Raw genomic sequence first — 72,089 nt, 5'->3', positions numbered from 1 at the left:
TCCTCTATTTTCAATCAGCCGCCGCAGTGGAGAGGATAGTTCTGATAAATGGTGTTTCTACCATTTTCCTTCTGAAAAAAAAAATAACAACAAAAGAGTGTGTGTGTGTGTGTGTGTGTGTGTGTGTGTGTGTGTGTGTGTGTGTGTGTGTGTGTGTGTGTGTGTGTGTGTGTGTGTGTGTGTGTGTGTGTGTGTGTGTGTGTGTGTCTGTGTGTGTGTGTGTATATAACTGTTATGGAAGAAAATGAAGAAATTCCTTGTCATAATAGGCCTTGTTCCAAGAAAATGTGGAAACACCCTTGGGCGAGAAGCTGACTATGGAAAAGGTGGTAACACCTCGTAGTTCAAGATAGCTGATTCACCAGCATAACCTTTCTAAAAGAAATTTGAAGCCACCTCCCTTGGTGCGCTGTCTCTGCAATATTAGTCTGTTTACCCTCCTTATGAGACGATCTTTCATACAAATCATTGAAGTACCAGACATGTTAGCTACCTCCTTGGGTACACATCATCTTCAACACTCTGGTGACAAAACAGCCGACGCAATCTTCATTACCAACCCCTTGAGTGATGCGAGCTTTCATCCTAACAAGATGGGGACATGAGTATGGGCCGCCCTCTGTATCTATCAAAAGAGTGTGAGACAGAGGGTGAGACAGAGGGTGGGGTGAGTGACTAGTCTTTCCCTGCAAATCAAATGAGAGGTGAGATGTGTGAATGGAGTGTTGCACGCACGGGTTGGGCCTCTCAATGCACAACGCATGATCTATTTATGTGCACTACACCATAAGGCTCTCTAGCCTTTCTTCTTGCACTCTATGCCGACACAGGGTGGGATGCACTATTGCACCATCAAATGCGCACAAGGCATACAACCTCTGCACAAGTGAATGTGAGGATTACATCAATGGGTTTCACGAATGGGTTGCCCTCTGTATCTTTCAATAGAGTGTGAGAAAGAGTGTGGGCTGAGTGTGACTAGTGTTTCTCCTAAATCATTTCCGAGAGGTGAGATTGAGGGACATTACGACAATTGAAGTCAGGTATGTTTTCGTTTCCCTATGCACACACTGGATGGGTCTCTGCCGCCATCACAGGACACGTCGCCCTATTCTGTACACTGCACTACAAGGCTCCCTGGCCTTCCTACTTGCTATGCCAAACAGGGTTGGACGCACTAATGCACCATCAACTGTGCACCCTGGCATACTCCCTCTACACCATTCCCCTTGTCGATTTCTAAATCGGGTGTAAGATCTGGGTTACCATCAATACTATCTTGAGTGATATCAGTAATGTGGTGAGTGACTGTTCATTCATTCCTATCTGAGTGTTGCAATCTGAGAGACTATCCTTCATCCATGACACCTACCAAACGAGCTTTATCAATCAGCTACCTCCCTAGGTGTTGTTGTGTGGTCCCTGCGGCGTTGGATGCATGCTGTGAAGACACCTTGGTACCTCCTGCAGAGCCAACTGCGACACATGACGTAACATCCACCATCAACTGCAATGCTCGGTGAAACGGGCCAAGTTTTTCTAACCCTATCTTTATGATTGCAAGTCTATGTAATTTTTTAAGTGTGGGGACGTTAGAGTCCAGTTAGTTGACAAGTCTTAGTTATCTTGATGCATTTTACTCTGCCCATGATGTATGCCCTTGTATATGCTTCAAGTTGATCATGCATGTATGCCATCACCTATCTTTACCCTCATGGGGTCCCTTTCCCACCCACCCGTCTAAATTTACCCCACCATTGGGGTCGTTCCTTCATTATTTCCCTTTATCCCTTATTTTGATGTTTTGCATGTGAACGCACCCTACGTTCACCAAAATCCAAATCCAACCTTACAACCCTGTTTGTCCCTTTGAACTACCCATGTTTCCTTTTTACCAACCCCTTTTTCAACACACGATTCTTGAGATATTAATTTTTGACGTATTTCGCGTAAATTGGACGGTTTTTCATGTGAACATCCCTTTATTGCTTTGAAACTATGATTTAACATAGCAGCCCTGACAACCACCTTCCTGACAACCACCTTCCCCTTGACATTTTTTATTTTTACTCCATGTCATTTCGCTGCACGGTTGGTTCAATATTAATTTTTGCGGGTTTTTTGGACATTTTCGTGCATAATTTTCACATTTTTCCCATGTGCACATGTCCTGTTTGCACCGGACTTTCAGCTTAATTTGAAAGTAGTATCCAACCAACATTTCCCCACCTTTTTTCTTTTTTCTCTCCCTATTCCAACTGTCAGATTTTTAGTTATTCATTTTTCCATGTGTTTTCGGGTGTCTTTTTTATGTTTTTTGCATGTGAATCCCTCCTAATTCCCCCGGAACTGTGTATTGATGTGATAGCCCTATGAATCCTTTTCCCTCTGATATTTTTCCTTTTTGCTACCCTTCATTCCACCAAATGGTTCTTTCCGTACTAATTTTCGAGTCCATTTTCGAATTCACTTTTTGGGTTTTTCCCATGTGACCACGTCCTATCTCAATCAGAACTATGTTTTGACATAATACAGTTGTTGGACACTTATTTTGCACATTTTTCCTTCTTCCCGCACTTCATTCTGACACACAGATTTTTTGACATTAATCCCCGAATGTGTTTTTGGCATTGTTATTTGCCTTTTTCCCGTGCGCACACCCTACTTTTGCCCCCGACATCCTGTCGTGCTTTTCCATCCTTTTCTCTTCATCGCCTGGCACATTTTTCCTTTTTACGAAATTGTGTTCCGACGAACGGTTTGCGAGTTTTTTTTTCCCTGTTCCCGCATGCCTCACCTTGCACGTGAACGAGCATGTTTTTGGATTTACATATCTCAAGATGGCCTGTCACCCTCGCGCCCTTTCATATCAACATCCCGACCGTGTTCAATCTCATCAATGCAAAAAAAAAATTACCCCCACCCTGTGCATACACACGGGACGAGGGCACAAGTCCCTTTTTAGGGCTTTTTTTTGCTTAATTTAATTTGATTTTCCTCCTTTTCACATTAATTATCCCCCCCCCCCAAAAAATTATTGTTTTAATTTAACAACTGAAATACAAAAATAATTTTAAAAAAGCAAAACAAAAATTTTAAAAACACCCAAAAAAACAAATTTAGAAAAACCGAGAAAATGAACACGAAAAAATGACAAAAACAAGAAAAAACACCAAAAGAAAAACACACACACACACACCAAAACAAAAAAAAAAAACTAAAAAAAGAAAAAAACAAACCACGTTTTTTTCCCTTAATTATCATTTATTTTTATTTCTTTTTAACAACCCACCCCACCGCACGGCCAACCGTCCCCCTTCCCTTCCTCTCTCTCTCTTCTTCTTTCTCTCTCCCCGATCTTCTTCATGTTTTTCTTCTTCTTCTTCTTCTTCTTCTCCAATCTCCTCCTCTACCTCCTCCTCTCCTTCTTCCTCCTCCTCATTCCTTCTCCTTCTTCTTCCTCCCTCTTCTCCTTCTCCTCTCCTCCCCCCATCTCCTCCTCCTCACCACCTTGCGCCTCCTACCACCCTGCCTGCGCCTCCTGTTGCTTCCACTGCCTACACTCCTCTTCCAACACTTGCACCTCCTCTTCCACCACCTACACCTCCTCCTCCCCCACACCTACCCAAGCCCCCCTTCCCCCCTCTCTAATTAAGCCCCCCTACTCCTACCCCTTCTTAAGCCCCCCTTTGCACGCAACAAAGTTTTTTTTGTGGTTGCGGGTCTTCGTAGCGGCTCTTCCCACGTAGCTGTGCCTGGTCATTGCGTCAGTGGTCGTTGCGGGCATTCACGCGCGAGGACTTGTTCGTGGGCATGCGTAGTTGTTGTTGTTTACACACGACTGACTGTTCACATGCGCGTCCGGGTATTCATTTTTGAAATCCTAAAAATGATTTCCAAAAAAAACATAATTAAAAAATAGAAAAATGTAAAAATTTTACAAAAATCTTTGAAACTTTTTCCCATATTTTAAAAAGTTTTCTTCATGAAAAATGCCATTAATTAATTACTAAAAATTCTAAATTTCCTATAATTATTCATAGAATGATGAAAATTAATAAAAATTCCAATAAAATACCTAAATTTTAGAAAAAAAAATCCAAAAAAATCACATTCACTTTCTTTCCTATTTTTGATATTTTTTAAAATAAAAATTATTAAAATATTTTTTGAAAAATACTTTTTTTTTGAAAAAATCTTATGACAATGTAATTATTATAAATACATCCTTTGAAACTCCCAAACATGATAAAAACATTTCCATCACATTGAAACATAATGGTTTTCAGCCCTCATAGTGGGACAAATTGGTTTCTTGGTTATTCTTTGAAAAAAAAAACAAAAACAACACAAAACAAACCTACAAAACATATAGAAACAAACCCTCATTTTCATTTATTATTTTTTTAACAAAAAATAAAAAACAAAATATAGAAAATTTAAAATTGAAAAGAAAAACAACATAAAATAAAAACAAGAAAACCACACAAATCAACATATCCCACTAAAATTCCACTCCACATCTTCTCCTTTATTTTGGTCATGTGTATCATTGTTTTTGTTTAGTCAAGGTGTTAGTTATTTTTTGTTTTTTTCTATCCAACAGGACGACTATTGTTAGTCGAGCTTTTGTTAGTTTTTGTTGATTTGTGTGGATTGCGCATTCCATTTTGGAGGACGCGGTTTCAGACCTTGCGTGTGTCCACCCACACATTGCTAAGTTCCTTTCTTTTTTCCCTCTCTCACTTGCACCATAACACACCATTAATTGTAAATAAAATCCATTGACCATTGCACACACCCAATTAACAAAATGCATATCATAAAATTATAATTAAACGAATCGGACGTTAACTATAAAAGGAACCATGCCGTTGCACATGCACCTTTGCAACCTAACTCATGTAATTTATAAATTAAAATCCATTCACAAGTACACACGCGCGCGCGTTACAGATACATTAAATTGTAATTAAAATAAACCCCCCAAAGTCACGCATTGCATGCACTCAAGTGCCACACATCATGTAATTGAAACAATGAACTGCATCAGTGAGGGGAGACCAAGTCAAATCAAGTCGTGTCAAGTCTGAGAGGGGTTGGGCTACGTTTCTGACTCACCATGCATTAATGGATTAACTTAACAATGAATTGTGTTTAATGGATTATCTAATAAAAAATGAGTCGTTAGTTTCACCCACCCACTTCACCGCATTGTAGGACACTGAACGTTACGTGGGATTTGGGATTATTAATCTGACCTTGGTCTATATGGTGTTTATTCTATTTTTAGTCAGAATATTTGGTTCAATCGTGATTTTTTGAGGCTGTGTCTGGGATACGGTATGTGTGCCATTTTTGTTTTATTTTTTGTGCTTGATACGGGGTCTTGGGTGCATATTTGTTGCATAGCATGAAGCTTTCAGTCACATATGTACGTAGGTCATGTTGAATTTTCCATAGGATGTGGTTTGTTTGGGGTGATTTGGTCTATTCTATCTGGTCCTCAGTCTATTTCCTATTGATGGTCTCAGTGGAGGTTTTGTTTGTGGGTTTTGCAGGTTTTCTCTTTGTCTTCCTGGTTTTGTGTGTGGGGGTTTTTTGTTATAGTCTGAATGGCACCTACTTCTACCCCTCCGATTGTGGTACAACATATTTCCCTCGCAGTCCATGATTATTCCCTCCTTTTAGAGACGGATTACATCCAACTTGCAGGCCTCCATCCATTTGTTGCCCTCATATTGCCGTCTGTGGATAAGAAACTTTGTTACTCCTTCTTGACTTCTTACAAAAACCAGTTTGGTCTGGTTTATAACCGCACCTTCTATTTATCTGTAGCTAATATCAGTGAAGCATTTTGCTTGCCCATTTCTGCTTCATTTGTGCCCAGTAGTTTAACCAGTTACTCACTATTGAAGAGATAGTTACGCTGATGAAGAAGGAAACTTCTACCCCCTTGCTCCTTAACCAGCTCATGAATAGTTTAGGGGTATATGTTGCCCATATCTCTTCTCCCATATGGTAGCAGCTATGTCAGTTCCTCCAAGATTGGTTTATGTCGAGCAAGTCTGTATCCAAGTATATTTCCAAAGAATTGTTCATAGCTTCTGTGAAGATTCTCGAGGGTGATAAGTTAAATTGGGCAGGCTTCTAGCGAGTATGGAAGGGTCAAAACAGTAATGTTTCCTATGGTGCCTTATTACAAAGAATCCTCACTTTTGCACCTCCTCTTAGCAATGTTCCAGTGCCCGATCCTGCTCCTTTACCAGTGCAACAACCTACATCTTCAGTTCCTTCTCCTCGGCCTATGCAACCTAATTCAGAAGATGAAGAGTCCCCTGTTGTGTTTTCTTGCAAGAAACGCCTTCATATGAAGGGTGCTTTCAATCCTCCTATACTAGCTTCCCTGGTACAAACATCCACTCCTGTTGTTTCTAGCAGTGCCCTTTCTTCATTTCTCTCATGTACCAATCTATTTGCAGCCCAAAAGGAAGGACAGTTAGATTTGCAGATTCCTTCATCTTTACAAACCATATTATCTGGACCTATGCTTCCACATATGGTTTCAAATGTCTAGTCTACTCTAGAAACCTCCCTCACTTCTTGTCTTCAGACACTGTACACAAGTGTTTACACTTCCATGCAAGACAAGGTGGATTCCTTAACCAGTTAGTTGAGTAAGGCACTGGAGGATCTGTCTTCCAAAAGGGCTACACTCAGTGATATCCATAACCAAATGACTACTGCCACAACCTTAATGGATTCATAGAAGGTAACTATTCAAGAGCTCGAATCTAAGATTGCTAAATTAGAGAAGGAGAATGCATCTTTGATGATTGAGAAAAATTATGTCCTTGAGGAAATGGTCACTTTGGCTAGTAAACTTGCTACTAATTAGGAACAGTTGTAGCACTCTCAGGAAACTGTAGAGTCCCAAAAGAAACTTATTGAAGAACTTAACCAAAGAGTGGTTGTATCTTCTGCTTTGTCTTCCAAAGAGGAGCTTGATCAGTTGCAACAAAAAGCTAAACTATGTGATGGTTCTCAACTAAGGTTGAATGCCTTTAGCAACATATGGATTGCATGATAATGATTTTGTCTGTTATACTAAATTGGTGTCACCTCCTCCTTCCTTTTAGGTGAAGTATAACCAACAGATATTTTCTTTATGTATATCCTTAAGCAATGTGGATTTGGAGCCTCCAGAGGGGATGGATAGTCAAATCTCTGGCATGTGGATCTCTTGAGAGTTGTTTTTTATCGCTTTGTGGATGAGCTTATTTCCCATGAGGTCCAATTACTATATTTCATGTATCTTATAGGCCATTTTCAAATCTTTGATGAAGAAGATTTGAATGTTTATGTGGAAGATGTCATCTTATAGGCAATGATGTATGTGCACTCAGTTGAGCTTCTACTAGAAGAGAGTTTGTGAACCTATCATGAGCAGACATTTTGGTGTAAGGGACATGCTTAGCATCCACCTTTGGAGAATGTTTCTTTAGAGCCTCGTTGACTCATAAATGTTTTCCATAAATCTAATATCCAACCTCTACAATCTCAGTTATTGAGCTTTATTGCTGATCACCCGTTATTTACTGAGTCCTTTTTTCAGGACCTTAATTTTCGTTGTTCTATTTATCCCTTAGATCCCATAGATCTTCTTTCTTATTCCCTCATGTCTTATCGTTTCCATCTTTATGTTTCTCTTCTTTCATCTAGTCCTGACACCATTCATCTTTTATCCTTTACCCCTTCAGGATTTCCTCATATTCTTGTTTTTACTACATGTCCTTTCATTGCTGATCCTAAATTTTCTCCTACTCCTTCTGAACCTCCACCTATCGTTCCTCTTATTCCTTGTGTTTTTCCAGTACAATCCCTTCATACCTTTTTGATGTATTCTTCGTCTTTTCCACCTTCTTTATCCCTTCATTTACCTTCCTTTTATGATCTATTCTATTCTCCATTACAATGTTTCCCTTTTATTCCATTGCCCTCCGATTACATTAATCTTCCTCCTCAGATAGTGCTGGATACACCAAGGTATGATAGTGACATACTTCGTCAACACCAATGGACACTACATGATTTTGTGACAGGACCGGTGTTTAATTGGCATTTTATTCCAAGGTCCTGGCATACCTTTGTAGCATGTTCAAACTCTTACGTCCATTTTGCTAGAGTACATGTTACTTCTAGGGATACCACTGTTCTCATTGCAGCTCATTTTTTGCTAGTATCTTGCTTTCATGCATTAGTAGTCCACCCTGAATACTCGAAAGAGTACCCCACAGTTGCTGATTAATCCAAATGAGGATGTAGTCGTTGCTCACATGGATATACTGTGTTACTTTGCACAGGCCTTCCCTACCACGTTCATAATTTTACTGGAAAGGATGTGTTGTCTACAATTTCTCCAAAATGAACCTCAGTACTTTGTAGATGAGAACAAAGCCTTAGACCGCCTTAAATTTAGTATGCAATTTAGGAAGAAATACCTTCATCCTACTTAATAGGATGGTTTTCATGATTGTATCCTCTCTTTCTTAAGGAAAACTTCTTCTTTCTCTCCAATTTTTTGGGGATTTGTGCCATTCAGACTATATTTGTATATGGGTATTTTTTATATTGGGTTTTGTTTGTTTTTTATTGTGAGGAGCTGATGAAGATGAAGCTGTGAAGATTGTTGATGATGGTTATAACATGGTTGCAGTAAGAATTTGAATGTTGAACTCTTATATGCTTTAATAGTTTGAGTTATTTTGGTTTTATGGTATTGGAATGGTTTTTGGTGTTATTGGTTTTCCTTTCATATGTGTTTTAGATACAGGTTCCATGAAGCTGATATGTTGGGGTCGTGATAGTAACTGGTGATTTGAGTTGGATTGAAGATTCTTTTTAGCGGATATTAGAGCTTTTATTCTTCTTCTTTTTAATGTCTCAAGGACGCTTCCCTTCTAAGTGGGGGGATATGTTGAGTGTTAAAATTATATGTTTTTTGGGCCGATTTTTTATTGTTTTTGTTACTGAATGGTTGTTTTTTGTGATGGATTGTTTGAATTTGAAGATGTTTTGAAGTGTTTGGAATGGTTTGAGTATGCTTGAAGGATTTATAATGGTTTTTGATGAGGATATGTTGTTCTGTAGGGTTCTGTAATTTTTTTTGTTTGGTTCTATAAGGTCTGATTTTCGTATGTTTTCTTCTGTTTTGTTTCTATTTTGGTAGTTGAGATGGTTAAATGAATGTTTTGAGAGATGGTTGAGGTTGTGTTAAAAGGTTTATAAAAGATTGAATTGGTTTTGGTTTGGTTTTTATAGTCTCTATTGATCTTCTGTAAGGTTCTGTCGTTCTGTTGTTCTGTATTTCTATTGCTCTCTGTGGTCTGTTCTATTCGTTTCTGTTGAGTGTTATATTGGATGTATGGATATTTTGGGAAGTGTTTTTGTTTTAGGAAAGGATGAATGGAAGCTCTATTCAAGCTAATCGAAGTGAAGAAGTAGCTCTGCCGAAGATTCACACAAGGTTACAAAAGAACAGTGATGACAGAAGCCAGATCTCACAGGACACTATGATGTCTTTGGTGCCTCTTCGCATCTAGCATACCTTTTGGGAGATGTATCCACGACCAAGAGAGGAGAAGTGAGTGCCATTCTTGAGTATTGTAGAGAGGAGATGATGTATTATTGATTGAGAGAGAGAGAGAGAATCAGAGATAGCCAATTTTGTCAAAAACAATGTATCTACTATGAGAGATAGAGAGAGAACTATGAAGACAATGAAGATGAATACTATGTGATTATTTCCATTCAAAAGTGGTGTCTTTCTTTTTTGTTTCTTGTTCTATTGATGGATTCTGTGAAGATGTTGAAGATTATGGTTAATTCTATTAAATCCATGGGAGATATCTACTGTAATGCTACGTGAAGATTTGTTATTTTACTTGTTATGGTTCTCAAAAGAATGAAACAAAAGCTTGTTGATGTTACAAGATAGATTTTCTTGCAGTAGAAACCCCTTTTCCTTGTTGGTGTCTTTCTTGAGGCTCCACTATGAGCATAGTGTTAATGGATCCTAGGGTAGCCAAGATATTTGTGATCATCTTCATGAGACACCATCTATTTTAGACCACTATGATGATTGTTATGAGCAACCCTATTTCACTAATGATCATATAAATTCTTTTGATTATTAGTCCAAAGAGTTTGGATAGCATGGTAATATGGAACTAACAAATGCAATGCTTAATACTTTACTTGCTGAAGTTGTGGATAATGAACAAGAGGATAATTAGGAGCAAGAACATGAATATGAATATGAATATTAAGGTGAAGAAGATGATGAAGAGAAAGAAGATTTGGATGAGAATGATGAACATGGATATGATAAAGTGGAAGAATATGAAGAGGAAAATCATGTATGGTAATGCAATGGACAATGAGGAGCTAGAAAAAGATGACTATGTTGAAGTCTTTGACCAATTCAATGAAGGTTTGATTGATGATACATATGAAATGGAGGCATACCACAATGATGCATATGATGGGAATGCATATAATGAGGATATATCAAGGGATTATGAGGATAAATATGAAAATGATTTTTCACACCCATTTGATCCAAGTGGTTTGGAACCTATGCTTGATGATAGTTTTTCTATCATTGACAACCACTATCATGGAATACCATTCGATTTGGGTGATCTAGGCTAAATTCTTGCAGAATACTTCATTACATATTGAATTGCAAGTTTCAAAATATCCTATTATCTCTTTAATTATAGTGTAGGTGAAATTTGGCGATAAAATACCTTTAAAACCTTGGTGATGAGTGATGATTTTTTGTATTAATTAAAGCCAATTTTTTGCGTTTTGCACCTCTCTTCTAGCCAATTTGCAAAATTTTCCCCCAAAAAATCACTAACATTGACACCAAAAGGGTTAGCTAGATGCTTCATAATATTATTGCACGACACTACTTCACCCTACCACCCCCAATGCCTATAAATCTAATTCAATGCAGCTAATGAGAGATGGTTTGATAGTGTTAACACAAATTTAGTGAGTTTGGGGATTTCTCATAGGTTTAGGATGCATTCTCAAAATGTTTCCTTTACATAACTCTCACAACATGGATCCAAATTTGGTGGTCGATAGCTTAATAGATTCCATTTTTTAGAAGGATTCCAATGGTAGGTCACATGATAGGTTTTAATAAAGGCATACTTTTGAGTTCCAATATTCTAAACAACGATAAATGGGACTTGCGGGATTCCTAAATTCATTGAAATTGTAGTTATTAATATGAAGGCCCAAAACATGGCCAAAAAGGTCCCAAATGTTCAATGCCTTGCAAAGGTTATCCCTATATCCGCTTTCAATATCATTAAAGTGTCATTAGCTAATGCCTATCTAACAAAATGTTGATTCATTAAAGTAGTCATTAGCCAATGTCTATCTAACAATATGTTGATTTTGTGTAGTCCAAGCCATAACAAGTGCATGCTCATGCAATTAAATTGGTTGAAATTAAATCGCAACCAATTGGGTCTCTTTTGTATAGTCTCCAACAACATACACAATCAATTTCTATATTCGAGCAACATACACAATTGATTTCTATTTATCATCTTCATACTTGGAGGCACTAAAATAGTGCCAATTGCTACCATTGCATCATTTAACTTAGGCCAATAAATTGTATATGAATTTTCAACCTTGACCCATATTGAACATTCTTGTTTAAGAGAACATTGAAAATCAACCATGGGTCTCTATGGCACCACATGCTCTAGCTATCTATCAAAGAAATGAGGCAACCTACCCTCATAAAATCCCCAAGGATCCACAAATATCTCATCCACACAACCCCCCTATAAAAAGCTCAACCACTAATGAATCCAAGAAAGCACCAGAATTCTAGCAATGAAAAAGGGAATGACTCCATGCTCATAAAATGCATAGGAGTAAAGCACTTTTTGCATTTCAGGATCTCTCTCTCTCTCTCTCTCTCTCTCTCTCTCTCTCTCTCTCTCTCTCTCTCTCTCTCTCTCTCTCTCTCTCTCTCTCTCTCTCTCTCTCTCTCTCTCTCTCTCTCTCTCTCTCTCTCTCTCTCTCTCTCTCTCTCTCTCTCTCTCTCTCTCTCTCTCTCTCTCTCTCTCTCTCTCTCTCTCTCTCTCTCTCTCTCTCTCTCTCTCTCTCTCTCTCTCTCTCTCGTATGGCATGGATAATAAAATTGGTTGGTTTTCTCTTTTCTTTTGAATAAGCTCTTAACATTTTTGTGTATTGATAGGTTTTGTCTTCTTTTTCAATAAGCTCTCCATGTTTGTCTCTAACCATAGATAAATGAGTGTATATGGCAACATTGTTATGTTGTATATGGATTGCCTCTATTGCAACAAGTGGGATTAGATCACCATTGCATTCTTTCTATCCCAATGTGGGACTTTTAACACTTTGTCACAAAGCCACATGTCTTTTTATAGTGAAAATACAAACTTAATTTCATGCATCATTGAGAGCCTCATCCATACCAACAACCTGATCTATACCATTATATCTCTGGAGAAGGTCTACTTGTTTGACGAGCAATAATTGTTGTTCAATGGATAGTAATTGGTGAAGCTTAAAGGTAGAGTAGCTATTCAAACATGGGATGATCACCCAAAGCTATCTACTTGGGTCAAGCTAGAAAATTATATTCAAAATAATGGACCCTTTTTTAGGCAAGAGAGCTCACCATTTAAAACAAACATTTGAATCAATCAACCATGTAAGTATGCTTCCAACCATAAAGAGAATTACATGATGCTAGCTGCTACACTCCCTCTTCCTGATGGTGCTTGTTAAAGGTGTTTATTGGTTTGTGGGGGTGGGGGGGGTCTAGCTAAAACAAATGAAACAAGAAGCTTCTACTTGGAGTGAAATTTGTAATAAGAAGCGTCATTTAAGCACCAATTTTCAACTTGCACACTGTAGAGGAGATCAACTGCCAAGACCCACGGACCGCTTATTGTTTCAAGCGTTCCAAGCCGAGCACTAATGACTACCTCTCACATAGCCTCACATAGCCAACACGCCATCCATCTCTATGAGTGTAGTGAGCTTACCTCTACGCCCGATCAAGTTGCCTCCTCTCCTGAGCACTCCAGTAGCTCCACGATCCAAGTGCAAGCTCCATCCTCAAGCTCCACGCTCCAAGCTCCATCGCTATGACCAAGACAAGAGAAGAGAAGAAAAGAGAAGAAAAGAGAAGAAGAGAGGAGAAGATGGAGAGCTTCTCCACCATAGTCCCTCACCCTCACACACTCACTCCCTCACACTCTCACACTCCCTCTCTCAAGCACAAGCTCAAGCAAGCAAGCAATAAGAAGAAGAAGAAGAGGGGAGCTACTTTTGGCCACACACAAGAATGAGCTTCTCATTCACTTTACAACTTTATATACAAAGCCCTAAATCCCTTTTGGGCGGTCATCCCCTTATTCCCATTGTAGCTACTTTTTCCCTTTGTCCTCCTATATTCCTAGCTTCATTCCTACCATCCATCTACTTTTACAATTTGCATGGGTGAGAGCCCAGTGCTCTTAAAATAAATCATGGTGCACCTTGCGCTCTTTTACAAAAGTATTGACTTGAACTTTTTCTTGTGCGCCTTTCTCCTTGATTTAGGACTTTCTAGCACTTCTTGTGTTTCCATATTTTTATTGGCGCGCCTTCGTCTTCCATTTCACTTTGCCTTGGCCCTGTCTTCCACTTTAGATTTTCTAGATTTTCCACCTTGTTCGTCTGAGGGTTAACGCACACATTGAAAGAGCTGTCACAAATTCTACTATGTAAGCATGGTTTTTTTTTGTGTCATTTATGTAATATTTATTTCCATCACATATACGACACATGTAATATGTATTGCATATGCAATACCCACCAATTTTTTAGCTCCCATGACAAAGTTACTTTTTTCTAGTGTGTGGATGCAAGCTACTTTACGATGCCTCATTTGCACACTATGCATAGGAGATTGTCCATAGAGCACAAGCAGATGATTCCCGTGCAACACGTGAACTTGTTTTTTTTGTTTTATGAGTTTTATGTTTTCACTAATACATACTTAGTCTTATCAACCCCCTCTTCTAATCTAGTCATATTCCATCAAATTGGGTTTTCTCAATTTGGCGTTCTTACTCTAACCATATAGGTTTCACAAAGTTATGTTTTCCATAAAGGAGTGCAGATAACTACTCAATCCCTCGCGAAAATCGTGGATAACCTATTCCACCATCAAGTGTGAATATAGATAAATTTAAGCATGTTTGATGATTTGTAGGTCCCAATAGTAAACACAAAAGCACTAACTAGGGACTTGATATGTAAACGAGCTTATAAGGTAAGCCCTATGTATTAGTTTAATGGCACTAGACAAGGCTACTAGAGACCAACATGATACTTTTTTAGATTATGCTTACAAGACCAAATCTAGCTACTAGATTTGGTAGAAAGCAATCTAAAGGCTAAACCTTGTGATCAACCATGATTACACTATTCTATGAGAGGAAGACTATGAATAGTAAACTAGGTCTACTATAGTCTCTTATCAAGACCATTTACTAATCTACTCTTTGAGAGAGAGCTATGACTAATAAGTTACAAACTTAGCTTGTAGATAGATTAGAGCAAAGAGACATTAATATATTGGATGATCAAACATCTTGATTAATGAAATTTATGACCAATAATTGTATTGAAACTGAGAGTAACAATAATATGCCAAGACTAGGCTATCACAATCTTTTACACCAAGATTAAAACCAATTTTGAAGGTATTATCCTTCCAAGAGCATAAATCAACCTACACCTTAGCCTTTCCTTTCATGTGTATTCTTTTATTTGAGAATTATTCTCCAAGATTTATATTATTTTTCTACAGACATTCACTACCAAATTCCTTATGATAGTGTTTACCATCCATAGTTAGTGGTCAAATGCAAGGGCTCTAAAGAAAGCTCAACATGTCAAACAAAGAGAACATTACTTTATTATGTTGCCTATATTCACACCTACATTATATATTCTATCATCCTTGCTAGAGCACCTAATTCTACTCAATAATTCTTCCTATCATGGCTACTACCATTAGTGTTATTAATCCAACTCATCCACCTACTAGTATTGTCTTCTAATGCTAATGTGTGTGGATAACTATACAAAAATGTATTTCAAAATAGGATAAAAGGGCTATGAATGTGACTCTAAGGATTTTCTTACTTAATTACCAATGGAAAATTAGATAAGGCTTTTGCCAAATTGACAATCTCTTGTTATGGGTTTTGATAATAGGAGATACAAACTTAGATATGATACTTGGGTTCCTTTAGTATTTGATGTTGATTGTATGCCATTGGAACTTAAGATGCAAGTTATTGGACAAGAAGCAAAGGAGGTTAAAGTAAATTTCAATTGGAGTAAGGGATATAAGATTGGCAAATAGTTTACGTACTTCCTTGTTTAATAAGACACATAATATAACGTTGGACGGTCATGAAAAAATAAATTGATATACTCCATTACAAGATCAAAATGATCATAAGACAACCATAAACATCCACAAATCAAAAGTATTCTTCTACAGTGTTTCAACTAGAGCACTTTGTGTGATTTTCTATCAATATTTCCATCAAGCTTTGTTGATTGAACTTCATGTGATTCTTGTGTGCATTACAAATGCATGTTGTTGTTTTGTATATTTTCTTAACAATAACATGGACAATACTTCATGCTATATGCATGTTTTGCACTTACCCAAGTTCAACCTCCCAATTTGTGAGACCTTACCTTGCTTGTGAGATGAGTTGTCTTTCTCTCCAACCAATGGTGACATGTAGAACATAAACTAACATTAGATTTTTTTAAATTTCAATTTTCAATCCTAGGTTTGTGATATTTTTCCACCATCTTCTTACTTACTAGTTCCCTCATGACTTGAACTTGTGTCTATCATTTGAAACATCCGCTATGACATATGGGGATGACTCTAGCATTCAACAAGGTAAATATGTATCATCTAGCCTTCTCAATTAACTAAGATAATAAAGAGTTTGATACGAAGACCCTACTTAATATGTTAGCATTCAAATGGTGTTGTCTTCAACCCAAGTCTGTGAAAATGAAGTATTCTTTTCATGCACTTGATCATATCAAACATTTTTCACAATAAACCAATTCTTGGACTAGCAAAGTTTCCTCATGCCCTACCTTCAAAACACTTAGTTTTTTGCATGCTTCATTTATATGGCTTGCTTGCCTCCAACCATCCTCTCGCACATTACTTATTGTCCACATTGAGTCAAAGATAATTCTACAATGTTGATTAGTCTTGTGCATTATGTATTGTCCAAGTTGAGTCAAAAAGATACTTCTACAGTGTCGATTAGTCCTAAGTTTATACTTGGATTGCATTTTAACTTTTTTTCTATAGCATATGAGTTTCATCTCTTAGCCTACGAGTTTTATCTCTTAGAGTTTTAGTGTCTTGAACACTAGAACCATGAGTTTAATAGTGGTAAAAATTGTTGCTGAAGTAATCATGATAGTCCATTGATTTTATTAGTTACATGTGAGGCTCCTCAAAACTTCTACTATCAAAAGAAGCTCTCTTAGTGCACAATTCAAGGAAATGAAAGTTTTACCAAAGTCCAAAGACATCATCCCTAACTTGTATATTATTGTGGTCAAATCTAAGGTTCCTACCTTGATTTTTAGTGGCCTAATTAGTCCAAAACAAAATAAATGAGTACATCAATGTCATGAAATATAAATTATTGTGTTTTTGTTCTAAATTATAAAAAATGAATTAACACCTTACATAAATAGTCCTAGTTTGCCTTTATCCAAAAGGACATTGTTCTAAGAAAATAATGTTCCAAATAGAAACAAACTAGTTGAATGCACAACATAGCTTAGGGGTGACAAAATCCACATCCTAAACAAAGGTACTTTTTAATCATACACTCTTGGTTTAGATTATGCTTTATTGTTGAGAGAGGTTGTTAAGAGGTTGAGGCTTCCACCATACTTTATTAATCAAGAAGTTGATGGGTGCATTTACACTTATTTGCATACAAAGGGCTAAGTTTTACACCTATTTGCATGCAAATGGATGACTTTCAATGTATTTGTAGATTAGTTACCAACATAAATATTGTTGTAGAGAACATACTCTTCAATCATCAATGTACCCTTGATTTGCTAACCAACCAAATGTGTTATGGAAATTATATGTTAGAAAATGCTCTTCATCGATTTTAGAGTCAGTTTGTCTAGTTTAGAATGATGTAGATTGAATCGTTTGATTTGTACTAATCATTTAGGTTGCTTCTACTTGCAAGTTTATTAAAAATCATTTTCATGTATTGGAACCACCAGGAGTACACGTGTCTACTTGCAAGTTTATTAAAAATCCTTTTCATGTATTGGAACCACCAGGAGTACATGTGCATGCAATAAAGAAATCAAACATACACTCTATTTGCACCTCTTATTTTGCATGTGTCTATGTGGTTTGAATTGTTTAGATGTTATGATACAAGAGATTCTATTGTACTCTTGGTGATTGAGAGGCTTAGGAGGCTTACATCTTACTCTCTAGTTTGAGGTGTATTGCTTAGGCTTCATTCTCCTCTTGATTGAAAAGTTTATAAGAATTTCAACCACTGGAGTGTTTGTGCCAACATGAATGCATGTGGGTAATTTTCACCTAGGAGATTCTAGAATATACCCATCTTTGTTGAGACATTTATGGCGCTATCACTCAAGTGATTTTGGAACGTATACCTCGGTTGAGACACCTATATCTGCTAGCTAGGAGTGAACTTCAATAATCAAGGTACCTTTGAAGCATCATCCCTAATCTCTTCATTTATTTACTACACTTGCAACATTACATTCCTCAAACAATTAGAACTCATATCCTAAGAGCAACCCTAAGGCAACTTGAGCCACTTCATTGGTAACATTTAGATTACCACTTGGTTTAGGAAATTCCACATCAAATATTCTCACTTGATTCTAGATTCTTAATTAGCATGGTGAAAAATAGAAAAAATTAGGATAGTCTAAGTATCTTCCTTGTACAACTCACTGGGAAATAGAGCATGGCTCATTCTAAAACAAAAGAAAATGCATAAAGATTTCCAAAATGATAATATATTAAGAGTCAAGGGTGAAAAAAACCCTTTATCCAAATAACTCCCAAGTGTGAGTTTGTCCTTCCACAAAAATGCCATGTTGCATGATCTTCAGGGTAGCGTAGAGACAACATAGTAATATAATTTATACTCCTGAGTGCAAACATCTAAAGCCTTCTTACTTATCCGCCCCAATAGAGCTATATATATTGAGTTTGAACCAAACAAAGAATTCATATTACTCATCATTTCTTAATGTCGTTCTAATTTTCATCACAGCTGTTGAGGAAGGTCAATCAAGCTTGTCCTAATGATTTGCCAACATACTCTAGTAAAGACCTTTCTATTCAAAAAGGATCAAAGGTATTCGTATGTATTCATACGATTTTGTATGTATTCACATAGCAGCATATGAAAAAACAATGTCTTTTTTGTTATCAAACCCTACCCCCCCCATCCCCCTTGATAAACTCTCTCTCTCTCTCTCTCTCTCTCTCTCTCTCTCTCTCTCTCTCTCTCTCTCTCTCTCTCTCTCTCTTGTGTGCACATGCGTGCACACACGTATGTGGATGTGTGGATGTGTGGATGTGTAGGGGGGAGGGGGGGGGGGTGTGTCTGTATATGAAGCCTACTGTAACCAGCCTTTCTCCTCGTATGGGGTAGTAAATAACCTGATTAAGCACTATTTACAACAATCAACAAATTCACAAAACTAAAAAGTACACTTCACAATATAATCTTGGACATTTGACACCTTGTTGGCTCCAAAACTATCACCCCTTTCAATATTTATTTAACTTACTTGAAGAAGATGATGTACAATGGGATTCTCCCAATCCCTTTCAGTATTCCAACTCCCTTTGCTGTCCAAAATGACCAGTAAGTCTTTAATCTGATTTGCTCCTTGATTCGGGTAGCGAATTTGCCTTTATTCACTTTGATGGAGATGAAAAATATCCTAAATTTATTGATTTGATGATCCCTCCACTTGAATTTGACTAAAAACAGCTTCAGCCCTGTTGAATCCGAGTCTTGGAGCTTCCAATTTTTGGCATGCTTCCCGAGCCTATTGCTAAACCTTATTTCTACTGTAGATTAGGGTTTACAGCATAAAAATCTGAAATTTCTCAATTTTTGGTAATCTCAATGCTGTAATCTTCGAAGCAAGGTTGTAATAAGAGAAAATGTTGAGAGAGAAAATTCACACTATCACGAAAAACTGAAGAAAATCTGTCATTTATTATTGTTGCCGTCTCAACAACTCGTAGATCCAAAGAATTGAAGAAAATCAATCATTTACTAATGTTGCCCTATCTCTACAACCTGTAAATGTTGTCACCTTCTATTGATTGTTCTTCTCATGCCTCTAACTGTCTCAGAAAGTCCTCCAATGACTGCAAATCAAACCAGCAATAGCTCCTCCCTCTCTTACAAGCTGAAGACACTAAAAATACATCTCCAACATCTAAAAACGTTTCTCAATCATGCATAGGCATTTTTTACATCTCCAACATCTAAAAACGTTTCTCAATCTTGCATAGACATTTTTTACAAGTGACAACCTTCCCAAATGGTTTTTCCAAAATTATTCATAATTAAATATTAATTTTTAATCTTTAAATACTAAAAATCAATCGAATAATTATTTCGATACGCTAAAAAATAATGACTGACCAATACTTAACTTGGCTAGACAACTTCTATTCTGGAGTCTTTGCGTTATCTTTGACCATCACATTGACGTTAAGTATCATCAAACGCAACTTTCCTAGTGTCACCAACTGACACTTACGACCAAATGAATAACCTAGACCAACAACTAGCACCATATACCACCAAGTATCTGCGCGACATAACTTATAACAACTTTTGCCTTTGACATCCCATGATTTCTTGGAGTCTCAAGCTCGTAAATTTACTCTAATTCTAGTTATACCTCACATGTGTAATATTTACTTAACCTATAATTAAAAATTAATCCACATGATAAGCAAGATTTCAAAAACACATGTCCTCATGACACATACACTTCTCGTATTTGTATTATCATTTCTTTTATGATGCATCCACTTCCATCTATTTACTAAGTTGTAGCACAAGTTGCACATATAACATACACAACGAAGGTTTTGGTTTAGTACCATTTCTTTATTGTACCATACGGTACCATATTTTCATACATGACAACTATGCCCACTCCCTAGGTGCACCATATAAAACTCTTCCGAGCATAGAAGCACCATCTAGGGAAGAGACCCAAGAATGGCTTTCAAATCAAACTTAAACTAAACTGGGTAAGAATGCATTAATCTCTCAAGATGGCCAACACAAGGTTCACACAAGATATACCAAAGCATAGTCCAAAAAGAGCCCACCAAGATCCAAAACCATCTTGAGGCTTTAACATTAGCCTGAAGATTAAGCTTATAGAGCCTATAGACATCAAGGTTTGCGTCAAGTACAAGGCCTTTATCTGCATGTTCTCGAAGAGCACATTATCTTTGACACAAGCTCTTATCCACCTCTAAATCATCATGCTCATACAAGAAGAAAGAAACAGAGTCTTACAGCTCTTCAATGCAAGAGGAACCTAGTGCATGCCTCAAATGGACATACCGAAGGGTCAATCAAGTCATCCATGTCTTGGCAGAGAGTTAATACATCGCGTGCACAAGTGAGAAAACCACAAAGGAAGTGAGTTCTATTCTCATCAACAGTAAATACCTGTGTCATGTTCTCTTTTATCAAAACAGTTATTTAAGTGCCATTGTTTTGTTCAAAAGGTCATTGGAAACTCGTATGATTGAGAAAGTTAAGCTTCATGTTACTTAAAACCATGAAATCTCTTTTTCAAAAAGTCACTTAGCTTTTTTAGTAGAAAACTCCTTCAGTAATCAACATCAGTAATTCCTTCAACAGGACCAAAAACTTTGATACCCTAGACACTTCCAACAATATAACTGCAGATGTGGATTGAACCCTCCTATTGCAATTGAAGTAGATGATATGCAATTTCAGTGTCCTTTCTGTGAAGCGTATGCAGAAACATTACTGTGAAACTTCTATGGAGAAACACAACCCAAACTCTGACATGGAAATATTATTCTTAAGTCACTCACATTTCCATAATAATTTTTCCAGAGAACAACATTATTGCATTTGTTATATGTATGGAGGTTCATATACACAAGTTCACATTCTGATACACAGAATTGCTGTGTTCAAGGAAAAAGCTGTAAGTTTGTATTGAAGCAAAAAGCTATACAGAGCCAGGAAATTGAACAGAACTTTAGCAGACGTGTACAGAGATTCATAAAAAGTTTGTTTCAAGTACTTGACCTTGTGCATGCTTGAGTGAAGCTTGCACAGCAGAAGGCTGCAAAATTTCAGTGTACCTCCACTAGTAGTGGTGACTAACTATGGTGAAATTCCAAATTGTCCATTCTAGAAGGGTTGAAAGTGCTCCAGATCGGGATTGATTCCTCCTCTTCCAGGAGGTCGCCGCCCTCTGCACATCAATTGAAACTGGTTATATGCATGCACTGACCCTCACATTTACTTGGGCTAAAAGCCCATTCTCTTCATATAACCAAGACCCTCCGCACATCAATTGAAACTGGTTATATGCACGCACTGACCCTCACATTTACTTGGGCTAGAGCCCATTCTCTTCATACAACCAAGACCCCCAACCCAAACCCCGACCCCTTTCTCCCCCCCCCCCGCAAAAAAAAGACACACCAGAAGTTAAAAAAGGGCACACAAAAAAGCACTACAGTATCCTACTTTGTGGTGACAATTCATTCAAATCAAAATGTTATTTACCTCGTGAAATTGTCTGGATCAAACCCAGGGACACCTGGCGGCCCAAAAGGATCAAATCTCGCACCTGGTGGGATCCCTCTGTCGAGCAAAGTTCCCAAAGTCAAAAGACAGTAGCAGACTAGTCTACAATGTACAGAGTAAAAACACGAGAGTTCCAAACCACCTGCCACCCTCAAAACCAGTTCTTCCATCAAAACCAACACCAATGTGCCCCCATCGTGGATCATTTGGGCCTGCATAAACAAAACACATTCAGCATTCATCAACCATAAAAGAATAAAAAATTTGTCCTTTTGCTCATATAGGAAACAGGGAAAGCCTGCATTTTCATACTAAACACAACAGAAAGTAGTGAAGCTTTCATAATAAGGTGACTTACCTACAAGCATGTCACCACCAATACCAGGACTGATCCTGTAAAGAACAATTAACTGTTAAGCTTCATATCCAAGCAAAATATTCTATCTAGAAGCCACAAAAAAGGACTCTTATTTGCAATGTGGAGAAACTCCCACTGAGCATCTGTGAAAACCAAGAGTTGACTGCCCCCCCCCCCCCCCCCAAAGAAAAAACACACAAACACAAAACCAGAAAATAGATGTTTATAACCATGGTTTCTCTTTCAGGGCAGAACATTTTTTAATGCAAAAATCTGGTTGGAGACCAACCTGCTTGGAAAGACTCCTGCTCCCGGTCCTGGCAGCAAATCACTTGACCCAATCGGTGGAATAGGGGGAGACACAAATCTACAAATATCAATGTTGCATTAAAGACTCTGCAGACTCTACAATAAAGCAAGCATATGTTGAAATGTGCCACACACAGAAAATCAAGCGTACAAGAACACTTTAAAAGAAAAATCAAACCTTGCAAATCATCCATGTGACTGTATACAAGTTGCTATTGAAATGCAGACAAAATGCAATTAAAAGTTCAAGTCACTACATGCATTCTTCACATAATAAGGTGATGAAACAAGAAATATGCCTACATGTGAAGTGTGCATGTGCATAGACTGCACCTCCTCTCCACACACATCCTTCAACACACCATGTTAGATATCAATCTAAACATGCAAGCACAACACACATGCATGTGATTCCTTCACAACAAATCCTCTTTTGACATTGGAGTACCCAGCAGATAATGATAGCCATAGATTTGTGTACACATGACCTCCTAACCATACACATCATGGCCCATGCTTTGCTGAAGGCAAACATCAGGTTAGCCCCATGGCACGATGCAAAAAACTCTACATTATCAAGCTATCATGATGCCCGAGAAGGTAGCAAGTAGAGCCTCTGTTAGTGTCTAAAAAGCATTACCCTGGCATATTTGCAGGTGGCTCTTCTGCATTTGTAAACCCAACTCCACCCACATCTTCCTCACTCGACTTCCTAGCTGTTACTTTGCTGCAAAAACATAATAGACAGCTTTTAATATGCACCTATTCCTCTAGTTCATAACATCCAACATAAAAACTTCTCAAAGTATTGTCCACAAAAATTTATGCTGAAGGTCACTAACAGCATGTGCCACTGTGCCCCAAGGGGTATATTAACATTCAGAGGTTCCTTACAGGCATTACAGCCCTGGTTTCTCGTAGTTGGAGTTCTCAACCAGTTCTTGGACAGTGCTAGCATGGGAGATGCAAAGTGATCGCAGATGAGAATAGTTGACTTCTCTGATGTGACAGATACTTTGCAAGCCACCATTGTCCTTAAACATCAACATTAGATGCTATGCTGAAATCTGGACCCAAGTTGACTAGCAAAATGGTAGTTACCCATTATTCTAAACCCTTCATGGTGTGCAAAGATTCAGGGTATGTCAGTTCTAAAAGAACTGGCACATGGCCTTGGATGAGAACTGCCCATAAAAATAAACACTTCCTGGTGTGCAAAAAAAACAAGGGATTCAGGGTATGTCAGTTCTAAAAGAACTGGCACATGGTCCTGGACAAGAAGTAGCTGAGTATAGCTGAAATTCTAGGGGGGAATGTAGGAGACCCAGACACTTATCAACCTATACACAGAGTGTAACAAAATATACCCCATCCACACCTTCAGGAAAAGAGATCACATTAAAATCTTGATAGGCAGTGGATCTTGTGAGTATTCTCATACAACCAACCTCTAGAGGCTACTGAAAGGAATGATACCTTACAAAAGAACTAGCAGGTCAGATAGGCAGCCAAGCAATGGCAGCTTGAGACACGCATGGCAGAGACAGCAGCAAAATGTGGCAGGGTACATAAGCATACTGGATGCACATGGACTGGATAACTGTGGGGACCCAATGGTCACATAGACATGGAGGCACCCACAATGGTTAGCCCAGCTCATAGCTCAGGATGGGGCCTCTAGTTGACACAAATGGAAGAAGAAAGTAAATCAGTATGTGAGAGGCTTACAGGGCTAAGAAATATGGGAGCACTAACAAGGATACTCATCCTGTCATAGTTTCCATTTAAGGAGCAACTTAAAAGCATACTCGAGTGGCCCTCCTTTCTTCTTGTTCATGGCCAGGCATCTCACTGTTTCACAGAAGAACTTTTGAAGAACTTTTGACTACCTCTATGGAAAATAAATCTCAGCATCTGCCTCAGACAACTAGCATCTAAACAAGCAGGCATGTACTCTGCCTTTGTAGAACGAAGTATTGTTGAGCTTAACGTGCATTATATGCTGATTAGACATTTAAAACAGCCGTAAAGCATGCTTAATTAATCAATTACCAAACTTTCATTAAAAAGTAATACAATCCTAGAGAGAGAGTCTATGTCCCATAAGCCAGACCCTAATTTGGGAGGACCCATCCACCTATAAATAGACAGGCTGCCTACCACTCAATCTCAATCTCATTTTTACAGTTTGCTGAGTGCCATACCCCGATCATCAAGGATATCTAAGTTCGAGTTGCTACCCACTACTGACTGTCATCAAGCGCCTGTTTTCCCACCCCCTGCTGCTGTTGGCGACTGTTTTCAGCCAGTCTTCCACTACTAATCAACTGCCCTATGGTACCCAGCCTGCGTTTACAGCTTTCTGACAATTTGCTGCTGCCTACAGCCTGTCCACACTGTCGTTCAACTGCCATGTGGCAAGCTGTTACATCCTTGGACATCTGTAACCAGCCTTCCTCCTTGGATAGGGTGGTAAATAACCTCAGTAAGCACTATTTACAGCAATTAACAAATTCACAAAACTGAAATGCATACTTTACCATATAATCTTGGACATTGGACACCCTGTTGGCCCCACAACTGGCACTCCTTTCGGTATTTATTTAACTTAATTGATGAAAAAGTTAATGTACAATGGGATTCTCCCAATCCCTTTCGGTATTCCAACTCCCCTTGCTGTCCATATGACCAGCAAGTCTTCAATCTGATATGCCCCTTGATTGGCAATCAATTGGCCTTCACCCGCTTTGATGGAGATGGAAAATGCCCCAAATTCAATGATTTTTCGGTCCCTCCACTTGAATCCAAGTCTTGGAACTTCCAATTTCTGGCACACGTCCCAAGGCTGTTGCTAAACCCTAATTTCTACTGCAGATTAGGATTTACAACAGAGAAATCTGAAATTTCTCAACCTCTGGTGATCTCAATGATGTAATCTTCAAAGCAAGGCTAGGAGATGAGAGAGAATGTTGAGGAGAGAGAAAATTCAGACTTTCTTCACGAAGAACTGAAAAAAATCTGTCATTTACTACTGTTGCCTTGTCTCAACAGCTTGTAGATGCAAAGAAGTGAAGAAAATCAGTCATTTACTGCTATTGCCCTATCTCAACAGCTTGTAGATGTTGTCACCTTCTGTTGATTGGTCTTCTCCTGCCCTTGGTTGCCTTAGAAGATCCTCCAATGGCTGCAAATCAGACCAGCAGCATCTCCTCCCTCTCTCTTGCAAGCTGAATACACAAAAAATGCCTCTCTCCGGCCTCTAAAGACTCTTTCAGCCTTGCATGGGCATTTTTGATAAGTGGCAACCTTCCCAAATGGTTTTTCCAACATTATCCATAATTAAATATTAATTTTCAGTCTCTAAATACTGAAAATTAATCTAATAATAATTTGGTACCCTGAAAAATAATCTGACTCGCCAATAATTAAATTGGTCAAGCAACTGACATTCCCGAGTGTCTTTGCACCATCTTTGATCATCACATTGGCGTTAGGTACTATTAAATGCCACTTCCCTAGTGTCTCCAACTGACACTTATGGCCAAATGCCAACAACTAGCACCAGATACCACAAAGTACATGTGCGGCTTAACTTATAGCAACTTTTGCCTTTGACATCCCGTAATTTCCTCGGGTCTCGAGCTCATAAATTTACTCTGACCCCAATTACACCTCACATATGCAACATTTACTTAACCATGTGATTAAAAATTAATCCACCTGTTAAGTGTGGTCTCACAAATACATGTCCTCATGACAACATCCAGATGGGTACAAGTGGCATTGGTCAAAGTGGTTATGAAGTAATTTGGGGCAGTTGAGTCCTATTTATAGAATCCATACCCTATTGTGCGCATTAGGACTCAAGGTCCTATTGTGCACATTCATTGTGTGATCACCACACTTGTACTCTTGGCGTATCAGCCAACACACCTGGACCGAGATAGTGTGAGTCCGTGGTATGGAACACCGATCCTCAGATGTGGTCATGACCCAAAGTGCTACTAGCTTCCAAGCTCGAGGATGCGCCCATTTGGAAATTGGCTCTATAGTTGGGAGGTGAGTCTAATGTCCAATCCCTTATGTTCCTTGGATATGGTTGGGAGGCAAGTTTAATGTCTAGTTCCTTGTATTCCTTGAATGGCTTGTGTCATGTCTTGCGTGTAGGTTGGATTCTAAGGAGACATCTCATTGGTATCATAGCTACAATCTACAATTGGACGCAAGATCCGATGATGCGCATAAACCCACTTTTGCTCCTAAAACCATGATGGTTCACACCTAACATGTATGCTTTTCATCTCATTTAGGGTGATATGGGACAGTACGAGCAAGAGAGGCATACAGAAGAGCCGAGGGGGACGCATGACAAGATATGTTTCTTGTCAAGTACTCACGCTTGATTTTTTGTGTCAGGGTGATACGTGTGCATGGAGTTTTCAATTGTACTAATGAGGAAGCCCGAGGAGTTGCCACTCCAAGGCTATGGTAGACTGACATCAATAGCCGATGAAATCTTGATTTGTAGGGGCATCAAAGTTTTTTCTCGACAATGGATTTAATACTTGATGTCAACCCTTATTATTAATTGTTATGTTAATTTAACATTAAATAGCTAAAGATTGAAGGTTGCTGAAGGTTACAGGTCGCAGTCACGTTGCAGGTCATCAATCATGGTCAAGCGTGCCATAGTCGACAAGCCCTCGACAAGGCGGACAGGTCAACGCAGGGCAAACAAGCCCTTGACACGCAGTGCAGCAAGTCGTCCAAGTGGCAGTACCACAGGTCGTCGACGGATTGGCCGCCAGCGTTGGACAGGTCATCACAAGGCAGGTCAACGCGGGCATAGGATTTGATGGGCCATCAGCTATCACCCATCACGCCCTCCTCTTTTTCTTTTTTAAAAAATCATTTATTTTTCATCAAAGGTTTATTCTTTGTTTTAAATTTACAATCCTTCACACACGCAAAAGCACAGTTTAACAATCTCAAAGATTGGGCACACTTTTAACTCCGAAATTTGGGGATTTTGGTATACGCGGGAGATTTTACTCATCAGAGTAAAATTTATGCATTCTTGAGCACTCTCACATCTCAAAAAATTGGGGCTTTTACAAAACTTACAAAATTTAGGTCAAATTCGGTCTTGGTATGTACTTGCAATGTAGTTTCTATACAAAATGAGTACATAAGACCCCGAAAAAATTTGGGGCATTTGCAAAATTTGTGAAAGTTTGGCGAAATTTGCTTGGCAATGCACTTGGGAGTTATGTTTGATGTCATTTGAGTAGTTTGAGCAGAGAAATTTTAGGGCTTTTGACTGTAAGAGCCGAATTGGTGCCCATGGATGCATTTGGAGAAAAAATTGTACCTAAAATTTGGGGCTTTCTCATGTAATTGATATATTAACCCATAATATGGCTGCAATTGCTTGTGGTGTGCTATAGCACACATTTTGTACCTCTAAAAAATTAATTTGCAGATCTGAAATTTCTGCAATTACTTAGAATTTTCATTGTTGGTTGGTACTTGCTTTGTACCTTGGTCATTTATGTGACATTTGGGCTCACATTTGTTGACCTTTGAGTCACCTTTGAGCTGTAAATCATGGATGGCAGCAATCTTTTGCACATTAAGAAGCCTGAAGGTGCACACAACTTTGCTATATGGCAAAAGCAATGCTATAATGTCTTGGTGTAGAAGAAACAGGTAAAGCCCATCAAAACAAAGGAGTAAAACTAACAACCATGGATCAAGAGGAGTGGGATGATTTAGATGAGCTTGCACGCTCTAACATAGAGCCTTCACTGTCAAACACTTTGCTTTTCAACATCAAGAAACTGAAATCTGCCTATGGTATGCGGCAAAGACTTGAGGGGTTATATGCTCAAAAAAGTGCAACTATCAAGGTTTATTGGTTGAAATTTTTGATAGACCTTCGTATGAAGGTAGGTACATCCATGTTTGTACATTTGAATGAGTTTAACTGTAACTTAACTGTAACCAGACTTCCTTCCGTGGATGGATGGTAAATCCTTGATTACAACTTAATTACAGCAGCAAACAATTAATACAAATCTAAAAATACAAATTTACCTACTGATCTTGGACAATGCACACCTAATTGGCCCCAAAATTGACACCCCTTTTAGTATTTCTTTAGCTTTATTGAAGAAAAAGTTGATTTACAATGGGATTCTCCCAATCCCCTTCGCAATCCAAACTCCCCTTGCTATCGAAAGTGACCAGCGAGTCTTCAATCTATTTTGCCCCTTGATTCGGGCACTTAATTGGCCTTCACCCACTTCATAGACAATGGAAATGCCCCAAATTCAATGACTGGCTAGTCCTCCACCCGAATTTAGCTTAGATTCAACTTCAGCCTTGAAAAATCCAAGTCTTGAAGCTTCCACTTTCTGGCACGCTTCCCGAGATTGTTGGTAAACCCTAATTTCTGCTGTGAATTAGGATTTACAGCTGAGAAATTTGCAATTTCTCAACCTCCAAGAGTCCAAATGCTGAGATCTTCAGAGCAAAGCTGTGAAATGGCTAGGAGATGAGAGAGAAAGCTGTAGAGAGAAAATTCAGAGTTTTGTCGCGAAGAATGACTAAAAATCAGTCAAATGCAGCTGCTGCCCTGCCACAACAACTTGTAGATGCAAAGAACTGAAGAAAATCAATTATTTATTGTTGCTACCCTATCTCAACAACCTGTAGATGCTGTCACCTGCTGTTGATTGGTCTTCTCTTGCCCCTCGCTGCCTTAGAAGGTCCTCCAATGGCTGCAAATCAAACGAGCAGCATCTCCCTCTCTCTTGCAGGCTGAATCCACTAAAAATGCCTCTTTCCAGCCTCTAAAGCCGCCTTTCAATCTTGCATGGGCATTTTTAACAAGTGACAACCTTGCTAAATGGTTTTTCCAGGATTAGCCATAATTGAATATTAATTTTCAATCTTTAAATGCTGAAAATTAATTAATAATTTTTTCGATGCCCTGAAAAATAATCTGACTGGCCAATAATTAAATTGGCTAGACAACTTCCATTCCCGAGTGTCTCTGCGCCATCTTTGACCATCAGATTGGCGTTAGGTACCATTAAACGCCACTTCTCTGGTGTCACCAACTACTGGCACTAGATAACACCAAGTACCTGTGCGGCATAACTTATAGCAGCTTTTGTCTTTGACATCCCATGATTTTCTCGGGTCCCAGGCTCGTAAATTTATTCTAACCCTAGCTGCATCTCACATGTGCAACATTTACTTAATCATGTGATTAAAAATTAATCCACATGTTAAGTGAGGTTTCAAAAATACATATCCTCATGACATTAACTCTATTTTCAGCCAGCTAATTGCCTTGGAATTTCACATTGATGAGGAGTTTGAGGCAACATTTTTACTATGCACCTTGCTTGAAAGTTGGGACACTTTTAGGACAGCAATGAGTAACTCAAATGCTCTCCAGATGTGGAGAGCTCTTTATGCATGGAAGAGCTCAATAGGCTAAATATTTCAGTAAACAAGTTTTTCCATACATTGCATACTAGAGGAAAATCCCAATAGAAGGGAAATTCTGACAACAAAGCATGCAACAAGTCTCATGGGAAAAAAATGGAGTGACATCATAAAGGAAAAAAAGGGCACTTCAAGCAAAATTACTTCAAGTGGAAGAAAGAAAAGGGCAAAGACAAAAATATTGATGATAACAAAGATGAGAAAAAGGACAACCAACATGCAAAGAAGAGTCGTGTAAAGATAGAGAAAGTCAATGTAGTCACTCACGCACTGCATACTAGAGGCAAATCCCAACAAAAGGAAAATTCTAACAACAAAGCATGTAGCAAGTCTCATGGGAAAAATATGGAGTGCCATCATTAAGGCAAAAAAGGGCACTTCAAGCAAGATTGCTTCAAATGGAAGAAAGAAAAGAGCAAAGACAAAAACACTGATGATAACAAAGATGAGAAAAAGGACAACCAACATGCAAAGAAAAGCTGTGTAAAGATAGAGGAAGTCAATGTAGTCACTCACGAGAGTGACAATGGCAGTGATGTACTCTTTGCTTCTTCTTTTAGTACACAGTCATTGATTGTAGATTCAAATGATAACATGCACACTTGGATTCTTGATTCAAGTGCCTCATTCCACATAACACCACACCGCGAGTGGCTAACTGACTATAGTGGTGGTAGACATGGTGTTGTCCACTTGGGAAACAATTATGCATGTGGCATTGTAGGGATTGCCAATGTGTAGTTGGCATTTCAACATGGTTCAGTGTTCACTTTGCATAATGTAAGGCATGTATCCCAACTCAAGAAGAGCTTGATAAGCACAAGGCAATTAGATGACAAAGGCTATGATACCACTTTTGGGGATAGCAAATGGAAAATATGTAAGGAGCCAGGGCTCTAGAATTGTTGCCAAAGGCTCTAAAAGTGATACTCTGTATCCATTACATGTATCTACTGTGCGTGATCATGTTGTCGCCATAACCGAGCGACCAAGTGTGTCTTTGTGGCATTTCACTCTCTCACTCTCTCTCCACAATCGTCATTGCCTAACACCATGATAAGAATAAGAGTGTGAAGTCTACATCAAAGGCTTAAATATACGATGTAGAAGCTTCAAGTATTTCTTCTAAACTTTTATCGAAATACTATTTTGTAAATGCGAGTAGTTGCAATGGTTGCTTAATAAATAAAATTGTACTTAGCCCACATGATCTTTTAAAGATCACTAGGCGTATTAGTTGCCCAGAAGTTACAGTTTTGTTCGATAATGGCTCTACTCACAATTTCCTTTTTTCTTGGTTGGTGCAAAAATTACAGCTCCACATGGTACCAAGCATACCATGTCCTTATGTGGATGGCCTCACCGTGGATCACTGGCACAAGATGGTACCAAGTTTGGATCTTTTGATCCAACAGTACCATCAGCTTATGGATTTCCGACTTCTGAGCCTTAACCATGTCGATGTCATTATTGGTATGCCATTGTTTTTTGATAAATTTTCATCTTTGTACTTTTTACATTGATATTGAATTTTACTCACATAGGAGTGTCGATGATCCGCACATAGGACATTGGGACACTTTTTACTCTCCATAAGAGGGGTTTTTTCCCCTAGTCACATTACACACTTAGCAATCAATCAAGTCGAGCAATGACTACACACACTCTCTCTCTCTACTACCTGCACACTCTCCCAAGTTGAGTTGAGTTGCTGCCATCTCCACCAACAAGTGGTATCAGAGCCACATCCACCTCGGCCACTCGACACCAACTCAACCAAGTCGCCTTGGCCACTCGACACCAACTTGGCCATCTTGCAACTCCACACCAACTCAGCCAAGTCACCTTGGAGTCCGCAACTCCCAATAGGGAACACCCGCCAGCTCAACGCCTACCCCACCAGAGGCCACCTACCCAACCAAGGGCCACCTCCTTGTAGGCCAAGGACACCTTAATAAACATCGGACTTTGGCCTTAGTTACTTGCTACTTTTACTTGCCGCACCTTAAGACTATCATTGAATCTTACATACAGAAGTATTTGCAATGTCAACTTAATAAATGTGGGCTCAAAATGCAGCTACCTAGAGTGACTAGAGCTAATGGCAATATGAACAAGACCTCCACAATGAAGTTTCATGGAGCAACCAATGCTTTGCAGGTCTAGACATCATCGAGAGTTGTTAATGGAGTAGCCAATGGTTTGCGGTCCCAAACATCATCGGCGCCACTCAATTCCAATCATATGTCCTTGATACTCCTTGAACATGAGGCATCATTGAGATTACATGGGAGGTTTTCATCTCGACATGGTGGCTATAATGAGACATTGCAACTTCAGAGAGGAGTCACCAAGAAGAAGGAATTCGAATGTCCCATGCTACTAGTGTGGTAAAAAGGAACATTTAGGCAAGGATTGTAAGGAGTTAACAACTTTAAGAAAAAAGAAGAAGAAAAAGAAGAAGAAAAAGAAAAAGCAGTTCACAATCACAAATGCTCAAAGACATTGCTGTCAGGATGGCCACATAAGCTACTGCAAGGCATTGTTTGATAAGGCAATGAGAGCTGCTATGATTCTTCTCTATTTTCAAGAGTTGGTACGATCAAAATCAACATCAATACCTCTCTAAGGCACCTTAACGGTGGCTTGATCACCCATTGCTTCGGTATCCATGGTCCTATTCTAATGGTCCTTGTTATATGGACTATGATCAGTCATTACTTTCATTCCATTAGCTAGAGTGCTACTGACCCTAGCGGTTTCGATGGGCAGGTTTCCCCAAGCCTAGAGCCTAGTGTGGCTCAACCCACTTACTCCCGCCCCAGTATCCATGACTTCTTTTCGTGTGGCGTCTCCTAGGGCTAGGATAGGCAAAATTACTTGGGTCTTAGTGCCTTCCCGGAAGGCATTAACGTATAGTGACTTCGGCACTGAGTGCAGTGTCAAGCTAGGTATTTGCGTGACTGCATCATAATCATGCAAGTCAAGCTGGGTCTCCTAAACTCAGGATCATTGGGTGGTCACAAGCTCGCTCAACGTAAGCTATGTCTCTAGCATGCTCTCCCTCTCCACGTTGTATCAGTGTATTGTATCAAATCACTTATAATTTGAGAGAGGGTGTTAGCAAATTAGTCTTCTCATGAGTGCGTCTCGGTGTGCTTTAGTGGGCTAGGCAAAGCACTTTATTTATGTTTTTTTTTTGTGCAAGATTTATGAGGTTTTAGCCATTAATTAGCTAGTTGACCTGATTATTTTATTTATTTATTGCTCGCTGACTTTTTTTAAATTGTGGCCTATTTATTGGCCATTGCTCCCTATTTGGTCATTGTCAATATACTCAATTACTTGCAGGTCCAATTGGAGAGGATGCCAATGCCAGTGCCCACATCAGCCAGTGACTCGTCATACATGAGTACTTCATGTTTGGTATATGGATTCCATTTCCCGAGCATTCTTTTGAGTTCTTCATCGTCATTTACTTCTATATCTTTCTTTTTTTGTGTTGTGCAATCTATAAGAACAATCTTCTACGTTTCCATCGCTTCACCCACTTCTGGCATGGGTTAGCAAATTAGTCAACTCATGAGTGAACCTCAGTGTGCTTTAGTGGGCAGCACATAGCATTTTATTGAGTTTTTAGCCATATTGAGTTGGCCAACTTGATTATTGTACTCATTTATTGCTAGCTGACTTTTTGCTGATTGTGGCCTATTTATTGGCCACTTCTCCCTCCTCCTCAATCATTATCAGCATATTCAGTTACTTGCAGGTCCAATTGGAGAGAGAGAGCAAATGCCAATGCCCACGTCAGCCAATAACTCTTTGTTGTTTCTGATTGTCTCATGTCTAGTATATGGACTCCGTTTCCGGAGCATACAGTCTTCTTTGCTCCCATCACTACACCCACTTTTGACATGGTATCAGACGACCGTGTTTGATCCCAAAGTGTTGTTTTCTGCTCATGCAGGTCTGCCAATTGCTGCTATTGATAATATTGTTAGAATTTGCCGATTCTATCTACAACGCCCAATGTAATTTGTGTGGTGTGGACACTTATTAAAGTATCAATGTAAGGTGTGTACACCTAGTGTCTTAGAAACTTAAAAGTAGTGACACTAGGCTCTAGAGTAAAATAAACCTAACTCTAGTTAGTTGGTGGAAGGCTGGTTAGGTCAACCCTTGACCTAAACATAAGTTGTACTTTCACTCTATCTTTCATTCTAGCAAGTACACTCTTCTCTTTTTGCTTCAGCTCACTCTCTTGCTATCATTGTCTCTCCTCTCTCTCTCTCCATAGCTGGCTGGTATCAGAGCAGCTCCTACGCGCAGATTCTGTTCAGCCACCATCAGTCAGTGCCATCCCGCCCAAGGTCCTATTGCTACCAGCTTGGTTCTAAGCTCGAGGAAGAGTTTTCAACTGCTGTGAGGTGCTGGTGAAGTGGAGGAGGAGCTGTAGCTGAGCCATCGCTTGTCTACTCCAGATCTGTCCGGTTCAACCATCAGCTCCAAATCTGCTCCAGATCTGTCCAGCTCAGTCATCTGCTCCAGATCTGCCATTTTCAGTCTATGCACAACCAAGCACGCAATCCAACGCACAATCCCACACGCAGCCCTGCACGCAACCTGAGGAGCTGCTGTTGTTTTCAGCTCTACCTACCATTTTCTCAGCTCTATCAGTCATTTTCTCAGTCCTGCCCACCAAACCCTAAAAAGTGTAAAAACCCTAATTTTCAGATTTGGAGTTTGGAGTTTTCTCAAAATTTTTAGAATTTCCAGTCTATTTCAGCCATCTCTTCTCGAATCTCAACTCTTACTGCCCCAAAATTTGGAGCTTTTGCTAATTTTTACTCTCAGAGTTTGAATTGACAACCAATTCGAAGAAATTTCTCAATTTCTTGGAATTCCCACCAAAAATTTAGAGTTGTTGCCCAATTGGAGACCCTTTGCACAAATTGTTACCAAACTCATAGACATTGTGCAATTTCTTCCACATTGGCTCAAGAAAATTTGGGGCTTTTCAGTTTTTTGGATCCAACACGCATCACGAGGCTGATTTTAGAGCTACTCACTGCTGACACACGTCCCGAAGTAACATTTCTGCAGAAATTCCAACTGTAAGGTACAAATTTCTTCAATTTCTTTAAAATTTTAGAAAGAATTTTGGGGCTTTTGCCCGATACACACTCCAAGGCAAGCAACAAGCAATACAGCAACATTTCATTGCTGTTACAATTAGATTGGGCGAAGAACTTTAGAAAAATTCAGTAAATTTTGGTAAGAATCAGCATTAAGTTGCTGTATTTAGTACTTTTGTGGACACACATTTCGAGACAGGTGTGGTACAGCAATATACTGCTATAATTTACTTGCTAAGTGCTGATTTGGGTGGCATTGTGCACACTTTGGCATTTAAGTGACACTTTGGTACTTGTTTCTTAATCCCGTGGGGGATTTTGGTACTCTGAGGAGTATACTCTATACTTCAGCATTGAAGTATTTGACTGCAAATTTTTGTCTATCATTGACAGCATGACACGTCACGGGAATAATGATCAGAGCAACATCCTTGGTGTCCTCACTTAGGAGGCCAAACTTGATGGCTCAAACTACCCATTGTGGAGTTTTATGGTCCGTAACCTTTTTGTGGCGAAGGACTTGTGGGACTATGTTACAGGTGACTTGCAGCGACCAAGAGGTCTTGCACCTCAGACACCTCAACGTAACGCTCAAGGACAAGCGATGCTGCTGCTGGTGGTATTGGTGTTGTTGTGAAAAAAACTACTAGGGTTTGCACTGAGAACACACAAAGTGTACGACCACGAAAGAAACACAAAGAGACAAACACACACACAGAGGGCAAAACTCAAAACTCAAACACAAATAGAAGAAGGGAGAGAGAGAACACAACTTTGAAGTGAATGAATGCTCTAAATGAATGTAAGAGTGTACAATGTGCTCAAGAGCAGAGCAATGTCAGAGTGTGACGTCCACCGGAGACGGATCCCAAGTCTGTGACCACCAGTCGGAGAGTAAAGAGAGAGGAAACTACAAAACGATGGTACCAGAGGCTGCTAGAGAACCAAACGCAAGCTGTAGAAGATGCAGAGGGCAGAGGTCACCCCGAAAGGCTGCATACGCAATAGATAGTGTCGCCTAATGGATGAGAGCATCAACCAGTAGTCGCCTAGCAATGGATGACCAAAACGTAGGGTACTGAAGGTTGCCCGATGGAGGAGTGCTGCCTATTGTCGCCAACAACCAGAAGTTGCAAACGCAAAGAACAGATGAGGATGAAGGTGTTGACGATGAGGAACAGGGAAAAACGTAGCAAGAGGAATGGCGCCAATCAGTGGGCGACAATCGGAAGAAGGCGCCAGGGCACTACAAGGCTGGATGGAGAGGTGGCAACAGTCACGAAAGTTGGACAGCCATATGGAGGTAGACTGATGACTGAAATCTGCACTAGAGAGTGTGAAACCTACACAAACGGAATAAATTTGAATGGGGGCAGCCTGTCTATTTATAGATGTGGAAGGATGCCCCAAAAATTAGGGTTTCCACTAAACTCTCTCGAACCGCTCCCCGTTTTAGGGTTTTTACTCTAAAAAAGAATTTTTTTAGTGTGTTTTGGGGCTGTTTAATAGGCTAATCAGCAAGTAATGCATATTTTAGCTCAACAATTACTACTGCTGCTGCCCCTCCTCTCCCTCCTACCGAGGATTAGAGGAAAGGGGACTCAAAAGATGCACATGCACTTTCTTTGATTGCGTTGTCAGTGAAAAGGGCAATTATTCCGCACATTCGGTCTTGCAAGACCTCAAAATCTGCATGGGATGTACTTGAGCGTATATTTGCAGCACACAATGAGGCCAAGATATCCTATCTCCGTAGAGAGTTGGCCAATGTGACCATGGATGAAGGTGATAGCATGACAGAGCACCTTACTCACATACAAGATTTGCGTGAGCAGCTACTCAATGTTGATGAGGTCATTCAAGATGCTGAATTGGTAAACATCACACTGAACTCTCTTCCAGAGTCATATCTTGGTTTCCACACCTCTTTGATGTTGTCTTTGAGGAGGGGGCAATAGCCCCTTACATTTGTGGAGTTGGAAGGCCTCTTGCTTCAAGAGGAACAGACTCGAAAGAATGTGGTGTTGCGTTCAAGTGATGTGGCTATGCTTTCCACGTTCTATTTTTGTTGGATACATATGACTGACTGACTTATGATGCTTTGGCAGTCACTACTCTTTCGCCCTACTATGCAAAATGTGGAGCTATGGCATGCTCGCTATGGACACATGAGCTTTGGGAGCTTGATGACCCTTCGAAGGTGTCATATGGTAGATGTGTTGCCTCCAGTGGAGACTCCACCTCCTCATGCATGTGAGAGATGTATTTTGGGCAAGAAGCATAGGTTTGCCTTCAAAAAGGATGGTGCATTGCGTGCTGTTTGAAAAATGCAACTTATTCACTCTGATGTTTGTGGTCCCATGAGGACATATGCACTTGGAGGTAATTAGCACTTTGTTACATTTATTGATGACTACTCTTGGTATACATGGGTGCATGGGCTGAACGCAAAATCCGATGAGTTCATGTATTTCAAACATCTTGTTGCAAAGCTTGAAGCTGAAACCGACTTAAAAGTACAGACACTTCGCACAGATAGAGGGGGGGAGTACATACCTCGTGCTTTTGAGACATATTTGCTTGATCATGGCATTACACATCAAGCCACTGTTAGAATGACTCCTCAACAAAATGGTGTTGCTAAAGGAAGAATCGAACTCTTATGGAGATGACTCGTATGCTAAAAAGCAAGAGGCTACCTCATAAATTTTGGCTGAAAGACCTTCAGTGTGCAAATCATGTGTTGAATCGTGCACCCACTAAGGCACTAAAGACGATCACACCGTTCGAAGCTTGGCATGGCAAGAAACCCAAAGTAGACTACTTTCACGTGTTTGGTTGCATAGCCTATGCACATGCTCCGAAAGAGCTTCGTTGGAAGCTTGATGACAAGGCTGTAAAATGCATATTTATTGGCTACAGTTCGAAGAGCAAGGGCTATCGCTTGTATGACCCACGCACGAAGAAAGTCTTTGTCAAAAGGGATGTCCTATTTGCTGAAAATGCTGCATTTTCACATGATCAATTTCAAATGCCAGCCACCCACGACATTGGTGATGTTTTTGAGGGTCTTTTGCCACTTACTTTGGAGTCTGTGCCTGTTGTAAATGGCAGGACAGACTTAATACAGCAAGTTGTCGCTGCACTATATGCTCCCGAACAGCAGGGTATCGATGATGGTTTTTCCACATGCAGTGGAAGAAAGAGTACAACATGAAAGGGCTGCTGTAAATGCAACCAAAACAGTCCCAAGATAGCTGTTACAAACTCTCCAGGAGAGTAAAATGGATGCTCCTATACCTCATCGCACTAGAAGGGCTGCCAAAAATGCAACGAATGATGCAAGGGGGGCACATTTGATTGATTTTACAGAAGTAGATGATTGTGATGAGCATGTATTTATGAGCTCACTATTGGATGATGATGAGCCTACTTCCTTGGACGAAGCTCAACAAGATGTACATTGGATGCAAGCCATGCAGGATGAGTTAGACTCTATTGCCACTAACTCTACATGGGAACTTATGGATTTACTACCTGGCAAGAAGGCCATTGGCACAAAATGGGTTTTTAAACTCAAACACAAGGCTGATGGTACAATTGATAGGTACAAAGCACGGTTGGTAGCAAAAGGCTATGCACAGAAGAAGGGCATAGATTATGAAAAAACTTTTGTTATTATATCCCGTATGAGTACGGTGAGATGTGTGATTGCTATGGCTGCAAATTATGGTTAGAAAGTATATCAGTTGGACATTAAGACAGCATTCTTGAATGGGGATTTGTATGAGGATGTTTATGTGTCACAACCTCCAAGGTTTGTGGTTAAAGGAAAAGAGCACATGGTATGCAAGCTGCGTAAAGCTCTTTATGGTCTCAAATAGGCTCCTCGTGCATGGTACTCCAAAATTGATGCTTATTTGGCTAGCAAAGGGTTCAAAAATAGTCCAACTGCTTCCACTCTATACATTAAGAATGTGAGGGGAGACTTGTTGATTATTATTCTTTATGTAGATGACATGCTGCTCAGTGGACCTACAGAAGAAAAATTTGCAGATTTTAAGACTAAATTAAAACATGCATTTGCAATGTCACATATGGGCTGCCTACACTATTATTTGGGGATTCAATTCACCCAAAATCAACATGGTATCATCATGTCACAGTCACAATATGTGGATAAGCTATTACATAGGTTTAGTATGTAAGATTGCAAACATATGTGCACTCCTATGGAGCCAGGCTTAAAGCTGTCTATACATGATGGTGAAGAGATGTCTGATGTTGCAACTTACAGCCAACTCTCTTATTTATCTCTACAACCCACACCCTGACATTCAGTATGCAATATCTCAAGTAAGCAGGTGTATGCATAGCCCACAGACCATACATCGGCAAGCTATTAAGCGGATCTTCAGATATTTGCAAGGTACTCAATCACATACATTATTATTTCCTAGGGGGGAGACTTGCACTTACAAGCTTACAGTGATTCAGATTGGGCTCGTGATATAGACACTAGGCAGTCTACTAGTGGGCACTGTTTCTTTCTAAGCTGTTCATGCATTTCATGGCTAAGCAAGAAACAACCTACAGTGGCTACCTCGTCTTGTGAGGCTGAGTACAGGGTAACCTTCATGGCAACAGTGAAATGTGTATGGTTGCGTAGATTATTGACTGATCTACATTTACCATTGGAGAGTCCTACACCCATTCTTTCACATAGTTAAGAGTGCTATTGCAGTAGCACGAAATCCTGTGTTTCATGCTAGCACGAAACATAGAAGTGCATTACCATTATGTCAAAGAGAGATGCTATGCAGGAGAGATCATCCTGATGTATATACCCACACTGAAAAATGTTACAAACATTTTCACCAAGGCACTACCACGCGAGAAGTTTGAGGCTTTTCGAAAGTCCTTAAACTTGTTACCCTTTGGTGATTGATCATCCTTGTACTTTATCACATTGGCACTGCAAGGGGGTGTTAGAATTTGCCGATTCTATGGGCAGCACCCAATGTAATTTGTGTGGTGCGGACACTTATTAAAGTGTCAATGTAAGGTGTGTATACCTAGACACTAGGCTCTAGAGTAAAATAAACCTAACTCTAGTTAGTTGGTGGAAGGCTGGTTAGGTCAACCCTTGACCTAAACATAAGTTGTACTTTCACTATATCTTTCATTCTAGCAAGTACACTCCTCTCTTTTTGCTTCAGCTTACTCTCTTGTTGTCATTGTCTCTCCTCTCTCTCTCCATAGCTGGCTACCATTTTCCAACATATATGTGCCTGCTGTGACCATTTTTCAGCCTGGTCGACACTAGTTTGCTGTAAATCAGCCTATCTAATCCCCAAAAACCCAGCATTTTCCTCGTCAATGCCTGTATTTTTGCTGCTGCATTGACTGCATTTAATGCTGCTGCCTCTTTCATTTTGATTCCCAGCATCTGTGTTTTCAGGTTTTACATCTTCCGTCGGCTGGACAACATTTAGGCTGCTGCTTTTGCTGTCTTCAGTCCTTTTCTAGCTCGTTTTGGTTGGTTTCACCATGTTCTCTTACAAAGATTTCCTCCAGCAGTCTTTTTTGTGTTCAATAGTCTATCCACTACGTGCGAATTCTTGGCATTGCAGTCTTTGTTGTCTTTTGGTTGTACTCTCTCTCCATCTTTCTTCTTTCACTTATCTTCTCATCCCATCCTCTCTGAGGACCAAATGGCACCCCCTACTATTCCACTAATGACAAATTCCATGGCCCTGACTACCTAACATGGGCTGCTATTATGAAAGCATGGTTTGTGCAAAAGCTATTATAGTACGTTGTTTCAAGAGCTATTGAGTGGCCCTGGCCTCCCACTCCTCTTCTAGCTAATTGGGACCCTAACAACCATGAGGAAGTTCTGTTTACATGGGATTCCAATGATGACCGTGCATATACAACCCTTCTCCAATGTATTTCCAAAGAGATTTTACCAACAGCTACCTCTTACAAAAAAACTTCAAGAATATGGCAAAAGCTTTAGATGTTGTACGAGGCTTCATCAACTATGTGTATAGTGACCCTCTATGGAAGCTCCGATAGATGAAGTTTAAGGCTAAAGATGTGATTTAGTCTTTCTTTCTTTGAGTTACATAGATACATGATCAGCTTCGCCGCATGCAATCCGCGCTTCCAAAGGCATGCTTTATAAGCTCCCTCCAAAGTTTGATGGAGTAACCAATGCTTTGTGGGCCCAAATATCATCAACGCTAGTCAATTTCACTCATGTTCTTGATGTTGCTTGAGCATGAGGCATCATTGAGCTTATAGAGGGGGTTTTCATATCGACATGGTGGCCATGATGTGGCATTTGCAGCTTCAAAGAGGGGTGACAAGAAGAAGCTTAAGGTCCGATGCTATAACTATGGTAAGAAGGGCCATTTGTGCAAGGATTGTAAGGACTTAGTGGCTTGGAGGAAGGAGAAAAAGAAGTAGAATATGGACTCTTCCAATAAGTCATGCACCAAGACAAAAGTGACCAGTATGGCACAATTGACTGAAAATGCAAATACAACTTATGCATTGATGAAAGGACATGTCACAAGGGTAGCAAAGATGGTTCAAAGGACAATACTAAAAAATAAGGGCAGAAAGACTGCTTTTTTGGGCAGCAAGTTTAAATCCTAAAAAAACGGTCGACAAGCTGAAAATCAATCAATGTCATTCTTTGAAAAAGGCAAACAAGGCAAAAGGTCATTTGATAGTGCTAAGAAAGCTATTGAAAGAAAGGCATTGTACGATGCAAACAAATGCTATGTTTGTGAACAAGAGGGGCGTATAGCACGTGAATGCCTAGAATGTAAGTCTAAAAACCATGCAAATGACAATAAGGATCAGAACAGCAAGAAGCATAAAACTATTGTTGGATTGGTATCCGATCTTGTTGGTAAGCAACCAAACATGAATGCTTCGGAACTATTCAATGCATGGGGCAAAGTGAGGGATCAGCATGCTTTAGATTTCTTTGACGCCCTTCATTTCCCCAAAATTGGCGGCCAAGTTGGGTATTAGAGATGATGATATGGATCCCATGGGTGAGGCTAGTTGCCTTGTCCTAGACACACAGAGCCAATCACCCTTATCATTGGGAAAACTCCAAATTCATTTGCAGTCATATGTGGATAGCGAGGATTTTCACATTATGCCATTGGAGGGCTGTGATGTCTTATTGGATATTCCATGGTGTCATAGAGTGCATGCAATGATTGATGTATATAATAGGAAAATCACTCTCACTCAAAAAGACAGGCAACATGTTCTTGATGTAAAGTTGAAGGGAGAGTCTATTCCTCTTGTGTTTGCTTCAGCAATTTCCTTAGTAATAAAAAATCATCTTTCCACATACTTAGTTTTTGCAAAAGATGTTAGTAAAGATGATGCTAAGTCTAAGTTAGTAAAGATGATGCTAAGTCTAATGTTTCAATGCTGTACAATGAGCGGACAGATTTCTTAAAAGGATTTCAAAATTGTTTCTCTGACTCCTTGCTTGGAGAATTACCACCCGAAAGGCCACAAGATCATTCTCTCGACCTTGTGCTTGATATTACGCCTCCAAACAGACCATTCTATAGAGTGCGTGCTGCTCAACAGCAGGAAATAATGAATCAATTGATGAGCTATTGAAAAAAGGGTTATTTCAGCCCAATTCATCACCCTATTGCTCACCTCTACAGATTGTGCAAAACAAGGATGGTTCATGGCAAATGTGTATCAATTACTGTGCCCTGAACAAAAACACCATTAAAAATAGATTCCCTATACCGAGGATTGATGATATCCCTGATCATTTAGAGGGAAGTGCAATCTCTAGTAGAATAGACCTTAAAAGTGGGTATCATCAGATACGTATAATGCCAAAAGATGTGCACAAGGCTAACTTTTAGGCCCACTTTTGGATTATATGAGTTCTTGGACTTGCCACTTGGGCTTACAAATGCACTTGCGCCGTTTAATCGCATGATGGATCGAATTTTTCAACCCTATAGGTCTTTCATTGGCACATTCTTTGATGACATCATAGTCCTTTCAAAGAATGAGGCAAAACGTCGAATGCATTTGACTACTTTGTTTATGGAACTTAGAAAACACAAGCTGGTTACTAATGCAAAAAAGAGAGAATTCTTCATGTCAAAGATTCACTTCTTAGGGCATATTGTCTCAAAAGATAGTGTTAGAATGGATCCTGCAAAAGTGGAGTCAATATGCAATTGGCCTCATTTAAGAACCTTGCGTGATGTACGCAGCTTTTTGGGGCTGTGTTCTTACTATAAAAGGTTCATACGCCACTTTGCTGAAATTGCTTCACCCCTTCATGCATTGCAAAAGAAGGGAGTTCCATTTACATGGGCTGATAAGGAAATTGCAGTATTCTATAAGCTGAAAGAAAAGCTTACTTCAAATCCAATGTTGATCTTGCCAGATCTCCAAAAAGCTTTCATTGTTCAATGTGATGCATGTGGGAACAGTATTGGAACAGCTATAATACAAGAAGGCCGTGTTGTGGCACATGAGAGTAGAATTTTACAAGGTGCAAAGAAAAATTTGCAAGTTTATGAGAAAGAATTGCTTGCTCTAATTCACGCTCTTTCCACTTGGAAACACTATTTGCTAGTGGCTGATATTGTTGTACAAACGGATCATCAAACTTTGCGATATTTTCTCACTTAGACTAAGCTGCCTAAGAAGCACATGCGATGGGCCAACTTTTTATCCATGTTTCACTTTCAAATAGTACATGTGGAGGGTAAAAAGAATGTTGTGGCCGATGCATTGTCTAATGAGATGAAGACAAAGTATCCAGCCGACGAGGACTTTGTTAGTATGATCTGTTATCAAATGGTAAGCACCATGAGCACTACAATCTTAGAGAGGGCTTTCTTATGATGCATGGTCGATTATGTGTTACAAAGCAATTTAAGGGCCAAGATTATGGTTGAAAGTCATGCATCTACGTATGCAAGGCATCCTAGCATTGATGCTACAGTGAAAGCAATTGAAACTTTCTTTTATTGGCCAACCTTGAGACATGATGTAAATCACTTTGTGCACACGTGTAATGTATGTCAAAACGTCAAGTTTGATCGACAAAAGGCATTGGGTTTGTTGCAACCCTTGCCTATTCCTCATAGACCGTGGGATAGCATAGCCACGGATTTTATCTTTAATCTTCCTAGGATACCTACAAGGAATGATGGCATATGGGGAAGGCCCAAAAGAAGAAAAATGAGGCCAAATCAAAGAAGGACAAGGAAAAGGAGTCCACTTGTCACATCTGTGGCAAGACAAGTCACTGCAAGAAGGACTGCCCAACAAGGAGAAGAAGGAAAAGGAGAAGGAGAAATCTTCAAAGGATTCCAGAGCAGTGGTTGCTCCCTCATCAGTTGCTTTTCTCCACTTGGGGGTGGTTGTGGCATCGCCCTTGAAGGCCTCTAATGCCACATTGACAACCCCATACACTCAAGAGTGGATTGTTGATAGTGGTGCCTCCTAGCACATGACTCCTTCTACAACAAGTGTTGCTCATTTGCGGCCTTCCCATGGCCAATTCTCATTGGTAATAGTTCTTCTATCCCAATTCAAAGATGGGGTAATATGCATCTTATTCTAGATGGGCAAGGTGGTGCCCATACATCCGAGGTGCTTTATGTGCCGGCCTTGGGATACCATCTACTTTTAGCACACAAGATTTGTGCCCTCGGCCTCTTGGTCGAGTTTGATGTGGATTCCTTTTGGATTCTTGATCGTGGATCAAGACAAGTACTTGCTTTAGGTTATGAGGAGAATGGATCTACAAGTTGCAGTCTTCTTCTGCCTTTCACTTCTCTTCTTCTTACCTCACAAATGCAGTCCGACCTTTGGCATGCTCAGTTTGGCCACCTCAAATATGATTACCTATGGAAGGCATCTAAGGGACAGCTTGTTCGAGGTTTGTCGGATATTGTGGTGAGCCATATGTTGCTTATTTCAAGGTTTTTAGGCATGACGCCTACGTTCACATCCCGTAAACATAGAGTGACGAATTTGAAGCGGCTTTCAAAAGACACGTGTTTATGGGCTATAGCATGCAATCTCAAGGCTACCGATTGTATGATCCCATTAAATGGAATGTCTACACAAGCCATGATGTTTGGTTTGTGGAAATTCTCATCTTAGAGGGGGGTGAGGAACACTCCGTTCTTGGCAATCCCGACGATAGCTAGATGCTAGTAATTGTTCCTCTAGAGCCCGTGCCTCGTGAGGATTCTTCTTCGGATGATGAGCTTAGTTCTCCGCCATCGGATTCACCAGTTTAGCCCCAGCAATTGGTGGACCTTCCAAAGACTTCCGTAGATGGAGAGCAACGAGGAGAGATCCAGCATCCTCCTTGTTGGGCTCATGACTCTCTTCATGACACAAGGATTGAGGGGTTCCCTGAGAAGTGGTAGCCGCAAGATGACCCGTGGCATTCTCAGAGGAACCGTGCATACCACACAGAGCTTGTGTGCACCAATTACTATTTGATAACTCATGCCATGCAGGATCGGGAGCCTGTCTCCCTAAAGGAGGCTTTACAACATGATCATTGGCAAAGAGCGATGGAGCAGGAGCTAGAGTCGATTGAGCGAAATGGCACTTGGTACCTTGTGCCTAAGCCTTCTCATAGAAAGGTCATTGGAGTCAAATGAGTCTTCAAGACCAAGTACCGCAGTGATGACACATGCAGTGAATGACCTTGCTGTCCATGTTCTCTTGAGATAGGAAATTTAAGCCTGTCTCTATTCCATGAGTTAGCACGTGGCTAAGCGGTTTCATTGACTCTAGAAGGACCACCATGTTCATAAGTCGATGGTATATTTTGATGAGCTGTAGTAGATCTCACATTCCCATGAATAAGTGGGGCACTTCTTCAACATGGGATGGGGGTTTACTTTGGAATCTCTCTCCCAAATTGCTGAATATAGTGATCAACTGATCAAACTTGGTATCCAATCTATTACTTTGTTGCTCCATATGAGAAATCATCTTATTAAATTTATCATCCATGGAGTGGGTAAGCTAAAGTAAACCATCATTCATATTGCCAAGTTGCTTAGACATTTGTTGGAAGTCGTTAGAATCACGTGAGATGTTTACTTCATTCCCCTGATCTATGACATGAGGGTTCTTTGGCCATTGCACCTCGTCAATAGTAACCTCCTAAATTTTAGAAGTCACCAAATTTAGCTTCTAGAGAGCTCACTATATAGGTTCACCAATTCATACTTTGTTTCTTTAATCATGAACATCTGGTTTCACGAAAGTGAAATCACTCATTATATGGACTTCTAGTAAATATGACTATCAAAGTGTAAAAGTCATAGTCATCTAAGTTTTCTGGTCAATTTGACTGCCCGACTAAACTTTTAATTCTCTTGGGCATCTCATCAATGATGACTCGAGTATAATTATAGGGTGTTCTAGTCATTGGTCACCCTTAAATAGAAAGATAAAGATGACTATTTAATCATATTTTAAAACACTTAAATAATACAAAATCGCCTTTCAGAGCACATGAGCATCAAATTAATTTGAAATCACTAAGCCAATATATCTTGGTAACAATTGATATACAAAAGGTTTGTTACAGAATTTGTACAATTCTGATTGGTTACATACTGGTACAGTAACTATCATTTTTTTTAAAAATGCATATTACCAAAACATAGTGTAATAGCAGCATGCTTGGTTACATTGAAACATGTATAGATAATTGTACATTAGTAATACATGATGTAACAGCTACATGCTTGGTTACTTAGAAACATGTATGAACAACTATACATTAACAATATATACAGTAATGACAGTATATTTAGTAGCTAAAAAACATGTATTGGCCATTTAGTATACCGTGTTGAATCTTAATTGTGTGCAATCGGGATCACTTGCAATGTTTCAAGAGGAAGATATGTCACCAAAATGAGAAATGAACTTCATGATTTAATAAAACTTCATGAAGATTTTTAATTAAAATGAACTTTAATCCTTGTACCCCTAGGTCTTTGCATGGTGATCATTGCACCAACAGTGAATGATTTAACATTAGGACATGCGATGGACAAGTGTGCACGCCATGTGGTACATGGCCAAGGCTAAAGGAACAAGGTACAATATAAAACTTCCATTAAATTGGAAGTTTGCACTTTAGAATTTGATTGCATTGAAAGTTTCGCCCAATAAGCATATTTCTTAGGGCACTTAAGTTATTAAGCAAGCCTTGAACTAAAGTTTTATCCAGTGAACGGCTCACTTATGATTAATAACTAAATCATTAATTAACACTTTATCAAAAACTTGATATGATTAAGGAGCTATTGGTTACTCATTTGAAAAGCTTATCTTAGCTATTTAGGGCTTCTTCTCTCTCATTTAGAGCAACCCGAGTTTGGAGACTTCCCCTTCTTCCTATAGAAAATTGCAAATTTCAGTCATGGAATGAACTTACAATATAGATGGAGTATGGACATTAGCCAATTTTCCTTCTCTTGGCATGGGGATTCTATTAGATAGCCTCATAACTCCATATACAACAAGTTACGCTTCTGTTTTAGCTAAATATCGAAAAAAAAAAAGTTATGACAACACTATGGCCTGAGATTCTTTCTTCTTCTTCGAGATCTCAAGCCTAGTGCACTTTCTAACCAATTTGGTCACAAAGAGAGCAACATTCTCATAGTTTTATCATGAGAGCCCCCTCTATTTGTAAGAGAGACTACATAGGGATTATGCAAGAGAGTGATCTTAGTAAATGCTCTACAAATTGGATTCAATTGCTTATTGTCGCTTTTAGGGGTTTGACAGGCCGAAGAGTTCATTCGCAATTTTAACACTCTACAGCTGGTTGAAGGCCGACAATGAAGATGTCAAGGCCATTGTGCACCCATGGATTGGTTATGTAACGAGAAATTGCTAAAATACAACCATGTGTAATCAATTTCAAGCATATTTTAATCATCTAAAGAAATACCAAAAGAGGCACCAAAGCTTTGGGGCCAACAAGTGTCTACTAAAATGTGGTTTACAGCCCTTTGGGCTTTCAAAGACCGGTTTCAATTATATTGTATCAAATCACCATGATCTGAGAGGATGTTAGCAAACTAGTCAACTCATGAGTGAGTCTAGGTTTGCTTTAGTGGTCTTGGCACAACATTCTATTTATGTACGTCAACTTTTTGCTAATTATGGCCTATTTATTGGTCACTGCTCCCTCCTCCCCATTCATTATCAACATACTTAGTTACTTGCAAGCCCGGTTGTTGAAGAGAGGGAGTCAGTGCAAGTGCACACATCAACGGATGATTCACTATTGTACACAACGCTATCTCATTTTTAGTATATGGATTCCATTTCCCAAGCATTTTTCTAAGTTCTTCTTTGCTATGTTTTTTTGGTTTCTCTTTTCTTATAGTCTCTCTTTTTTTCATTGTGTTGTGCAGCCTATCACAGCAATCTTCTATGCTATCCATCATTGCATCCATCGTTAAACTAGCAAATGCAACAGTGAAATGATGAGGAACATGTCTCAAAGGAGTGTGGACTCAAAATGCAACAAACAAGAGTGACTGGAGCTAATGGTAATGTGAAGACGGCCTCTAGAATGAAGCCAACTACTAGTATGGTATCACAAACAATTGATGAATTAAGATATCTACCAAGATAGACATATGGATGGCAATGGTGCAAAGCAAAGGATGAAAGTTTGATGGAGAGAATAAACTATAACAAAGAAGGAATAAGATGGCGTGAGGATGTATGGATGCCTATGCCCTATTTATAGGCACACGAGTCACTGAACTGTCTAGGGTGGCACCTCGACCATCTTCGGTGGCTCCCAAATATTAATAAATGATACAAATAAAGCCTTTATGGGATTGTCCATGCAAACCAAAATAGGAATTTATGTAACACAATGCACTAATTGACTTTAGTTGCTCTACATCCCCTCTCAAGTCCAAAAAGGTACCCTAGGAAGAGTAAAAGAGACAATCTCCACCAATAATCTAAGTATTCTACTTGAAAGAAAACGTGTAGAGAAAAATAGTAGACATAGTATGCTAATAGTGCTAGAAACTCTAGCTCAAGAGAAGCCACTACCTCAATGTCTCCATACTAATAAGAATACAGAGGTATCGCCACCAAGTCATGGGTGAAATATCCAAGGCCCCAACTATCATGAGGACATGTATTTTTAAAACCTCACTTAACATGTGGATTAATTTTTAATCACATGGTTAAGTAAATGTTGCACACGTGAGGTGTAACTAGGGTTAGAGTAAATTACGAGCCCAAGACTTAAAAAAATCATGGAATGTCAAAGGCAAAAGTTGCTAGAAGTTATACCACACAAATACTTAGAAGTTAGTGGTATCCAGTGCCATTTGTTGGCCTAGGTCATTCATTTGGCCATAAGTATCAGTTGGTGACACTAAAGACATGGTGTTTAATGGTACCTAATGTCAATCTAATGGTCAAAGATGGTGCAGAGACGCTCGCAAATAGAAGTTGCCTAGCCAATTTAATTTTCGGCCACTCTGATTATTTTTTATGGCACCAAAATAATTATTAGATTAATTTTCAGTATTTAAAGATTAAAAATTAATATTTAATTATGGATAATGCTAGAAAAACCATTTGGAAAGACTACCACTTGTCAAAAATGCCCATGTAGGTCTGAAAAAAGTCTTTTAAGAGGTTGGAGGGAGGAATTTTTAGTGTATTCAACTTGCAAGAGAGAGGGAGGAGATGCTACTGGTCTGATTTGTAGCCATTTGGAGGACCTTCTGAGACAATCAGGAACAAGATAAGACCAATCAACAACAAGTAACAACATTTGCAAGCTGTTGAGACAAGACAATAGAAGTAAATGACTGATTTTCTTCAATTCTTTGCATCTACAAGCCATTGAGACAGGGTAGTAGCACTAAATGACAGATTTTCTTTAGTTCTTCGCAAAGAAAGTCTGAATTTTCTCTCTCCTTGGCATTCTCTCTCACCTCCTAACCTTTCTACAACCTTGCTCCGAAGATTACAGCATTGAGATTACCAAAGACTGAGAAATTTCAGATTTCTCCGCTGTAAACCCTAATCTGCAATAGAAATTAGGGTTTAGCAACGGACTCGAGAAGCATACCAATAATTGGAAGCTCTAAGACTCGGATTCAACAAGGCTGAAGCTGTTTTTAATCAAATTCAAGTGAAGGGACCAGCAAATCAATGAATTTGGCGCATTTTCCATCTCCATCAAAGCGAGTGAAGGCCAATTCACTACCCGAATCAAGGAGCAAATTAGATTGAAGACTTGCTGGTCATTTTGGACAGCAAGGGGAGTCGAAACACCGAAAGGGATTGAAAAAATTCCATTGTACATCAACTTCTTCTTCAATTAAGTCAAATAAATACCGAAAGAGACGCCAGTTTTGGAGCCAACAAGATATCCATTGTCCAAGATTATAAGTAAATTTGCATTTCTCGATTTTGTAATAAATGTTACTGCTATAAAGTTCTAATTAGGAAATTACCACCCATCCACGAAAGGAAGGCTGGTTTCACCGACCTAGGTAAAACTTGTAGATCCTTTGTATTGGTGTCAAAAGAGAAAAATGATAAAAACCTTGGTCCAAGCCAAGGTACATAGATGGCCATGAGAAGTAACAAAAAAAACATGGTTCTCCGATGAATGAGAAGAACAAAAACTGACCCCCACTAAAACTAGTCCCCTTGTGAAGTCCTCTTGTGGATCCTCCTTGAAAGGAGGTAGGAAATCCAAAAACTCGTAAATCATGCAAAAGAACACAAGCCGGACAACTCCCAAAGGTATTCTCTCAAAATTGAGTAGAAGAGGAATGGGAAGGAGGAGTATCACACATAATCTCCTTGATGCCCTCATTGAAGTCAATGTCTATGGAGCCATACAAGGGAGAGAAATGAATAGCTCCTCGAGAGCCACATGTGGGTGATAGCCTCTCTCTCTCTCTCTCTCTCTCTCTCTCTCTCTCTCTCTCTCTCTCTCTCTCTCTCTCTCTCAATGGAGCGGACTCAAAACCAAAGGTGATATCAAATAACCACTACCTCATAATGAAGAGGACTACAAAGCCGAGGGTAGTGGCAAACATTCATCGTCTCGCAATGGATTGAAATGTAGAGCGAAGGGAGTGGAACAACCCATCTTCATGTGAAGCTAATTGCCAAAAAGACAATATCCAACAATTGTCTCTTGTTGGAGCAAACTATAGAGCCAAGGATCCTAGTAACTACTAAATCTAAAAATAGGTGAAAGAAACCTTCATAGTGCGTTGCGGACACCTCTAGAATGACTTATCACCTTGTAAGGTCTTAAAGCCTGCTTTTGCTCAAAAGGGCTTAGTGCATGTTGTATATGTCTTATTGCCTTGAGCATAAAACTCTAATAGCCAATGCAAGACAACCTCTTATCATCCAAAACAGTGAGATGATACAAGGAGTGCCAAGAAGTAGCCACATATACTCCTGTGGGGTAGGGAGCCAAGGTTGATGACAACAATATGCAATGGTGTAAACAATCTTGCTACAATAGGAACACCTAGTGGTTCATGCTTCCATCTCTAGAGAAGCCATAACACTACTGCATCAAACTTGTAATGGAAGAGTGGAAGGGAGTCTAGACAAGAAGATAATGATATACCCTGATGGTGCAGAGGATGCAAAACCAATCTTGCAACCTTTCTTCACCTCAACGGAGAATATGGATCTTTAGCTCTTGGAGCAAAGGAGAATATGGATCTTTAGCTCTTGGAGCACCTTTGCTCTAAGAAGCTACTTGAGAGATGGAGCGATATGCTCTACTACCATGTTGAGAGACGATAGAGTCTATAGGGAGATACACAAAGCATACAACAAATATTGCTGCAAAGAAAACTCAAAACGCAAGAGAATAATGAAGAATGATGAACACTAAGTCCTGCTAATAGAAGGGAGCGGAGCTTGGAGATAATTGCATTATTCTAGCTGATCACATGGCAACACCTAGAAGGGATCTACATTGTGAAGGAAGCAAAATGCAGTCCTTCAAGTAGAAGTATCAATGATGAGGAAAAGAGCTACTGTATGGAGGAACCAAAGATCGATCCTTCAAGCAATTTGAAATCAAAATCACAAGCCTGAATGGTAGCTTATTACTATCTCCACCATTTTTCCCAACATATTTGTTAATGTGCAAGGAGATGTAATTGTGTCTAACCTTGAGTAGCTTTTAATATATTATCTTGTCAAGTGACCACGTATAGAGGACCTCTACCATTGTGAAGTATCACCCAATTGTTATACTCAGCTCTTCAATAGGCTCAAGTTAGATTACCTCTTGTATATTGCCTTGCAAATTGACAATACACAAAGGGCCTCTACCATTGTCAAGTGTGACCCAACAATTGTACTTGATCCTTCAATAAGCTCAATATCTTGGGAGGCAACCTTCATAAACAACCGAGTACCTAGTTCAATGGTGGTGGACATAGAAAATTGTCGCATACAAAGGGACCCATTTCTTTGATAACAATAAATCACAACTTACAAGTTTCACTATCATTCAAACTCCAATCCATCAATTAATAGCACATTGTTAGAATGTGACAATTTGCAAGTCGTTCTTATTGAGGGGACCCAAACCTCTTCAAAGTAGTATCACTGCTCTATCCATAGAAACGATGGCTTTCACATTTCACCCATTTAAAACCAGTCCCAAAAGGTTAAAATACATGCAGTTATATAAAGTTTGGAGCATGCACACGCAGACTCATGGATGCTTAGTCAGAAGTACACAAATGTACAAAAGGAAAAAAGGAAAATATGATAAAATCTCTTTACTCACCATATGCTAGGTGTTGGAGCACCTAACTTTGTTAGCAAGTCAGAGTTGATTCTTTCAACCAACTCATTGAGATTCTTGTAGAGTTGACCATAATTACGTCCCTCTGAGCTGGTAACATAATCTGAGACCCTGTTTAAAATCAATAACAGTACATCACGGCTTGTTATGATATACAGTGCTTTGATGCTACAATTGTGGGACACATTTCAATACTCAATGAACGTTTTTCGACTTGATACACATTTGAGGTACTCAAAGTGGAGATACCGGATATCCAAGTGGAGAGGCTCCTTGCTGCCATCATCAAGGGGAGCTACATCCACCATCAGCATATCGTCTACGGGAATAGCTTTGACCAACACACACTTGCAGAGGCCTTGTTGGCCAGAACCAGAGTATCGAAAAGCATATGCCCCTGGCATATCATTCCAGCCATCAATACCTACGTCCTCCTGACTCTCTCCATCTTCTGCAGGTTTTAGACGTTCGTATACATTATTTAATCAGACAACTATGATACATTAGTAAACAGGCTGCATTAGACATTACACAGGGATCGCCAAAGCCAAAGTCTGCTGGACCTTAATCTACAACTAGCAAAAAAAAGAGTAACCTGGAGGGGGAGAAGATGCGCGCGAGCCGGCTGCTGTGAGGGAGTAGCCAGCCGAGAGGAAGGCAGCATTCACAGCAAATGCAGCGCGATCGTGCGGGGATCGGAACTCCGGCCGTGCAGCCCTGATGACTCCAAGAACCCCCCCCTCGGTCGCCATGGCCGTTGAACCTTCTAGGTGCAGACTCGACTGGAGAGCTCTCTCGAACTAACGAGAACGATCTTCCAAGGCCCCCGTCTCTGTGTCTCTCGTCTTCCTTTCTAAAAAGGAACTTGTAAGGCACGCTTGGTACTAGACTTCCAAAGGCTTTTCAAAGTTCCCAACAATGATCAACACCTCGAATGTGTGCCTTAAGCGATCTAGCCTACCATGGATCAAGACCTAGAATGTGTGCATGCTCTACAATGTAGGTAAAACCTCAATCAACATCTCGAATGTGTGCCTTAAGCCATCTAGCCTACCAAGGATCAAGACCTTGAATTTGTACATGCTCTACAATGTAGGTAAAACCTCTCTCTCTCTCTCTCTCTCTCTCTCGCTCTCTCTCTCTCTCTCTCTCTCTCTCTCTCTCTCTCTCTCTCTCTCTCTCTCTCTCTCTCTCTCTCTCTCCATGTAGTAAACGAATCGTAGGCCAAACATGATTCCTTGTAAATCCCTTCTAATCACCTATGCCATATGCACTTCATCTTCTCAATCACACCCGATGTGCCCAATGAAGAGGCTGTCATAGATGGCAAGTTCATCAATGAAGACTTTGCCCATCACCATCGTGCTTCTAAAGGGTTCCGACCATCATACCACCATAGTCATAGATGACAAGTTCATCAATGAAGACTTTGCCCATCACCATTGGACTTCTAGAGGGTTCCAACCATCATACCACCATAGCCATACCACCACCATTTTAGCTTTCACATCCATATAAAGGATTTTCTAGCATGACATGTGCGATGTCTAGATGTAGTAATGTAGTACTTTATTTGGTCTCACAAACTTACGTTGGTTTCTTAATTATATGCCACTATTACAGTATAGAATGGATGCACCCACCTTTCAATGAATTCACATTGAGATAAACCTTTGACATCAAGTTGAATAATACTAGAGATAGGCACTCAATGGACATGAATCACATTGGATATGAATATGGCATTTGACATGACCATCTTAGAATGGCTAAAACCTCCAACTAAGGTATATGGATGTACTAGGATGACATGTATGTGCTAATTGTGGATCTCCTCACATGAGCTCAATTTTGAGATATAAGGAGGCACCAAAGTATACAAAGCATAATTATGTGAGATGCATGTGGGTATATTTGTAGATGCTCCTCCTACTATGCGATCTTGTGCATCCATATGGATACTTCTATATGATCTCAGAAGATTAATGGAGTGATGACTTGGCCAAACTTTAAAATTAGCCACAGCTTAGGATCTAACGTGAACAAGAAAACTTGTCTACTAAGTTTCTTAAAACATGCAAAGCTCTGTGTGTGTGTGTGTGTGTGTGTGTGTGTGTGTGTGTGTGTGTGTGTGTGTGTGTGTGTGTGTGTGTGTGTGTGTGTGTGTGTGTGTGTGTGTGTGTGTGTGTGTGTGTGTGTGTGTGTGTGGATTCCATCAAATGACTTTGAGCATCTATGCACTATATGGGAAGGTGGTAGGCCTAGCTAGGAGGACTTTCATATATGGTCTCTAGCACAATCAATGTGAAGCAAGGTTGTCCTCTCTCCCCTACACTCCTCAAACTCTATATTGACAAGATTACATCACACGAGGTGGAGGAGACAAGGTGGATATAGCAAGTACATTGGTGGTCTATATTATGCTTTATGACATTGATATTGTCTTGGCATCTTGATCATAGGAGGGTCTACAATGACAACTCCATACTCTACATAACTTCTACACATAGAATGGATTAACCGTTAATCATGGGAAAACCAAGATCCTGATCTTTCACACATCAACCTGAGTACAAAGAAGATAACTAATCAATCTAGGAGTGGGATAACTCGAGGTAGTGGAAGGTAGTTCATATATCTATTTGGAGGCTACATTTACCATGTCCATTAGGAGATGCACCATGGCATAGACAACTAGAGATTGATTCACATGAGGATATGTAGCATTAACCGTGTTAGAGAGACAATGCCATTAGGCACACTTCCATGAGCCCCACACATGAAGGTAGTCGTTTGATGCATTGGTCACATCAACCATGATATATGGAGCACATGTCTTTGGACCCCTAGTCAAACAACTTATCTATGGATGTAGGTTGAGAGGCCATAGATTATCATGCTCTCATAGATGATCTATAGCAAGCCATTGGTACCACATGAGATCATTAGAGCAAGGTTTGTGGCACCTCCTACGATGAAAAATGCCATTTTTCAAACCATTAGCTTTATCACAAGGTATGATGTATGCTCTTTGTATTTTGTGGGACTTCAACTAATTTCATAGTTGTTTGATTCTAATGAAGTTGAATGTAAAAGTTATTTGCTACCTTCACGCAAGATACCAAACAATTTGAAGCTCACAAGTGGAGTGTTGCTAAATACCATTATTGTATGGACCGAACGTGCATCACTGGTGTAGTGATCTTTGGAAGATTGAAGGTAGTCTTTTTTCATCTCTTTCTCTCTCATAATTCAAGATAAACTTAAAAGAGGTCAAAAAGCAAGTGAATAACAGATGATAGGATACAAATTTTCCCCATGCATTGAGAGAAAGGCTTATGCCCAAAAATAGCCATTATCAAAATAGACTGTGCTTTTGCAGCACATTCAAATAAACATGAACTCTTAGAAAATACAAAAGGTTTAGTTTTTGCAATGTTTCTCAAAGGATGTAGGTGATCAAAATACTAAGTGGATCAACACCAAACAATAAATCAATACATAAATGTAAATTGTGTGTCATATATATAACACATTTAGCACACTAGAATATAGTTAGCTAGAGTAATAAAATAATCCTTCAATGAAAAGTTGGTTGAATGCTAAATAGCTCGGCAATCAAATTGGACATGTCTTTATACTCAACTAAATCTAAAATCAATTATTGCTACCATGACAAATCATAAGAATGTAATTTCTTATTTGTATTGTAAAATCAATCATAAAAAATAGAAATCATCTGGCCACAAAATAAAATTTTAGAACAAAGATTATCCACAAGCACCCTCATACGGGTGAGACTCATGAAACACATGTAAACATTAATATTGGCCCATGTGTATATTACAAAATCACCTAGAATCACTCAACAAGTTTCATAGTTAGAAAAGAAAAACATATCTCAGATATCAAGGGGAACCATCTACAACCATCATTCCTTTAAGAATGTGGTCCAAAAATGCATAAACGAGAATCCCTTAGGGTTTTCATCCCTTGAGCATGCATAGAGGAGAACCATTTAAGGCTACCATTCATCTAGGAAATGCCTCTTGGAAATATGCATGCCTAGAATGAGTAAGTGAATTTCTAAGTTGTGTGAAATCCTACATCTCTTCTTATGTTGGATTTTTGCTAGATAAACCAATTTGCAAGGGTGAGTAATTGGAATATTTAATGAGGAGATTGAAAACATGTCAAGCTTGAAAAATTGGGTGCTTCTAGGGATGATTTTTTTTGTATGTTAAACCACTTCCATGACTCATAGTTTATGTCAAATGATGTAAATGATAGGTGCCAAAAGAACCTAATAGAAGGGAACCAAATGAGGTAGCTAGTGTCTATTCACAATTCAAAACATTGCATGGATGGCCAAAGCTTTATTGCTCTGAATTAATTCAGCAAACATTCCCAAAGGGAAAGGAATTGGGGTTGATCTTTGATTGATTTTGTTCCCCATGTTCTTTGCCATGTAGAGCAATGATAGGTTCATGCTCATAATAGTGAACCTAGATAAATCTTGTGAGTGAGAAAGCTAGAAATTTGTATTGTATGTAATGGCATGCAAAGTCATGTTTTGCAAGATGGTTGGCTCTTTTTTTTCTAATACTTAGCTTCTTTTTGTGAAAGGATTGCCATAGCAAATACTTATAGGTCAAAGGTGGATAAGGAAAGGCTATCAAATTGCATCGCTACTTTTTGCATTTAGCATTGAGTGTTGTTGAGAAACATCGATTCAAGGTACTAAAAGGATACATTGAAGCTCATTTCTATCAAATGGAAATCATATTAAGTGTAATTGGCAATTCATATGTTTGCTAATGATAGGTCCAACATTGTGCATGTAGATTAGTCCCAATCAATCGATTGGTGTATAGGCTTATAGGTCACATATTAGCAAAGATAAGACAAAAAAATTATGATTCTTGACTAAGATGAATTCCTTCTTGGATTAGAGGGGTTAACCCTTTTGGTATTGGATGGAGAATATTGAATGGAAAATTTCAAAGTGGGTGAAAAATCCATTACATATGGCAGGGACTATAGCTCTAGTTAAAATTTTCTCATTGACATTGACGATAATTGTTGGCTCTCTATTTTAGTCATTATTTGTAATTTTAATTTGAGAAGATGATCAATACTTTATTTGATCATATGGTCATCTAAGTTTTCCACATTCGCTTGCTTAGCCCTAGCTCATTTGCACTCAAGTTTGAGGGCGGCATTGGACAAGGGATGCTATGTGAGAAGTCAATAAGGCTTTGCTATTGTTTTATGGAAATAATAAATTCAAGCTAGCCATTGCTATTATTTTATTAAAAGGATTCACATCAACCACTATTTAATATCCTAAGTTGTTGTTTTGCTACATCAAGTCTCCTAGTATGCTTGAAGTGGGAGAATATATTATCTATATTTGAAGGCTAGTATTCAACTTAAGCAATCAAATGTGATTTGAAATTTGGTTGATACATGTGAAATATTTTAGTCAAATATGTTAAATCAATTGGTGCTATTCCTCTTAGAGACAATTTCTCTCTTTAATGAGTGATATGGCTATACAACTCAACTTATTTTATTGGTGTAGCATTGATTTAACTTGCTATTTTTAACAAAGGCATTCAACATTAGCTAAGACATAAAGGATGCTCTTCTTAGTGAGTAACCACCTATTTAGGCTATTAAGGATAGTTTCAAGCTTACATATAAGGATATTAACCCCACCTTATCTACCTTCAAAGTTGGAAACCTTTGTTAGGATGTCCATTATTACAAATGTACATTGCTCATTGAATAATAAATATCCAATCATCTACAAACATCATGCAAAAGCAAATTTGTTGAAAAATATGCATTGCAAGATTCCACCAAACTTGATCATACATGTTATTATAGTCCATGTTTATGAGCATGAACTTATATTTATTTTACATGGAAAGATCAATATCTACCATTGGATTCACTCAATCAAATGATTTATATGTTGGGAAATAGCAAGAAGAGAATAGTGAGCTATGGGGAAAAGAATAAGAACAAGAATGAGACCATGATAGTATGAAGGAGAATTGATTGATTTGAAGGTTGCAAGTACGTTTTTTTTAGCTTTCTACCTTGAACAATCCTTTCATGAGTGAATAGGGCATAAGGATAATTTTTTAAATACAAAAGCAAATTTTTTTAATTTCCCCTCTCCTCCACAGTCGGCTGGAGGAAGAGGGGATTAGTAAGTAGGCAAGCTCCTTGCTGGAGCTTACGAGGGCTTTGTGGTACATGCCTGACGACACACAAGGAGGCGGGGTGGGGGGCGGGGGGGGGGGGGGGGGGAGAATCTTATCCCCTCCCCTATATACTTGAGGGGCCGCAGGCTGAAGGCAGGCCGGGAGAGATCAGGTAGAAGACATTGTGCGCCATCCTATTGCAGAGCGAGTCTCCTTGTTCAAATCATGAGGGAGGGATTGAAGATATGACTGCTGACGGAAGCCCTAGAAGGGAGAGGAGGAGCCGTGAGTCTGACGATGTGGCATCATCGCTGCTGTGAGGTGGAGGTGAGAGGTCGAGCTAATCATCGCCGTGAGATCAGTAAGGGAGCTCGCTGCCGTCGTCGACGCCTTTCTCCCTTCCACGTGGAGCTTCAAGAAGCCTTGGAAGCTTCCAAGGTTAAGCCTTCCAAGCCCCCCTTTGGGCTTTGGAACTTTCCCCATGCAAAATACCCCCCCTAAGGGCCCCCCCTTAGCCCTTTTCTTTCCCCATGCAAAATACCCTTTGGAGCTTTTTTTTTCCCCACACGTAAAAGAAAAGAGAGTGTTAAGGATCTTTTGACACCTCCCTTTCCCACTCAAAAGCTCTCGTAAGGGATTCCACACCTTTGTATTCCCCGTTTGTGCAAGTCTTTACAAGGCCATTAAGCCCCTCCCATGGCTTTAATGGCTCTTATCCGCAAAAGATTTTGAAACACCCCCTTTTTTCGAAATCCCTATTTCAAGGAGGAAGCCTTCTAAAATTGCTTTCGACGGATGGTGCAAGTTATTGCAAAAAGGGAGTCACGGTGGAAATTCAAAAAGGAGTTGTAAAGCTGCTTCCACAATGGAAAGACTACAATTGCGATGCCTCCTAAGAAAGTCTAAGGCGCAGCCACGGGAGGGTCGTCTCCTAGCATCCACGTGGACATCTCACCCCAAGCCCAGGTTTTCTTTCCTAATTTTTATTTGGTATTGTTGTAATTCAATCATGCAAGGTTAATTGTTGGAAATAGGATACATTTTTGTCCTAAATGCTCACGACGAAGGAATTTAGTCATCAATCCTTTTAATAAAACAAGCAAGATAGAAGAAGCATAAATGCATTTTTAGCAAATAACTTTATGCATTGCAATGAATTAAAATTAGATTAATGTCCAGTAAAATAGATACTTTGTTTAAGCATGGAAGTATAAACTGCATATCGCACTATTAACCCATATCCTCTTCGCAATGAATCATCATGGAAAGTGCTAGGAATCCTTAGGGAAGTGCAAGGTATGAAATGATTCTTACGATGCATAACTCTAGGAAAATTATCGTTGTCAACTGCATAAATTATCAAGAAAAAGGTTGCTTGTTTAGCATGAATTTTATTCACAAGTTATAAGAAGATTAGTTGGAATTAACCTAATCTATACTTGACCTTAAATCGACAAGTTAGGGTTGAAATATCAATTTACGCGTAGACAACGAGTCATGTGTTTATGAAATGATAGCGTAGCTATCTTCAAGAGTTAAACAAATTGGCATAAAACCTAAACACTTCAACCGCGGAGTACTCGTTTAGAATGAATTAAATTCCAAGAAATTCAGTAGGAATTAATATGTAACCTAATCATTACGTATTGCTAAAACTAAAACTCTAATACCCTAAAAACTTGCCCACATTCACCGAATGTAGGGACAGTGAAACATATCTGGAAAGTGATCTAGTGTTGTCCTTAAGAATCTTATGCGATGGAACTTGGAACCCTAGGACTGACAACATCAGCCTAAGGTAATCAAAAACAGTTTGTTTCGTGACTCCATTCGATGAGTAGAATAATCTTATAATTCGACACGACACTTGTGCAACAAGTGCGGAGTCATATGATCTTGTGATTGGATCATAAGGGAATGGCCAATTCTCGCAATAAGGTTGGCAGGTCCTTACGCAAGTTATCTTGCAAGAGGATGAATAATCATCCTAATTTAGTATATTTCTTAAGTACAGAAGATTGATTGGAAGCTAAAGACCAACCGCTAAACTGAAATAACCTATGAACTTAAGGTTTGACCAAGTCGGGTTAATAGAATACGCCCTAACCCAGGATATAGGGGATCTTGCCAAGTTGCAAGTCATCCCGGATCGAGTGCTGGACGCATTCGAAAGGAAGGATTCATTCCTTAGTAGTTTGCCAACAAAAACAATCAATGGAAATGTTTGTGCTTGCTACAGATTTTAGAGCACCGTTTGATCAATGAATTAAAAGATAAATGGATATCTATACTTTAGGTTGAAGGCCTGAAGGGAGAGGCAGCTTTAATTACCCTCGACTGCCTACCTAACCCTAACCAAGGGGGTTGTTAACCGCGCTGAGGAAGTGGACCGAACTCGCCGCGAGAGGTCTCTCCGTTGAGCGCTACTTGGAGCAGGAGGACGCTTGGGTACCAGGGGGTTATGGCCGTAAATCCCTCGCCTTCCGGGCCCTACACAAGAGGCTAACGTGACTTGGGATTAGATCTCGAGGCCTGCATACTAGTCTACCAGCGAAAACTTGGATTGGTAATCCCTGTGGATTGCTGGATAGCCTTCGGGCGGATTGTGGACAAGCCTATGGGCTAGACTCTTGTATTTCAAAGATAAATATGATAACCTGTTAATAAGAAACTTGTCTGATATTATTTTTCTATGTCAAGTGATAAGATTATGTGAAAGAACTAGTGCCTAACGGGTTAATTAAAGAAGCTGATTGTTACATGTCCAACTAATGTGTTAGGTAATTAAATAATTAAAACAACCCGAGGAAAGTGCAGAGGATGGGCCATAGGTCCGTCCTACGGATGGGAGGCCCTGGTTGGCTAGGAATTTTTCTCAAATCACGATGGGCAATAGGAAGATCGTCAAAGAACATGAATAACAAAAGCGTTGACCTAGAGTTATGATTGATCCCGATTTATGCTGTTTTAGGGGAACGGAATGGGACTATGCCTTATGGCAGAGAGATTGAGCTTTGCATCCCTCTTGTTTCCCATTCTCATTGAACCAAGTACAGTGTGAATCCACTTCGGACTTGCCGTTTCTGCGTAAAGTAGTTCTCTCGGGTCCGACGCTAGTTGCCGTTAGGAAATGACCAACAAGGAAAACCCTAATTCAGGTCGATCCTAAGTGGGAACGGCCGGAATACTTCCGCTACGTGGCAGATGTGGAAAGCCCTAGATAGCAAGCCCCGTAACATTCCATGGGAGTGCCGGGCGGAGCTTTCTAGACATCCTTTCCGATGGACTGCTAAGATGTGTCCTGAAGATACAAGTGGACACGTTATAGTAGCACAACCTCTAGCACCATACATATTAACTCCTTTGCTTGGTGTTGGTTCATCCTAAAGACAAAGTGCATCTAAGAGCATAGATTCGTCCCTTAAATGCCTATAAAACCTCTAGCCTACGCAGGGTCAATCAAAAGAGTAGACAAATTTCCACTTAGAAAAGAGTTTTAGAACATTCTTTAGAGTTTGTTTCTTTTACAAAATTCACTTTCTAGCTCCAACATTTATTACGAGAGTATTTGAAATTGTTGTAGTTTTTGCACTTTGCATTTTTTTAATTCCAGTATCCTTGTCCCTTATGTCTATTTCTCCCACAAATCCTATTGAGCATTGGTTAACGATATTCCCTGCCACTTTCAAAGGCGCGATGTTTCAATGGTATGAGAGACAAGTAGTAGGAACTTTTGGCACATGGGACGACTTGAAGTTGGCCTTCCTCACTAAATTCAGGCGTGAAGGTTTTGAAGAGCGGATGCAAGAGGAGTTCATGAACCTAAGTCAGTTCTCTGGAGAAAGAGTAGAAGCTTATGTCTCACGAATGGAATCCATCTTGAAGAGATGGACTAGCCATCATTTGGACGAAGGTATCCAGAAAGGAGTGTTTCTCAAAGGCCTACAACTAGAAGTTTGCAAGTTCTAGAATTGAGAAGACTAGTCAATCTACAAGCTGCAGTGGAAGGTGCAAGATTGTATGACAAAGTTGAAGCAAGGTTGTCAATGACTTCAGGAAGAGGAGTCTTACCTCCTCCCATGCCAGGAATGGTATTCCCACCAAATGCAGTCCCAAGTACAGTTCCCTACCCCTATCCCCAGATGCAAACAGTGCCCCGGTACAATGCACCTAATCCATAGTGGTTGCCGTAGACGACAATGCCTCAAATGATGGTTCAACCACAACAATAGTGGCCTCAAACAGTTCCTCCAATGGTGACTCAACAACAGTGGAACCCTACCAACTAGAATCAACTACCCTAAGTGAATACTACAGACGCTGAAGGTGAATACTATTAATATATCTACTCTTGCGGGAGTTGGGAGAGATGTGATGCGTTCTAATACATGGTGCGGAAAGTGCTATCAAGCGAGACATTTAGCCACTGAATGTACTCGAAAACCAACCATTCTTGGAGCCTTGTATTCATATTGTTTGAGGAAGAACCATAGAGAGGATATTTTCTCTATGAAAGAGATACATGAACGAAGACAGAAAAATGAAAACACAAGATTCAACTTGCTAAAATCCAGAATGACAACGTAGGACATTGGACTAAAGCCTAGGGAGTTTGGTCCTAGTTTTGGTCCAAGGAGGTTTCCCTCTCAAAGTTACAGAGGACAACAGTTTGGCAATGGTCAGAGATCAGAGGTGGAATGTTACAAATGTGGAGAAAAGGGTCATATCTCCCTGAATTATCCAAACCCTTGAAGATCTGTGGATTACAAAACCTTATGCAGCTGATGTAAAGGAGAAGGCCACACTGCAAAGGACCAAGGCTAATGCAGTCAACAAAAGACACAAGAGCCTGCCTCAAATTTGGTAGAGTTGGAAGTTGGCCACTATCACGAGCGCCAAGAAAGGAACCAATTGTCTAGAAAGAGAACAACTCCCCTGCCAAGACTGTGAAGTTCAACCTACCAATAGAGAGACAGAGTAATATAGGACAGAACAGTGTAGTACAGAGCATTGTAGTGTCACAAAGAGTCACAGAGATAGTCCCAAAAACAGGACCATAGGACTAGGAGATAGACGACACAAAAGCACCTTTAGAAATAGAGGAAGTATCAATGCTACCATTGCTAGAAGAAAAAAGAAAGATGAAAATGGGTGTAGCCCCATTCTCGAGCAGGCTGGAGAAGCTCGTGGATCCTATCAAAGAGTATGACTTGATCAAAGACCTAGACACCTTTAAACCAAACCTAACATTTCGATAGTTGTTGATACTATCTTCCAGTTTTCGAAAAAGATTCAAAAGTATCTTGACAAGAAGACGTGGACTAAGGATTGCTCCTTCAACAGCGACCAAGACCAATAAGGCCCCAGAGCTTGTAAAGGAAGTAGATGTGGCTAACGCCTTGCTAGATCCTAGAACCCCATAAACTAGTGTATGGATAGAAGAATGCTTTATTTCAAATGCATTGATTGAGGGAGGCACATCAGTAAACATAATGACGGATGTGACAATGAAGGACTTAGGTTTGCAAGGAACTCAACCTACACAATGGCTTATTAGATTAGCAGATCAAAGCAGAATTAAACCGTTGGGCATCCTCCCATACGTAAAAACAACTCTTGTAGGAAGAGACTATTGGCTGTCATATTTGGTGGTCAAACTAAATTCCTATGGGACCTCATACCCTCAATTGTTAGAAAGACCTTGGCTTTTTGAAGCAAGAGCTAGGACGGACTTGTTCAAAGGAACCCTAACCCTAGGGAGAGCACCCTATAAAGTGGTGTTGAAATTGCATGGATCGCAAAAAGGCAATGGATCCACATCCATCGAAGTCATAACAGACTCCTCCAACGAGGTAACAGATGGTACATCAGGAGGAGATGAAGAGGCTATTAAATTTCCCAAGAAAACAGAGGCAGAGTCCCTAATAGTGGGCACTGTAAGCCAACTACCAAAGGAAGCCAAGTCTTTGTCCATGGGAGAATATCTATTGCCTCAACTTTTGACTTCTGAAATCACCTCTAACAGCAATATAGAAGCATGGATGTACTGTTCTTCCTGTTACATGGCAGTCGTAGAGATAAAAGAAGAGATAGAAGCAGAGACAGAGCCAGAGCCAGAGCCAAAAGCAGAAGCAGACACAGAGATGGAGGATCTATTCTTCTCCTACAAAGCCTCTATAGAAGCAGAGATAGGGCCTCTAGAGGAAGAGGATGAAAATGATGAGGAAGAAAATGAAGCAGGTTATGAAAGTGCAAACGAAGAAGTTCCTCTGATAATGGGACGATCTTGTTGATGTCCCTACAGAGGCCTCAGAAGAGGCCGAAGATCTTGAGGTGTTGGATGGAATGACCATAGTCCCATTTGGATTGACCAATGGATCACAAAGTATGTAGAATCTGCATAAGCAATGGATCAAAGGTATAAAAATTAAGTTCACCAGTGGCTCCTGTCGCCCTGACTATTCAATTTGGAGAAAAGAGGATGATGATGCCCCTTGTTAATAGAAGCCAGAGCCATCAGAGCCACGACTTCTAGAAGGTCTGTGCTTAGAAGGAGGACATTGGTTTTAGTGGAACATTAGACAATGACACTACTCCCTTGAAGGAGCCAGAAGCAGTCCGTGGATCATTTCTCCGCAAAGTGGAAGGTGAAAGGCAAGTGACGTTCTGGGATACTAACGGTATTGAATGCCACCTGAAAGTGGGTCTCAATCTTCCAGAAGAAGAACTAGTGGTCCTGCGAGACTTATTAAAGGAGAACTTAGACATGTTTGCTTGGTCTTATAAAGACCTAAAGGGGATTGACCCTATAGTATGCAAATATCACATTGATCTCGAGCTTAATGCCAAATCGACAAGATAGAGACAACGGCGTAGGAATCCTAATTATTCTGCTCTGGTGAAGACTGAATTATTGAAGCTTCTTGAAGCCGAGTTCATTTATCCCATGGTTAATAGTGAATGGGTTTTGCCCATTGTGGTAGTACCCAAGAAGAATGGGAAACTTCGAATATATGTGGACTTTCAAAAGCTGAACTTGAAGACGAAGAAGGATCATTTCCCTATCTCTTTTACAGACCAATTGTTAGACACAGTGGCATGCCATGAGCTCTATTCCCTCTTGGATGGATTCCGCGGATATAACTAAGTCCAAATTGCAGAAGAGGACCAATCCAAAACAACCTTCACCACAGAATGGGGAACCTATGTCTATAGAGTGATGCCGTTTGGGCTGTGTAATGCTCATGCCACCTTCCAACAAGCAATGATAGCTGCCTTCCAAAACCATCTACATGATCTCATTGAGATGTATCTCGATGACTTCTGTGTTTATAGGCTAATCCGTGCGCATTGGGGACATCTAGAGCAATGTTTTGACAGATGCCGAGAGTATGGGATTTCTCTTAACCCTGACAAATGTGTCATTGGCGTCTCATTAGGAGTCCTTTTGGGCCATATTGTCTCTACACAAGGGATTGGAACAAACCCCATGAAGATTGAAAAGATTGCCACCTTGATCGCACCAACAAACCTCAAGCAACTGAGAGGATTTCTTGGCCATGTGGGTTACTACAGAAGATTTATTGCACATTTTGCAACCAAGGCAGCCCCTTTGCACAAGCTCCTAAGGAAAGATGTGGATTTCCTTTGGACTGATGACTGCAAACAAGCCTTTAATACCCTAAAACAGTGCCTTATCCAAGCACCTATCTTGCAGCCTCCTGACTGGACAAAGGAGTTCCATGTGTACATAAATGCATCAGTTGAAGGGCTAGGTGCTGTCCTATGTCAAAAGGGCCCGTCTAAATTAGATCAACCAATATATTATGCAAGCCGAAAGGTCACTGATAGAGAAGGGAACTACACAGTGACATAGCTTGAGTGCTTGGCAATGGTGTTTGCACTGGAGAAGTTTCGACACTATCTACTGTCGACGCATTTCAAGTTCTATGTGGATCATGAAGCCCTATCCTTCCTAATGAACAAAGCATATGTCAAATGACGACTGATGAGATGGTTGCTCCTATTCTAGGAGTTCAATTTTGAAGTGGTCACTAAGCCTGACCGTTCCGATGTCCTAGCCAATCATCTATCATAGATCCCTTAAACTGCAAAAGAGGAACATGATGATCCAGACCTTCTTGACGCTTCCTTGTTTCTAGTCAAAATAGTTACTCCCTAGTATGCAAACATAGCCAACCTCCTGGCAACTCAATAGTATCCTCTTGGCATCTTAAGCCGTGAGAAGAAGAAGAAGCTTTTGTTAGAAACAGCCCCCTACACCTTGTTAGGCGGTGCACTGTATAAGAGAGGCAAAGATGAAGTATTGCGAAGACGTGTTGCGGGAGATGAAATCAGCATAGTATTGAAAGCATGCCATGACAAACCATGTGGTGGACACTTCACAGGAGAAGCAATAGCCAGGAAGGTGGCCGACCCTCCATAAGGATGCATATGACTATTGCAAGAGATGAGATGCTTGTCAGGGGAAAACCCACCAAAACAAGTGCCATGCCACTGCAATAACCTACTCTTCCCCTAAAGTCGTTCGAGAAGTGGGGGATTGATTTCATGGGTCCCATTGATCCGCCTACCAAACGGAAGCAGAACAGATACATCTTGGTATGTACGGATTATGTCACAAAGTGGTGTGAAGCTAAAGCTTTGAAGCGGGACAATGGTAATAGCATAGCCCTATTCATATATGAGAATATTATCATCCGTTTTGGCAGTCCCCTCGAGCTGGTAAGTGACAGAGGCACTCATTTCATTAACAAGATCATGGAAGAGTTGAGGGAACTGTATAAGATCCGCCATCGCAAGTCCACTCCTTACTATCCCCCAGAGCCAACGACCAAGTTGAAGTCACCAACCGCATCCTCTGCTCGATCTTGACAAGAACGATTGTTGCCCATCATCGTGATTGGGATGATCAACTTACAGAGGCCCTATGAACGTACAGAACTTTCCATAAGGCAGGTACATGATAGACCCCTTTCCAGCTAGTGTATGGTATAGAAGCCATCTTCCTTGTTGAATTGGAATTGCCCTCTTTGCGAGTGGCAGTTAAAGAATGCTTGGGAGATGATGAATCACTGCACTTGGAACGTTTAGACGAGATTCGCAGGATGGCTCTGTAGTGCATGGAAACCACTCAAGTGCGACGTAAGGCCTATCATGACAATTTCATCAAGTACAAGGAGTTCAAAGAAGGTGATCTGGTTCTGGCCTATGATTCACAATTTGGCAAGTTTCCAGGCAAGCTTCAACAACGGTGAATGGGCCCGTACAAGGTACTTACTGTCAACCCTAATGGCTATGTTCAGGTGTGCAGACTGTTGATGTCTTTGATGATCTCTTCCTGATTAATGGCTATCGCCTGAAGAAGTACTTCTCTCCTTGGGGATCTTGACAATCATAGTCACCCCATCCTTTCCCCCATTGGTGTGGCACTATAATTCTTTTGATGTTACTTCTGATAACAGTTCTTCTGCCACTCCTGAAGAGGTGCATGCAACCCTATGTCCACTCTGGCCCACCTCCTGCCCTTGATCTCTTATCCTCTATTTTTAATCAGCCGTAGTGTAGAGGTTGGCTATGACAAATGGTGTTTCTACCATTTCTCTCCTGAAAAATAAAATAAAACAAAACAAACAAAATATTATGGGAGAAAAGGAAGAAATTCCCTGTCATAGCAGGTCTTGTTCCAAGAAAAGGTGGAAACACCCTTGGGCGGGAAGTTGACTGTGGAAAAGGTGGTAATACCTCGCAGTTTGGGATACCTGATTCATTAGCAGAACCTTTTCACAAGCAATTTGAAGCCACCTCCCTTGGTGCGCTGTCTCTATAATATCAGTATGTTTGCCCTCCTTAACAGACGATCTTTCATACAAATCCTTGAAGTACCAGACGTGTCAGCTATCTCCCTGGGTACGCATAATCTTCAACACTCTCGTGACAACAACAACTGACACGATCTTCATCACCAACTCCTTGAGTGATGTGAGCTTTCATTCTGACAGGATGGGGACGTGAGTATGGGCTACCCTCGATATCTATCAAAAGAGTGTGAGATAGAGGGTGGGGTGAGTGACTAGTCTTTCCCTTTAAATCAAATGAGAGGCGAGATGTGTGAATGGCATGTTACACGCATGGGTTGGGCCTCTCAATGCACAACGCACGATCTGTTCCCGTGCATTGGACCATAAGGCTCCCTGGCCTTCCTTCTTGCATTGTATGCCAACATAGGGCGGGATGCACTATTGCACCAATCAAATGTGCACAAGGCATACAACCTCTGCACAAGTGCATGTGAGGATTACATCAATGGGTTTCAGGAATGGGCTGCCCTCTGTATCTTTCAACAGAGTGTGAGATAGAGGGTGGGCTGAGTGTGACTGGTGTTTCTCCTAAATCAATTCCGAGAGGTGAGATTGAGGGATATTATGACAATTGGAGTAAGGTACGTTTTCATTTTCTTATGCGCACACGGGATGGGTCTCTGCCATCAGCACATGACACGCCACCCAGTTTTGTGCACTGCACTACAAGACTCCCTGGCCTTTCTTCTTGCACCTATGCCAGATGGGTGGAACGCACAAATGCACCATCAATTGTGAACACTGGCATACTCCCTCCCGATCACTTTCTCCTTGTTCAATTCTACACCGACCGTGAGTTATGGGATTTCATGCTTATTTATTGAGTGATGTGCGCCATGAGGTGAGCGACTGTTTTATCATCCTCTTGAGTGCTCTTGAGCTAAGAGTTCTATTCTTGGTCATCGACACTTGACTCGACGGACTTTATCGACAAAACTACCTCTCTGGGTGCTGTTGCACGGTTCCTACCTTGCTGGACATGTTCTGTGGTGCTCCCTGGTTCCTCTTGCTGTCCAATGACGATTTCAATCTTTTTGTATCAACAACGGTGGTTTCCTTCAACCATCTACGAAATGGGCCAAGCGTTCCTAACCCTACTTCTTTGTTTGCAAGTGTATGTTATGTCTTAAGTGTGGGGACGCCAATGTCCAGTTAGTTGATAAGTCCGTGGCCGTGTCGATCAATCTACTCTAACCGGTAAGGTCTTAAGTGTGGGGACACGTCCCTACGTGTCTGAATTAGATCCCCCCTATATCTATCATTACCCAATCATGCGTGTCTACCCTGTACTAGTTCTACCTTGATGGGGTCCCTTCCTCAACCACCCACCCTCGTACCCCCTATCGTCAAGGCCGTTTCCCTGATGGTTGCTTTTCTTGTGCACTTTTTTTCTTTTCTATGTGAACCTCCCTTACGTTCACCAAACTACCGATCCAACCTTATAGCCCCGTTTGTCCCTTTGAATGACATACTTTTCCTTTTTACATCCCCCTGTTTCGGTTTACTATTTTTGTGTTATTAATTTTTGAAGCTTTTCTTGCCCAATTGGATGTATTTTCATGTGAACGCACCCTTATCGCTTCGGAACAGTGATCTAACATACCAACCTTGTCCTATGCTTTCCATTGGATGTTTTTTCTTTTAATCACATGTCATTTTGACTTACGGTTTGTCCATAATTAATTTTTGTGTGGTTTCATGCATTTTTCGTGTATGTTTTTGATATTTTTCCATGTGAACGTATCCTATTCTCCTCTGAATTCAATTCTAGCTGGATAGCCTTGTCCGACCACCCTTTTTCCATAATTCTCCTTTTTCCTCTACCCTGTTTTGACCTCTCAATTTTTTGTTATTAATTTTTATTTGGTATTTTTACACTCCATTTTATTGTTTTTTCCATGTGAATGCCTCCTAATCCCATCCGAACTAAAATTTGATGTGATAGCTCTGAAGATTTTATATGTCCTGACATTTTTTCTTTTTCTCATCCTCCCTTTCGGTGCACGAATCATTCGCTATTAATTTCTGAATCACGTATCGGAGTTGATTTTTGGGGTTTTTCCATGTGAACGTGTCTTATCTTGGTCAAAACTGTGTTTTGACATGATAGGCTTGTCTAATATAACTTTTCCCACCATTTTCCTTTTTCATGTATTTCATTTCGGCAAATGGATTCTTTGATATTGATTGTCGTGTGGATTTTTAGGTCTATTTTTGGCCTTTTTTCCATGGGAATGCCCTAATTTGATCCCTAACACCCCATTGTACTTTTTCGTAGTCTCCCTCTCACCTTTTGACCCAGTTTTTCTTTTTACGACATTGCATTCCGATGCACGGTTTGTGCGTTATTAATTTTTTTTGTTTTGCTGTGTTCTCGCACGCCTTGCCTCGCGCGTGAACGTGCACGTTTTTTACTTTACGCGCCTCGAGACACACCGTTCTCTTCGCATCCTCACATGCACGAGATGAGGGTGCACTCCCTTTCTTTTGGACTTTTCTTTTATTTTCATTTCCTTAAAAAAAATCAACGACAAAAGGAAAAAAAACACAAAACATTAATTAATTTAAAAAAAAACAAAACCCCTGACAAACAACAAAACCAAAGCACACAAAATAATACTTATTTAAACAAAACAAAAAAAGGAAAAAAAACCACCACTTTTCACACCTCTTTAAAAAAAACCCACAAAATAATCATACAACAAATTAATTTAGAAAAATGAATTTTAAA

General features: G+C 39.9%; 1 protein-coding gene across 1 annotated transcript; it reads right to left on the bottom strand.

The window, feature by feature from the left end:
* Nucleotides 1-21,399: 21,399 nt before the first annotated feature.
* Nucleotides 21,400-54,190, bottom strand: LOC148041484 (proteasome inhibitor-like protein). Its single transcript, XM_087680034.1, has 9 exons — nt 53,858-54,190; nt 53,512-53,713; nt 53,245-53,373; nt 23,333-23,419; nt 22,673-22,750; nt 22,384-22,418; nt 22,168-22,237; nt 22,005-22,082; nt 21,400-21,687 (listed from the first exon to the last, which is right to left on the bottom strand). Exons 1-9 carry the CDS (start codon nt 54,012-54,014, stop codon nt 21,624-21,626), a joined length of 900 nt encoding a protein of 299 aa, XP_087536160.1. The 5' UTR covers nt 54,015-54,190; the 3' UTR covers nt 21,400-21,623.
* Nucleotides 54,191-72,089: the final 17,899 nt, after the last annotated feature.

The sequence above is a fragment of the Lygodium microphyllum genome, chromosome 1 (assembly GCF_053477565.2).
Source record: "Lygodium microphyllum isolate KBCC chromosome 1, Lygodium_microphyllum_v1.1.10, whole genome shotgun sequence".
Classification (NCBI taxonomy): domain Eukaryota; kingdom Viridiplantae; phylum Streptophyta; class Polypodiopsida; order Schizaeales; family Lygodiaceae; genus Lygodium; species Lygodium microphyllum.
This window is presented reverse-complemented; position numbering and strand designations above follow the sequence as displayed.

Coding starts and splice junctions, on each gene's coding strand:
- LOC148041484 (XM_087680034.1), bottom strand. CDS start 54,014: ATGGCGACCGAGGGGGGGGTTCTTGGAGTCATCAGGGCTGCACGGCCG. Junction 22,751..23,332: donor CCACCTGCAAATATGCCAGG/GTAATGCTTTTT, acceptor TGATATTTGTAG/ATTTGTGTCTCCCCCTATTC. Junction 22,083..22,167: donor ACTGGTTTTGAGGGTGGCAG/GTGGTTTGGAAC, acceptor TTTGCTCGACAG/AGGGATCCCACCAGGTGCGA.